This window comes from Miscanthus floridulus, chromosome 5, assembly GCF_019320115.1.
Source record: "Miscanthus floridulus cultivar M001 chromosome 5, ASM1932011v1, whole genome shotgun sequence".
NCBI lineage: Eukaryota > Viridiplantae > Streptophyta > Magnoliopsida > Poales > Poaceae > Miscanthus > Miscanthus floridulus.
Window position 1 is genome coordinate 99269781 of NC_089584.1, and position 71867 is coordinate 99341647.

A 71867-nucleotide genomic window follows, 5' to 3' on the forward strand; every position below is an offset into this window, starting at 1 on the left:
GCAATCACGTGCCGCGGGCAGGTGCACACGAGCCGGGATGTTTTTCCCACTTGAGATGATTAATGATGGATTGATTGTGGTTCATTGTTGGATTTGTAACAATCATAAAAATGGTTATGGTTAGTGGTAACATCTGAGACTATGGCTGCAATTATTGAAAATTAATGAGCGCCTTCGTGACACCTAAGAGCAAGTATAATAGGAGATGGTAATTAAGCAGACTATATGCTGAGGTGGATGAGAGAAAAGAAAAGTGGACTGTAAGCCTACAGCACGCAAGAACCAAGAATCTTTACGAGAGAGACCAGGATCTCATGTATTAATTGTGAAAAGCTAACTAATATGTAGATCGGCTAAGAGATAGGCTACAAAGATCAGTGACGGACCCACAGGGTATGCTGGGTGGGCCACTGCATACCCTGGGGTCCAGCAGTCATACATACATAATAGAAAATTTATACGTAGAGAGAGAGAGAGGAAGCAACCAACGCAAGTACGCAACGACTCGGTTCGGCTTCTGCGCTTCCGCACGCGCACATACCGCGGACGCGGAGTTTGCGCCGGCCTGGGCCTGGGAGTAACTGCACGCGGAGAAGTCGAGTCGTCTGTCGTCGTCTTTGTCTCTGCGCCAGCGCCCAGCGCCCGGCCACGGCAGAGCTTTAGCAATTGGCAGTTCGGCGACGGCGCGTCGGGCACTCGGGCGGATCGCGTCGCTGCGTCGGGCATCGATTGACGATCGGCACTTCGGGCCTTCGGCGGAGCTTCGACAGTTTGGCCAAGTTCTGCGCGGCGCGGCCGCACGGGCCAGGAGGCCCAGGACGGCAGGATCATCCGCGGTACGCCGCCGACTGCTCGACTGATCGGCAGTTCGGCACTCCGAATCCGACGGCGCTTAGTTGCAGACTTGCAGGACTGCAGGTATTGATGATCTTGTTATTTGTAAAAAAAACTTTGTATTGTACTCGTATAGTCATATTTTTATTTATTTATTTATGGGTGAATTCTTATTATTTCAATTCGTGTTCGTGAGTTTGTTCAACAGACCACTGATTAGCAATTTAGCATCAATCGCATGTGACTATACTATTTGAGTTTCACACGTTTGGTAATTATAAACTATTTTTCAGAAGAATTGTTGAATGATGAAGAGAAACGGCGACATTCGATCCTTTTTTTACAAAGCAGCAAAGAAGCCGGCTGCAGCTGCTTTGAACCCTACCCCACCTCCGGTTGAAACTGTTGTGGAAGAGCATAATCGAGAAGATAGAGCAGAAGTTGAAGAAATTGCAGATCCTTCGCCCCCGCCAGCGTCATCGCCACCGCCACCGCCCGCATCAAAGCCACCGGTGTATGACATCAATCTTCTACCATATGATCCAGGTGAAAGGCTGCCCATAAAAGATTATCATGTTAATGATCAATATGCAATCCGTAAAGCATATATTACTCAAGAGATGGGTTTGCCTAGGCCTGGTGACACTCGGTGGGGCTCGTATTACAAAACTATATGTAGCATCATCACTATGTATTCCTCAATCCATGATGTGCTCATTGAGCTTGGTGCTGATATTGCATATAAGGATGATTGGACAAAGATTCATTTTGTGCTTGGAGCATTTGAAACCTTTGAGTTTGTTTTCTTTGTGCACTTAATGTATGTTATTCTTGGATACACAAATGAGTTATCCGAGTGTTTGCAGAGAAGGGATCAAGATATTCTTAATGCAATCTCACTTGTTAATGTAGCAAAGAGCAGAATGCAACAGTTGAGGTCTGATGGTTGGGATAAATTTCATAAGACGGTCACTTCTTTTTGTATTACACATGGTGTCGAAGTTCCTGCTATGGATGATGCTTATGTGCCTTATGGAAAATCAGCAAGGTATGCCCGTGCTCGAAACCAAAAAAATGATGACCATTTTAGAAGAGAAGTGTGCATTGGTGTCATTGATCAAATTAGTCAAGAGCTTGATAATCGGTTTGATGAGATCAACATGGAGCTACTCTCTTGTATGTCAGCCTTTAGTCCTTCCAAGTCCTTTGCTTCATTTGATGCACAGAAGCTACGTAGATTGGCTGAATTTTATCATAATGACTTCTCCAACAACAATTTGGTACAACTAGAATTGCAACTTGATAATTGTATTGATGACATGAAACGAACTGAATGCTTCCAAGGTCTAGACAACATTGTTGATCTCTCAGTTAAGCTTGTTGATACAAATAGGCACAAAGTGTATGATATGGTGTACTCGCTTCTCAAATTGGTATTGCTTTTACCGGTGGCAACTGCGAGCGTTGAAAGGGTATTTTCTGCATTGGTTATAGTGAAAACAAAATCAAGGAATAAGCTAGGTGATATTGTTCTGGATGATTGTCTACAAACATTTATTGAGCGGGATATTTTCTTTCAAGTTGATGAAGATGATATAATTGAGACATTCATGTCATTGAGAAAGCGACGGTTCAACAAGTAATATTGTAAGTCTCTTATATGGCTATATTTTAAAGTATTTTGTATTTCATTTGAACAATTTATATGGTTTTAGAATATGGTTTTACCGAATGAGAATATGGTTTTACCAAATTATATATGGTTTACCGAATTGCATAAGAATTTTTTTTTGCTGCGCATACTCAGAGGTAAAAAACTAGGTCCGTCACTGCAAAGATCCTTATAGCCAGTAGCCGGCAATACTATTAGCATTGCTCTAAGTCTATCCTCCGCGCTTCATCTTCCACCTCTAGTGCCTATAAGAAGGGTGCTCATCTTTATTCTTGTGCATGAACACACACCCAGCACCACGTTCGTCTTTTGTTGTTGCTTTCCAACTTTCTCGTTTCAGCTCCTATAGAGCAGGCATTCAGAACGGCTGTTCGTCTATGACATCTGCTAGGGAGTACAGGCAATTAGGTTTTTAGGGAGCGCTCCACGTGACTGTCTATGTTCTCTGTGTGTGCACGCACAAGCGTTGTTAGAGCAGACATTCGGAACAGTCGCTCGTTTGTGTCTGCTCGAGTGTACGAGTGAATAGGTTTTTAGGGAGCGCTTCATGCAACTGCTCGCTCACTATTGGTGTGTTTGATTTGTGGAGTCACCCCATGCTTCATGAGGTGATACATCATGAGTTCATTCATGAATTTTGGTGGGATCAACTCATTCCTCATGTATATACTAATTATTAGCTTATGAATAATGAGGCGTTGATGGATCCACTCATTCCATTTCGATAGAACACCTAAATCCTCGAACAAACACACCTATGTTCCCTGCATGCGCGAGAACGTCTACTTAATGGTGGCTCTAGACCTCTAGTACCTGGCGCAAAGCGAACGGAAACGACTACACGACATCATTTCTACATTGGATCAAGCGTGTAACGATACATTAGACAGCCCACTTATGTCAACTTGTTGGAACGGCATCGTTGGTGCCTTTGGCACTGATATCTTCTGCAACTCTTGTTGCTTTGTTTTTCATCCATATGATTAGTATGGTTACTGTTTTTTTTATAGCAACTACAAGTAAATCACACGTGCAAAAACGTCTTCTCCCGCACCACAAATTTTGCATTCAGGTGTAGTTGCTAGATTCTTGATTTTCAGCGCACTAGCAGTAGTAGTAGGTATTAAGTTGAGCTCAGGACGCCAAACACCTTGATTTTAGAGGGCAGCTTCATAGAGAGCGTACACACACCTGTGAACTGTGACCCTGTCATTCTTACTGTATCTATATGGATCGAAGACACAACAACTAATCCGGCTTTCACAAACAGCCCATCTGTACCACAAGTCCGCAAGGGGTCGTCGGTCGGACTCGGACCATTCTTGCCTTGTGTTGTACACCTACCACACGCCCCACAGGTATGGCAGTTTGATGGACCGAAGAATTGGCTGAATGAATAGCAGTATAGCATCCAACCCTCTCAAAAGAAAATGGGACTGAATAGCATTTCTGTAAAACAAGAAACTTTATGGAGAATTTCTCGAGAAAAATATCTTAAGACATATTTGGATGTTCATGTATTCACCTCAATTATATGTGTTGAGGTGGGTTAGCGTGGAATTTACATATGTAAAATCTGCTGCCTCCTTGTTTGAACTTTTTGAAACATTGAGACAACCTGAACTGAAGACACACGTGTTCAAATCTGCACCGACAAATTCGAGCTACTCATCGACATAATTCAACACCAACCATCCACAAATTATGTGGCTCATAAAGATCATGACGGTCCCCGTTTGTGGTACCAATTAATCAAGGGCTTTGCTATCAGCCACCAAAACGAGCTGCTATTAACAGCCCTCCTAGTCGGAAGCTACAAGCTAGTAACTGTCTAACTGCACGAGCAGGAGGCCATCGACAGACGAGAGCAGCGTGGATAGAATGGGATCAAGTGTGCTGTGTGGTAGTGAGCGCCCAGGATAGGCTTCGACCTTCGAGCGAACTGCAAGTAGCACTTGCCCTCGTTTAATTGCATACACATAAATTCTCTCCCTCCGAACAAACACAACCTGCCGAGAAGTTCTGCTTGGCCTTTTAATCTTGGTGTACTTCAATTTTTTGTTTCTTGGACTCTTCTTCTTGTAAGGTTGCGTCCTGAGCTTCTGATTGGAGGCCGCCATGGATGAGGTCCCGGGAAGAAGTAGCTCCGTGAGAGCTACAAGGAGCATCTTTGGCGAAAGCATCGGTGGGAGGAAGCCGGAGACGAACAGGGCAAGGAATGTTCTAGGACAAGAGGTAACTTAACTCATTTCTGAACGTTTCTTCAGAATAGTAGTAAAGCACTGTTCGATTGAATTTCATAGCGGTCTTTCCAAATCAAAATTGCGTTTCATCATATTCCTAAACTGTAAACACCTCGGTGCATGCAGAATTTGTCACCAGAGATCAAGCAGCTAGCAAAATCCAGCATGGATAAGCTGAATGAACGCAAGGCCGCCGTGAACAGAGAAAGAGCCGGCGCTGAGTCCGAGCTGTCGAGGGCGCGCGCCATGGTGAAGGAGCTGGAGCGCCAAATCGAGCAGACCAAGGCCAGGGCGTCGTCCAAGAGGTCAGAGCCCCACGCATTGCCGTCGACCAGGGCAAGCAAGAAGGGACCGGATGCGCCGAGCTCTCAGGAGGAGCGCGACGCTGCCGAGTACGCGGAGGTGTCGCGGGAGCTGGACCGTGCCAGGCGGGAGCTGCTCAGGCTGCGGCTGGAGGTGAAGTCCGCGGCGGAGGCCAAGGCCAAGGCCGAGAGCGACATCGTGGCGTCGGCGATAAACATCCAGTCCAACCTGCGCGCTGCCGACGAGATGAAGCGGCTGGTGGACGAGGCGAACGAGGAGCACGTCCTGGTGGAGCTCGCGCGCATCGAGGCCGAGCGGGAGCACCGCGAGATCGACGCCCAGCGGCGCGCCGAGGCCGAGCGGTTTGCTCGGGAGATGGAGGCCACCAGGGCCAAGATCGAGGCGCTGCGGAAGGACGTGAGCCGCGCGCGGGAGATGGAGGCCAAGCTCGCCGTGACGAACGCCGACGTGGAGGTCCTGCAGGCCGAGATGGAGCTGGTCCGCGCCATGGAGAGGAACAGTGTCAAGAACGACGACACTGCCGGTGCGGAGGCTGAGGCGAGGCGGAAGAAAGAAGAGGATCAGGACAAGGCACTGCTGCAGACCGCGGAGGCCGAGCTGGACGCGGCCAAGAAGGAGCTGGAGAACATCAAGGCCGGGAGCTTCCAGTTCATGACGTCCATGGACAGCACGCGCACCGAGATCATGCGAGTCTCCGAGGAGGTGAACCGGCTCAAGGTGCAGGAGAAGGAGGCGGACGCGCAGGTGCAGCAGCTGAACGCCAAGCTGCTGAAGGCGAGGGCCCGGTTGGAGGCCCTCACGGCGACTAACGAGCGGTCCACGGCGATCGTTTCAAATATGACGTCGGCACTGCAGCAGCTGCGGGACGAGAAAGAGGCGGCGAGGAAAGAGGAGGAACTGACCGAGCTTGAGCAGCTGTGCGTGCGCGCCGAGACCGAGAACGTGAACGCCGAGATCGCCGTGACCGAGGCACGGATACAGCAGTCTGTGAAAGAGCTCGAGGCGGCGAAGGCGGCCGAGGCCAAGGCGATGAAGAAGCTGAAGGCCGCCGTGGAAGGCACAATGCAGGCGAGGGCGTCACAGGGGTCGAGGACCATAACCATCTCGCGGTTCGAGTACGAGTACCTGAGCGGGCGCGCGGCGCTGGTCCGCGTGGTGGCCGACAAGAAGGTGTCCGCGGCGCAGGCGTGGGTGCAGGCGCTCAAGGCCGGCGAGAAGGAGCTGGCGGCGCGCGCGGAGGCCGCGGAGCGCGTCACAGCCGAGCTGCGCGCCAGGGAGGCCGAGGCGGCGGCGGAGGCGGAGAGAGCGGCGGGCGAGCAGAAGGCGCTGGAGCAGCAGCTGTACGACCTGAACGCGGCGGCGGAGCGGGACGGGCTGCTGTGCGCGTACCCGCGGCGGCGGTCGACCAGGGTGTCGGCGACGATGCGAAGGGCGAGGGCGCGGCGGTCGTCCGTATCATCATCGGCGGGGATCCGGAACCCGCGGACGCCGTCGTTCACCATCAAGAGGAAGAAGAAGGTGATGCCCAGCCTCTTCAAGCTCATCAAGCAGAGGAAAGACAATAGCGCGGGCTGAGAGATGAATGAGCCTCGCCCTCGCCAGAGAAAAATGCATTTGTCAGCTTTGCTGCTTGTTCATGTCGTGTCAGGCTCAAGCGTCGCTGCGGTGCAAAATGTACAAAGTTGGCTTCTTGCCCGTGCTTAGCAATGGAAGCCATAAAATATGGAAATTCCACCGTGTCTCACAACTGTAATTTTACTTGATCAGCATCAAAATAGTCTATGAATCTATGATCCAGCGCACATTCCATAAAAATAAGATAAGCTGTTATACATTTCAAAAATAGTCTACCATGAGCTGGACGCGGCCAAGAAGGAGCTGGACGCGGCCAAGCATTTGCGGCGACACCACGTAGTGTGGCGTGAAAAATCACTGCCTCGACTGTGGCAAGAATACACGCTGCAATGAACTACTAAAATGGTTGTGGAGTGTCTAACATTAATTGCCAATGGGATATACTGCAATAAACTACTAAAATGGCTGTGGAGTGTCTAACATTAAATATACCAATGTGATAGAGGTCCCATTCGGCTCGCTGAAGCTTAACTGAATTAGTTGAAAAACATTGTTCTGACAGAATTGTTGTGAAAGAAAAACACGGTTTCGGCTAAAAAAACAAGCTAAATAGTACAGATTATAAGGTAAGCCGAACGGGCTCAGAGTCAAGAATTCTGACCACAGCCAATGATACCAGTTAGCGAGGATTGCTCCACCACTATAGTTGGCCAAACAGGCCGCCCGGCACGGCACTAGTATGGGCACGGCACTAGCACAGGCACAGCACTACGCGACATGGTAGACTAGCCGTGGCGTGCCTGTTAGTGCCGCCATGCCGAGGTATCGGCCCAGGCACGGCACTATCAGGTCTTAGCCGTGCCGTGCCGTGCCACTGGGCACGGCGGCCCAGCAGTGCCCATGCCAGTACTGGCACTATAAGGCCCCGTTCGCTGGTCTGAACTTTGGCTGAAACTGGCTGAAAAACATTGTTCCGGCTGAATTGTTGTGAGAGAAAAACACTGTTCCGGCTGAAAAAACAAGCCGAACAAGCCAAACTTTAAGACAAGCGAACGGGGCCTAAGTGGCCAACACCTCAAACTGATCAGAATATCAGGGACAATAACTTCATCATCTCAATCTTAAGTTACATGTTCTTAAAGTATCAGAATATCACAATAACTTCATCATCTCAATCTTAACTTCATCATCAGAATATCAGAGAACTTATCAAAGACTCAAAGTTACATGTTCACATAGAATTGATATTAACTTGATCACTGAAACGCATAGATCACATAATCACACAAACACAAAAAGAGATAACAAAATAATATTTTATTGAGAGTTTTAGTGCAATGGCTGCCTCATTAAAAACCTATCTAGATAAAACTCACCCTTATGAGAAACCCTAGCCAGAAAAAAGAGTACAACCCAGCTCCAATTATAAAGTTCATCAAAGTCCAGTCCATAGTCCATAATTTTACAGTCTCATTATATAAATGATAACTAATCAAGATAAAGTTCTTCAAATGCTTCTTCAAGCTCCTTGTCCTCCACCATGTGTTGCAGCCGAGCTTCAGCAGCCTCCCAATCTTTGATGCAATTCAGCATCTCCACCATTTCAGGCTTTAGCTTCCTCCGCCGCTCCTCGATGATCCTATCAGTCATACTAAAAGTGGACTCTAAAGATATGGTTGAAACATGAACAGTTAAAATATCTTTAGTCATGATTGACAGCACTGGATATGTGAGTTCGTGCTGATGCCACCAGTCCAAGATGTTAAAATCATCATCTAAATGGTTCACAGTGTCACAGTCCAAGTAAGAAACAAGTTCAGAAACATTAGAACCTGAAGAACTTGCAGCCTGCAGCAGGGCATTTGCAGATGTATCTCTAGCCATGATTAGAGTAACCGCTGCAGTATGCATACCACCAGCACCACCAACATCACCATCATCATCATAAATTTCATCCCAAGCAGACTTTTTTTACCAGATAGGTTAGGAGGGGCAATCCTCCTCAACCTAACACCTCCATATTTCTCCTCATACTTATTGTAGACATCAGTAAGTCGAGCTCTAGTGCTAACCTGGTAAGCACTATAATATGTACTAGTAAGGGTACCCAACCTCCTAAGCACTCTAATGAAACCTTTTATTTTAACTCTGGGTCCAGGATGAATGCAAAAGAATAGAGCAAAGGTATGTCCCTCTAGTATTTATTATATTTGTCTATCATAGGTTGAACCATAGGTCTGATGTGATTATCATTAGCATAATTATTTAGGTGCATAGCAATCTTAACAAGATAATGAATCATGAGTGGAGATGTAGGATAGTACACACCAGACAATGCAATTGTAGCATCATAAAACAGTTCAAGAAATTTAAGCACTTTTTCTGCCATAGCCCAATGGTCATCAGTTAAAAGCAACTGGCCACCTTCAGCCCTAGGATATTGAGCATGGATGAAAGTAGTGAATGAGACCTTATGTGGAAACAAATGCTTAAGCATTAGGTATGTAGAATTCCACCTAACTTCCATGTCTAGTTGAAACTTTCTAGGCCTAACACCAGTGGTAATGTAGTAACTTTTATATGCAGCAATTCTCTGGTTAGATGAGTTTAAGAAAGATATTGCAATTCTAAATTTTTCAAACAAAGGCTTAAGAGCAGTTAGGGCCTTCTTAACAATCAGATTGATAATGTGACATACACAACGCTGATGCAAGAACATACAATTAACTGCATTATCTAAATCATCACTATCATTAGATGATGCATTGACCACAACTTCAATACCAAGATATTTAGAAAGAACAGGTCTAAGTTTTTGCATGGCTGATACATTAGATGATGCATTGTCCAAAGTAACAGCAAATACTTTTCCAGTCAAACCATAATTAGCAAGCACAGATGCAACAAGATCAGCAATGTTTTGTCCATTGTAGGAACAATCAATAAGCCTAAGACCAAACACTCTCTTCTCTAGTTGCCAATCAGAGTTTATGTAGTGAGCAACAACACTAAGATAGTCCTCTTTGGCATTACCAGACCAAATATCAGAGGTTAGACACACACAATTAACGCTAACAGAACTAACAGTGTCAACAAGCTTAGCCTTCCAATCAGTAAAGTATTTAAGCATGCCTCTAGTGGTGGTTTGCCTAGAGACTGAAACAAATTTAGGATTATGAGCAGTTCTAATGTATTCTTCAAATGCATATGATTCTCCCAAAGAGATAGGAACATCAAGCCTAGCAAGCAATCGAACCAGTTGAGTACGAGCAACAATAGGACAGTACTCCCAATTATGCATACTACCATTAGGATTAAAAGAGATCTCTGACTAAGACATGCGAGTTTTTTCACACCTCCTAGGGCATTTATCCCTATGCCAGGTGAGGTGACCAGTGCCACCACTAGAGTGCCTAGAGTATTCCTTAGAGCAATGGATGCACTTTGCTCCATACCTGACCTTCTTACCATTCTCTATTTTGAAGAGTTTCTTGAAATGAAGCCACACTACCGAGGTAGAGGGATATGACCGCTTGCTGTTATTCTCTTCCCCGTCCACTGCTTGATCATCGCAGGGCTCGAGGACGATGGGAGCTTGAACGTTATGGTCGAATAGCTCTGCAGCGTCCTCACGTAGGTCATCCTCGTCATCATCTCTGGCCAACCCGCACAACCGCCTCTCTTGGTTGGAACCGACCTCAAGCGTCTCGTCGTCGGATCCAGCCATCGCCACTCGTCAATGCCTCGGTCCCTCAATAGCTTCAGATAAAACAGAGCAAGGGTTAGTAGAGATCAAGGGTTAGGGTTAGGGATTGAGCAAGGGTTAGGTCGATGACGACTTCCCTTCAAAGCCAGAGCACCAGAGTCATCGATGAGGTCGACGAGGCACGGATTCGGTGAGGTCGACGACGAGGGATGGATCCAGAGAGGAAACTGACGGATCCAGCGAGGTCGATGATGAATTCGACGAGGACAAAGCGAGATCAAGGGTTAGGGTTAGGGATTGAGCAAGGGTTAGGGTTAGGGATTGTGCCAATGCCGGCCAGCGGTGGCTCCAGAGGCCACCGGAGAGCGAGAAGAAGAGAGGAAGTCAGAGGCGAGAGAGGAGAGCGAGTTGCCGACGCGACAACGCCGACTCACTGAGAGAGGAGAGCAAATGAATTAGGGCGACAAAGCGAGATGCGGCTGGCCGACCTATATGGGTTTTATACCCCCTATTCCAATGGCTGGATCCAACGGTCCGATGGGAGCGAGGCCGGAGATCCGATGGATCCAGCGAGGAAACCGACGGATCTAGCGAGGTCGATGATGGATCCGATGAGGTCGACGACGGATCCGGCGAGGTCGACGACGGATCCGGCGAGGACGAAGCGAGATCAAGGGTTAGGGTTAGGGATTGAGCTAGGGTTAGGGTTAGGGATTGTGACAGTGCCGGCCAGCAGTGGCTCTAGAGGCCATTGGAGAGCGAGAAGAAGAGAGGAAGTCAGTGGCGAGAGAGGAGAGCGAGTCACCGATGCGGCTACGCTGACTCGCCGAGAGAGGAGAGCGAGACGAGAGAGGAGCGGGCGAGACGGCGCTGCGGGGGAGAGCCGAGAGCGAGGCGAGATAGTGAGAGCAAATGAATTAGGGCGACGGAGCGAGACGCGGCCGGCCGGGCAGGACGGGCGATTTTATACCCCCTATTCCAATGGCCGGATCCAACAGTCCGATGGGAGTGAGGCCGGAGATCCAACAGTGACGAGGCGTGCTGCTGTCGGGTCAGCCCATACAGCGTGCCATGCCCGGGCCGGCACTACGGGCCAGAATGGCGGCCCAGGCACGGCACTAAGGCAGGGCCGTACCAGGCACTGGCACGAAGGCCGTTGGGCCGGGCTGTTCCTGGGCAGTGCTATTTAGTGTCGTGCTTGGGCCAGCCCGTAGTATACCCACCACTGTGCAAGACAGAGAGGACTTTCTCCATGTCATTTCATTGTACTAGACACTGGTAAATCTTTTACTGGGACTTGTTCTCCATTGCATCCCACTGTAGCATATCCTATTGTAGCATAGAGGTATTTTTTCCCAACTGTAGCATAGAGGTACGGAGTATATAACTTTGTAAGCAACCTTATCTTGAGTTCAGAAAGGAGCTCGTCCTCGTCATAATCATTATGTTTTGAAAACTATGTAGCTGTTAATTGGAGTTGAGAAATTTTCAAGAAATCTGTTGCGAAAGAACATTTTGTTAGACTGGTTTTACCAACAACAAAATTTTGAAACATTTGTTAGACAACTTTGCCAAACCATCTATTTCTTTGGAGGGGCAAAATGATCGGAGCCTTTTTCTTCAAACAAAAGAAAAAAAATGCCCCTGACTTCATATAAAGAACTTTTTTCAATGTTTGCTAACAAACATATCTACTTTACCAAATCACAATTATGAGTTATAACAGGATGCACAAACTCAAGAAGTCAGCTTGCGTTATCAAGTTGTCCCAAGAAGATGCAGGTTTTTAATTAAAAAGGGAAATAAACAGATCTCGTCAGGCAATGCCAATTCCATTGTCGATTCTTGGAACCTATGTCCCCTTTACATGTAATAATGATTTAATATCCTAAACATGGAAATTGATGATAAACCACCTTTTTGCCTAAACCAAAAATATCAACATAAAACATGGAGGTTGGATTGCATTTTTTTTTGAACTTCTAAAGTAAAAAAAGAAAGTAAATATTTAGAGAAATTCGCTAGTCAACTCAATGTCCCGGTGAGCGAAAAAAATCCTTGCGGCCCTTGTTTGAAAGCCGAAGTCAAATTTTCCTTGTATACTAAGAGAAAATTACTTTCTTAGCCCTAAAAGAGTTGTGCTTTCTTTCTTGGTCCTTTTTGTTTTGACCTTTCCTATTTGGCCCGAATACAAAATTTCATTCCTTTCTTGGTCCTTCCGTCCAATCCGTTTGTCTCTACTGTGAACCAGCCCTTTGGAGCAACGCGAGAAGACCAAAATACCCTTACATGTTTGTGTTTCTGGTTGCGATGAAGCACAGCTGCTCATAGTCATGACTTCACGACTCGTATATGCGGACGTGCACGGGTCCGGCGGCAAAACCCTAGCCTCCACTTCCGGTGATGGAGAAGGGCGCCACCCACGAGCTCCCGCGGGCGGCCAGGCCGGCTCCAAATATACCTCGACGCCACAGCACGGCGCCTAGGTTGGTCGCGGCCGCCCGAGTTGCCCGCGCGGGCCTGGGCGCTGCCTCGGGGGTGGTCGGCGCTGCGAGCCAAGGCGTAGGCTCGGGGCTAGCCGCCGCCGCGAGCAACCGAGGAGACATAGGCCTGGCGACTGACGCGAGCCAGGGAGGCCCCATGATGGCCGGCGCGAGCCAGGGCACCCCCAAGGGCCTAGCGGCTAGCGCGACCCAGGAGTCCAGCACGGGGATGACGACATTGTAGCCCAGACGTCCCAAGCGGCTAATGGACAGGCTTCACACGTGACCAACATAGACGACGATGACAATGAATTGCTTCGAGGGTGAGTCTAGCATGGATGTGATTTGTCAGATTCCTTGTGTTAACAGATTCGATTCTAGTTTCAAGTTGGAAATCAAATTGTTGGGCAACGATAAGAGATGTAGAAAGGATGTCAAATGTGTTTAGCTTTGAGATGGTTGTGGATTTAGATAGAACAAATTACAAGGATTTGGTAGAATCAGTTGTAGAGAACTATCCTCCAGGTTATATCGAAGTAGCTCATATTTAATACTATGATGAAGCTTTAAAAACCTTCCTTGAAATAAAATCTGACCAAGAGTTAATGTCTATGTTTGGTAAGCACTGCAAGAGCAAGGTTATCATCATGTTCATTGTATAGCGAGGTCCTTCTAGTCTATATGAGCCAATAGCCAACCCAAAAACAACATAGAGCCTGATGAGGACGATCACCTTAGAAACCCTGCAACCACAGAATGAACATAGAATGAACATGTAGGTGTAGATGAAGAGGCAATGTACTTAGAGAATGTACCAAAGAATGCAATACATGTTGTTAAATCCAATGCATCTATTGTTTTGTAGGGGACCACCAAAGAAGAGGGCCAAATCTGCCCAAAGTTCTATTGTTCCTTTGGAGGAAGATGCATCGACGGCATCCATGTCTTTTCCACCAAGGTTTGCAATTTATTACTTCCTCTATTTGTTATTTCAAACTTGTCATAAATTTTAAATATGGGCTTTGTCCCTCTAGTCAAAACTTGAAAACAGCAACTAATAAAAATAGAACTAGCAATGATTGTACTCCGGAAGCATCTAGAAGGTAATTGACACTAGTGCTAAAATTTTGTGTTACAATTAATGGCAACTTGGTTAGGTGACTAAATAGATGCTCTCTATCATCACAGCCAAAGCTTGGTGATTTCAAGTAAGACTAAGGGAAACCATAATAAATCTAACTCTAGACCTATCCAGAAGATATTTTTTCCTAATTCTAAAGTTTTTTCTGTTTGACTATTTTATATTGAACTAACACCATTTGTTGCTAAAATTGAATGTTTATAGGTCAAGCAGTGGCTCAAATTAGCTTGAAGCGCTTTCCATCGAGTATCCCTCACACATAGAACAACCCATGAAGGCTAAGGGTAAAAAGAAGTTGAAATCCACAAAGAAGAAGCAAGGGCTAGGTACAAAGGATGCTAACACTTTAAATGTGCCACTTGATGATGATCCCTCCATGAGTACTATAAGCAAAAAAAAAACAATCACCTATCCCCGCAATGAGTACAAGAAGAAGCAAGAAGGCTTAGCCTTTGTTTTTTTATATGCATGTTCTCTCATATGCGATGCCATGTACTGCATGTTGACTTGGCTTGGTTAATGTGAGCCAATGTATGTGAACTTAGACATCTGGTGTACCTATGTGTGCACCTTGTTCATGTATGACCTCAACCTGCTTAATGTTCCATCTATTGATTTATCATCATTGTGTATGTGTGCACTTGGATTGCAATTGTGGATTTTATATGCATTTTAAATTGTCGATGTGATGTATGTCATGTGCAAATATAGAAAAAAATAATGATTCCATGCTTAAAAATATATTTTATCTTATTTTGGAAAATTATTGATACTAGGCAGCCTAAAAGACCTGTATGGCGACTGTTGTACGTTGTCTTTGGCGTTAGGGGTAAAAGGGTAATTTTGCATATAAGTTAACACTGTTTGAGCCTCGAACTAACGGAAGGGCCAAAAAAGGAATCGAATTTAGTTTTGAGGCCAAATAGGAAAGTTCAAAAAAAAGGGCCAAGAAAAGAAAACACAACTTTTTTTAGGACCAATGAAGTAATTTTCTCTTATACCAAATCTCGTCTAAGTGATGTCTTTAATATCTATCTCTTGTAAAAGCATTCACCCTAATCAGGTCGACTTTGCCCACATCTTCCATCACGCTCATCAATTAGGGTCTTCTCATCATGTCATAATAACATGTCACAGGGAAGAAGAAAAGGGTCGTCGCAGCCATTGTTGCGGCCCGTGACGCGGCTGCTGTTCTATGTCCCTTCTCTTCTTGCTCATGGTCGGTGAGCTCTTCCCTTCTTCCCCTTGGTCAATGTATGGCGGTCGTCGCCCTTCTCTTCTTCCATGAGGCTGGCGGCCCTTCTCCTTTTCCTCACGATCGGCAGATTCCAAAAGGCAATTTAATAGTTATCTAAACAACAAAATTTAAATCATGGCCAATTTCAATACTAGGACTGATTTAGTATTGAACCTAATGCAACTTTATGTCCCTGAATATCTACATACAAATAAACCCTAAGAAAATTGTTCCTAAAATTCATTTATTTTTAAGGGTTTGTCCCTATAAAATTTTGCATGTTGTATTGGAGTGACGCCACGTGTCATTATCATACCACCTCCGAGTACCATGGTCATGGCCATGCATGGAGATTACCTTTGGGCCTCTTTCCATTTTGGTCAAAGGCAACAAGCTCAAGGTGCTCTTCTCTACGATCGAAATTTCTACTCTCTGTCCTCAAATAAATCAACTTCTAGAATCTGTGCGAATCAAATTATCTTAAATTTGACTAACTTTATAGAAAAGAATAACAACGTCTATAACGTAAAATGAGTACATTATAAAAATATATTATATGTTATATCTAACCATACTACTTTAATGTCATAAATTTTGTTGTGATTTTGTAGATCAAACTTTAAAAGTTTGACTTAAAATAACTTGTCGAGTAACCGAGAAGAGGAAGGACCCTATGAATCCCCGCCTTGACGACGGCGGTAGTTGTGGTCCGGGTCCCACCAATCAATCGAACAAACACCGCATGTTTCCCACGTGACCGCCACTCGGTTCACCAAGCCAAGCGGGCAGTCGGGCACGGACCAAACCGGCGAGGAAAGGATGGGAATTGGGGGAGGGGGAACGACAGAGAACACACCAGAAGTCCAGAACCGAGGATCCCAACCGCCGAGGCCGAACGAGCGAGCCAGACCGATACCATGCGGCTGCCGCACGCGGCCGACCTCCGCGGCTGCCGCCGTCGCGCACCTCTCCTCCTGCAGGGCCTCCCGCTCCTCCCCGTGCGCGCCCCCGCCCCGGCCACCTCCCCGGCTACGCGCCTCGTTGCCGCCCTCCTCGCCCTCGCAAACGGGGGCAGTCGCCTTCGCCTCTGCCGCCGCCGCAGCAGCAGCCTGCGAGCATGTGGCGGAGAAGCCCGCTATATGCACGGCCGACGAGCTGCACTACGCGCCCGTGCCGGGCACCGAGTGGCGGCTCGCGCTCTGGCGGTACCGTCCGCCGCCTGAGGTGATGAGTCGATAGAGATAGCTGCTTCTGTGCGAGTGTGATTGGTGGTGCTTCGTTGGGTTTTTCTGGTTGCTGGTTGTGCTGGTTTGGTTTGCACAGGCGCCGAAGAGGAACCACCCGCTGATGCTGCTGTCTGGAGTGGCCACGAACGCCATTGGGTTCGACCTGTCCCCTGGGGTGAGTGAGCTTGTCCATAATGGAGCTATTGGTATGGTGTGTGGATAAACTACCGTGCAAAGAGTGCATGCTTGTTTTCTGTGAACAAAATTTTTCATGAATTAGGAGTCGCTATGAATCAAGACATTGCTCATAGAGAAACTGGCTTTGTTTAATGCTTCCAAATGCAGACTCTGCTGGTGTTTCCAAAAAATAGTAGGGAAAATCAAATAAGGAACAGGTGGAACTTCTTAGTTCTGAATTCAGAAGTAGCTTAGTTCTGAGCAAACAAAATGCTGATGAAAATACATTGATAGCACGTGCTGGGGCATAGAGCAGATCAATCAACAAGATAGCGACACAACTTCAAAATGACAAAAGTTCATATGTACTCCTTCCGTTCCAAATTATAGTTCACTTTGGCTTTGTCCTATGTTAAACTTCTCTAATTTTGACAAAGTTACTAGAAAATATATCAACTTCTACAAGGTCAAGTAGATGCTCTATCAGAACATATATTTCATGAAGAGTCTAATAAAACTAATTTGTGGTTGTATATGTTGGTATTTTTTTCTCTCTATAAACTCTGTCAAAATTAAAGAAGTTTGACTTAGGCCAAAACAAAAGTGAATTATAATTTGGAACGGAGGGGTAGCTAGTATGGAATGTAGTGAGAATAAGAAATATGCAGCACACTGAACTTTACCAGGAAACAATGAGCATTTTCTTGTGTACCCAGTGCAGAGAGCTCCCGCTCTGTGCGGGGTCTGGGGAAGGGTGTTAGTGGCAAGCCTTACCCTTGCCTGTGCAATGCGAGGAGACCGCGACTCGAACCCAGGACCTTCCGGTCACAGGCGGTAAGACTCTACCGCTTGCACCAGGCCCGCCCTTCGAGCATTTTCTTGTGTAACTGATAGTAATTATTGTCTTTGGATGCTATTGGCAAAACTTTTCCCTTGTGAAGTATCAACTTGCCAGCTATATAGCAATGATGAACATCAACCTTGTACGACAACATGCTAGTTAGTTTTCTTTTGTGTACTATCATAATGTCCTAGTGGCTGCCCATGTATGTTGTTATTGCTCTTCTACTTCTACAACAGGAAATGAATTATTTATAATAATCTTAGTTTTTCTACTATAAAACAACAATGGTATTCTTTTTATGATTTTCTTTGTTCAGGCTTTGTGTGCTCTCTGGTTACGTGTTACACTCAATAACAAAAAAATATGAATTACTCCCTCCATTCCAAATTATAGGTTGTTTTGGCTTTTCTAGACGTAGCATATTATCAAGCTATGCACCTAGAGAACCAAAACAACCTATAATTTGGGATAGAGGGAGTAACTGTTTTCTTTGTATTGTTGTAATTGTTCTTGGTTATAGTTTTTTCCCGTAATGGCTTCCCTTTGACCCCTGATTTTAATCGATACATATGAAATGCTGTCAGGCTTCATTTGCTCGTCATATGTCCATGCAAGGATTTGATACATGGATTGTTGAAGTGCGTGGTGCAGGCCTGAGCATGCGTGGATCAGAACTAGCTGCAGCTAACACCGAGTCTGACATCACCCCTGATCCTAGTTTGGATGAAAGTTCTACAGCAAAAGCAAGTGTTGTTGTTCCTGCTGAGAATATGTCCACTTCTCAACCTCTAATTTCTGAAGTTCCGGTAATAGCAGATAAGAACATGGTAGGAACAAGTATATCAGAAGAACCACAGCTGGTGACAAAGTTGTCAAATGCTTTGGCACAATTGGGTGAAACATTCTCAGGTTATGTAAAAGATAGCCGGCTGAAAAACATAGCTGACAGTTTTTTTGATCGAGTGTCAGAACTTGCTCCCGATGCCTCCTTAGCTAGCCTTGAGGAGGTTTCAGAAAGGATTTTAGGTTTGTTGGAATTGCCACAGACATCAGTGATATCTGATCAAATTAGCAATTTAAGTCAGCGCCTTGTGAAGATTCTGGGGGAGGGCCAACAAAGTGTTTCCCCTAAGCTGTTTGGCTGGCAAGAACGCCTCTCCTGCAACCATAGAAGACCTACAGAAACAATTGGAGCTTATTATAAGCTATGATTGGGACTTTGACCATTATCTGGAGGAGGATGTACCTGCTGCGGTTTGTAGACATTCTTCATGTATACTAGTCAGATGGTACCTTGGAAACCCCTTTGAGAAGCGTGCAATATTTTTTGTTTGTTGAGATGCATTACATAAGAAAACAGAGTGTACCGAAGGATGGGAAATTGCTTGCTATTGGTCATTCCATGGGAGGAATCTTATTGTATGCGATGGTTTCAAAGTGTGGTATGTTTTGTTGACATGTCTCCTTTTCTCCTCTTACATATCTAGCAGTGCTGGCAAAGTTTTTCATTTAATTGAAAAGAAGGTATGTCGTCAACTAGTAAGGCTGTAGTGTAACAAATCAAACATTACGTTATCATTGGTAGCTGTGGATATTATCACAAGCACATAAATGACTACAGATTTTATTCATCTTGATACCGAGATCTGGAACCTCTAAAAACTTTCCCTGGTGTCATCATGTTTGACCATTGTGTAATGCATACAAATATTAAGTACAAAGCCAAAGTCGTTGCGATTATCCTGCCTGGCATGCTATTTTCACTCCTAGGATAACAATGGTTCTACTGCAATTATCTCTACCACGTGACAGCCTGATCTATCAAAATGGCTTCTGCACAACCCCACAGCCCATCGCGAATGCAACAAAAGCAGTAAAGCACCATTCCTGCTAAATCTTTGTCCAATTTTTTTTCTCCTGATGCTGTTTCCTTGTAATATTAATATCATGTTACTGGAGTTATTAAAATGATGAATTATCATCATCAAGGGATTAGCAATGTTAATTCTTTAATATTGACTCTCAAAAATCTTAGAATATCCTCTCCCTGTCCCTCATAGTGTACAGAACTTGCTCCTTCCTAGATTAATACCATATGTAAAATGAGCATTGGTTTTGTAATTTCCTCCTTCAAAACCATAGCAGAGAACTATTTGTTGGTAGGTTTGGTAATTTCCTTCTCCGAAACCATAGCAGAGAACTATTTGGTGGTACATCTTTGAAAGTGGCTGAGGCATTACTGATAGCTTACTGGATGTTTGCATACTGCCTCTTAAATTCGTCGGGAATCATCCTTGTTTAAATAGCTTCTGCTTGAATTCTCATGGGCTTTTAATTCCTGTCTCTATGTTATTTTCAATACAAATTACCTAGCATAAGAATACCATTTGAATCAAAAGACCATGTCATCACTCTCTGATCTAGAGCCAGTAGTTACCTTGAGCGCAATATGTGTCAATTTAAATAGTAATCTATCATATTCACATATGAAATGTAACTAGCTCTGTGCAGAGACCAAATGACATCTCTTATCATTGATAGCACTCCATCAGTTATGTTTTCTTTTTTCGTGGTTCCATCTCCATTGCTTTTTACATCAGATGTCAGTGCGATTGGTAGCTCTTCTCTTTTTTATATTTGTTCTGCTCAGTTTGCTTGTACATCAGATTGTTTAAAATTTTGTTACCAATATATGGAACTAATTCATCTGGTTCTGCTTCATAAGGATCCGAAGGGGCTGAGCCAGAGCTGGCAGCAACTGTTACTTTGGCTTCATCAGTTGACTACACAACATCCAATTCCTCACTCAAGTTGTTATTGCCGTTTGTAAGTTAACCACCATCAAACATCTTTGGAAATCTCTCTCCTCCCCCCAACCCCCCCCCCCCCCCCCCCCCCCCCCCCCCCACACACACACACACACTGTAACAACCCAAAAATCCACACACCAAAAATCACAACTACAAAAAATTTGTTGTAACCCCATGTAATGTTGAGTGACATCTGTAGGAGCCAACCCTAGGTGTTACATTAGAAGTAACCGACAATTTCATGAGCATGGCATGTCATTTGTTATCATGTTTATTTAAATACTGACAAATGAAACATAGCATACATTGTTAACTCAAATGGTGATTTGGATTTCCATTTGTTTTATGTAATGCCTAACAACTCCTTTAAAGAAATAAACCATAAAGTAATTATTACTCAAACCAAAGAATAAATGTATAAAGAGAAAACTATTTCCATTTTGTATAACAAAACTACACTTATTTTTGTTATACAAAATAGCTAAATAAATTCCTAATATATATATATATATATATATAAATGTTGTGGGCCTCATATCTAAAACTCCAATGAATAAGGTACACCAATTTTGAATTCAAATTTCAAACCAAATTTGAATTCAAACAAAAGAAAAAAAACAGAAAAAGGAAAAGAAGGGAAGAAGGCCCACAACTGGCTTGGCTGCTCGGCCCGCTAGCGCGCAGCAGCCAGCCAGCCCAGCTTGCGCGCGCAGCAGCAGGCCGGCCCAACTCGCGCGGCCAGCCCAGCAAGTAGCCCAGCGCGCTGCTCACGCCCGCGCGCCTCCGCGCTTCCCTTGTTGCCGATGCCACTTGACCCCACGTGTCAGCCGCACCCCCGCCACAGTGTCGTCTTCCTCCCCACGCCGGCACCGCCTCCGACCGTGACTCGACCAAAATGACAGGCGCGGGCCCGGGGTCACGCGAATCGCCTGGCCCTGTCCCCTTGGCGCCGCGCCCACGCAACCTCCGCGCCAACCACCCACGCCCATGATGCCGTTCGATGCCAACGGCGCATCACCAGCCGTCCGCCCCGTCCGCCATAGATGGAGCTCGGGCACCGGGGGCTATAAAGCCACGCCCAGAGCCCTAGGGATCCCTCAGCCACCGCCGCCACTTGGTGGCCCAGCAGCCCGCACCGCACCGAGAGTAGAGGGCCGAGGAGTTCGGGAGAGGAGGATCGGAGCCACCCGCGTGCTGCCGAAGTCGTCGGAGCCGAAGACGACGCCGTCGTCCTCATCACTGCCGCGGGTCGCCACTGCACTGCTTCCGTCTACACGGCCACGACCCGCCACTGCACCGCCATCCTTTCGCCTTCGACACCGACGGTGAGTCCCTCGCTGCTGAGACTCCTTCTAGCCCCTAGACGCCATAGCAGAGCATGCGCACGCCGCGCTCCCGACGCCGCCGTCATGGCGCGGCCACCACTTGCGCACCCGGCCGCCTCACTGGACTAGGACGCAGCCGTAGCACCACCAGGACGCCCGGAGGGTAGCCGCGTAGACCGAGACCCCATTAGCCGGCCACAGCGCCCTGGCCACGAGCACCGGACCTCGGGCGGAGCTCCGCCGTGCACCATCACCGCGCGCGGACTCCGCCACGTCTTTTGGTCATCGTCGTCACTTGTTCTGGTCGCCCGCTAGCAGTCTGAACGGGAACGGGGCACCAGGACCCATGGAACAGCCCCTAGCTGCCCCGTCGGCGAGCACCGCCACGACCAAGCCGCCAACCGCCGTGGCCAACGCCCTAGAAAGCCCCGGTCACCACCTAGACCCCACCATCGTGTTCACCATGGCCTGGGGAAGCTTTTCCCCACCTTAATTGGACGCCAGCGCCGCCGTAGGATCACGCCGGTGAGCACACCACTGGCGGGAGCACGCCGGGGATGGAAGTAGAGGGCTCCCCTCGCTGGCCGCACGCGCCTGCACTCGGTGCACGTAGGCTAAGCCAAAAGGGAAGGAGGGTGGACTCGGTCCACCGAAGACCAGCCAGCGGTCCATGGACCATGAACATGAGTCCACCGTGGACCACGCAGTGTGGGCTGAGCTATGAACGAAGCCCAGTGGGGGCCCATGGCTACGACGTGGCAGCGCCACAGCATGCCACGTGTCCGGGCCGGCCCGGCCCAAATCCAGCCCTGTCCAGGCCCACCAAAGCCCAGTCGAGGCCCAACCTGGTTGACCGTTGATCGGTCAACATTGACGGTTGACCTGGCCCCACATGTCAGCGACACAGGGACTCTAGAGCCACTCGTCAGTGAGTGACGTCATGCTGACGTCATGACAACGTCACGCGGGTCCCACCTGTCAGTAACAACAGCCGAGGTGACGCCATGCTGACATCACGATGACGTCAGCTGCTGACGTCAGTAGCCCTGGCCCCACACGTCAGTGACCCTGACCCGTTGACTCGCCCGTTGACTTGATGTTGACTTTGACCGGACCCACAGGTCAGTGACCCAAGAGCCTCTGGCCCCACCTGTCGGAACCGATGACATTGATGACATCATGCTGACGTCAAGATGATGTCAGCAGGACCCCACTTGTCAGCTCAGAGCCGAGCCGATGACGTCATGTTGACGTCAGCATGCCACGTGGACCAGTCACAGCGTGACACGTGTCAGCCCAGGATTAATTCGGCCTTTTCTATTTTCAGAGATGAATTAAACTTCAGAAATTCATAACTAATTCATACGACCTTAGAAAAATACGAAACCAGGACCAAAAATCATCTAAAATCGAGCTTTACGCAATGAACCCCTGTTTGAGTGTATTTGGCTCCTTTGAATTTTCATTGCTTCTTTGTGCTATTCTATAAACGTCGCTAATGCGACTATAATGCGATCGTTGCAGACTCGGAGGAGAACCAGACGGACGAGGATCGTGAGTACCGTGAGGAGAACGGAGATGACTACACTGAAGGCGCCACATCCCACCCAACCTCGTAGCACCTATTATGCATGGCTAATATAGAACTGTTATGGCTTTACTTACTGTTATAATCATACAACGATAGGACTTGCATGGTAGTATGCTTACTTGATGGCCTTTACCTTGACGCAACCTTACCCCTGCATACCCTGCTATTAGGCTAGACACACGCTTACTGCTATATTTCATTGCTTACACTTCTACTACGCTTATACTACATTAATGCGTGGTGGAAACTAGTGTTATCTGGACTATGGGAAGAGTGCTGCATGTGTGACTTGGGTGTGTGGAGGGTGAGGGTTGTGTCGACCAAGTTGGAGTATACGACGAGCCTGGGGCAAGTCTTGCCATGGGGTGCTACCTGGGCACCCCTGGAATGGATACCTGTGGTGGGTAAATGGTATATGAGGTGGTCCTGGGTGTGAACCTGTGATGGGAGGAGCCCGGGATGGAGGTGCTGTGGTGGCACGGTAAATGGGAACCCTGATGAAGACATTCTGGCTTGGTCATCCCTAAGGACTTACTAGTACTCAGATTCACCAGGAAGCCTTACGTACCACTCGCCCTATATGGTGCGGGACGGCCGGACTACTTAGTAGGATATTGCCACTACTGCTAGGTTGATAGCAGACAGTGTAAGGAGGTACGGGGTGCGGAGGATTTTCCCCAAACCCTTCCGAGACTTCATGGAGACCTTGTGGACCCAGCTCATGACTCACAGTTTCATCAACCCAGACTAGACTTGGGGTGTACCAGGGCTGAATGGTAGAGTGGCAGTATCCTAGGCTAGCAAGCGGCCGGAATCAGCCCAGTTGACGATGGTCAGCGAAGAAGGCAGATCTTGTGGTTATGTAAAAACCTCTGCAGAGTGTATGGTTGATCGATCGATACATGAGCCAACTTGTCGGCTATGGACCTTTTCTGGGTTTCGCTTAAACTAGATAATGAGATGAGTCCTTCTCTTCTTCCCCCGTGAGAGAGTGTCGGTCGTAGCTAGGGGCTACGAGCCTTGAGACAGTGTCGAGAGGGAGTTGGCCTGTCAACTGAGCGATGGTATGGTGATGGTGTAGAGATGGTGGTATATTGATCCCAGGATCGAAACCTGGCTCTGAAAAGGGAATAGGGTGGAATGTGTGTGGGAATGGTGTTAGAACTTGACCAACTATTATTATATACTTGATATGCTAAAACATAGGAAACCCCAGCCTTATAGGTTCCTTTTGATTATATCCAACTTGCATCCAATTTCCACAAAGCGATGCTCATAGGGTGGGAGTGGCCAGTACAAATCGTACTGATAAATTTTGGCACACAGGTTCTGCTGAGGAGTATAGCTTCGAGGAGTTTGATGGTTGAGGGGTTCGTGCCTACGCTCGAGTTTGGCGATCTTATCTTCAAGCTGTTCTGAATGAATGCTACTTTTGATTCCGCCAATACGGCGATGTAATAATTTATGTAATTCCGCACTTTATGTACTCTGATATTATCGTTGTATGGATGTGGTATTCGACTGGAATTTGGGTAATATGATATACAACGGTCATAATACACTTCGACTCTGTGAATTTCCCTTCGTGGAAATCAGGTCGCTTCAGTTGGTATCAGAGTCATACTTGACCATAGGATGAAACCCTCAGAAATGGACGATAGAATAGGACGTAAACAGCCCTTCTTTCGGTTATATATCGACCCTGCATTTACTTTTATGCAAGGCTTATCTATTATTGACCTGCTAACACCTGTTCCTTAAAACATGTAGATGGCAACGAACGTCGACTGGCCGCCTCTAGGACCGCTACCTCTAGACCACGCCAAGCTTACCTTCGACCTACGTGAGCTCGGGGGTTTTGCACAGACCCTCTACCGAGTTCTCGTCACGTTAGGAGTCCCCGACGAGCTTGTCAAGGTCACCTGCACCGGGAAGCTAGCTCAGGAAGGAGGAATCGAAGGACCAATTGTCACCTCAGTCGCGTTCCCAGCTAGCACTACCTTACCTTCTGTTCCAGCTTTCACCGAGATGGCTATAGAGGGCACAGTCGAGGAAGGACTGCAAGCTATCTCACACAAGGCACTTCGCAGAGTGATGAGGGACCACTACGAGCACCTGAAGACGATAGAGTTCCGTCTACTTCCCCAGGCCCTCGACCTCAGCCTTACCCCTAGTGAGCAGAGTTTCGCAGCCGGCAGAGTTATCCTTGCCGAGGAGGATAGATGCCTTCGTGTCTCGGCTATCCACCTACTAGAGCAGGACAGGTACGTGACCCAGCTGAAGCAGAGGAGACGTCAGGACCAGGCCCTTCTGTGGGAGTACCAGGAGCGAGACTCGTAGGGAGCATAGGAGCGAGCTAGTCTACTTGAGACAGTTGCCAAGCTGTAGGACGAGTTCAACCGTCGTGAAGAAGTCCATAGAACCAAGGTCGTAGACTTACAAGACAAAGCCACCGACCTAGGCAACATGAACTGCTACCTCGACAGCAAGGTCTTGGAGTTGTAGAGAGAGTTGGACGACAAGAAGGCCGAGTTCAACCGCAGAGGAGAAAGAGAAAGGTCCAAGGGGATTAATATGCTGAAAATCCAATCTCGGAACAAGACCATGACTCAGGATCTAGAGGAGTTCAGGAAGAAGGTCATTTGCAACCAGGGTCACCTGATCGAGGTACTCAGGCAGAATGAGTACCTACAGGACAAGTGTGAGAGGACTTGGCAGGCCTGGCAGAAGTTTGACAGGAAGCGCCTCAGGGAGATGAAGAGTATGTGGGATCAGCTACCCAAGGAGATTCGTAGCAAGACGAAGCCTAGGATAGAGGAGTTTGAGTTAGCCCCGACTCGCCTCAACCTAGACACCTGCCCTACCCTACCTGGAGCTAAGCCTACTGAGGAGCTCACCGAGGCCTTGAAGTACGTGTCCCGACTTCACAAGTCTGACGGGGAGATCGAGATCGAGAACAGTCGTATCCCAGCTGCGGTGTACGAGTTAGAGTAGATGACCCTGCATGGTCATGAGTCATGTCAGTGGCTTCCATAAGTTGTACCCCATGATGTACCCCTTATGAGATGTAATATGAGACACTATGCGTAGTACGATTCTCGTAAGTCTTCAAGTGTAGCTACTGGAGATGATGCTATGTAATAAAACCTATGTAATAAATGTTTTGGATATTATTGCATCTTATGGATCTTATTGCTTCTTTGTAATGAGTGTTGGATAGTATAAATGTTTTTCTTTAAATCGTCAAAATCATGTAATCATACTGAATTATAAGCGCTTATGGCACAAACGCTAAAATTCCTATGATCCGTGTTGTAGATGCCGAACCACCGATCTAATCGCCTAATGAACCGTGGACGTGCGCCCACCCCTGAACCAGTTGAACCAAATAGGGGGCGGGGTGGCAACAACCGTGGCCGTGGCCGTGGACGTGGAGGGATACCCTTCAACCTGGAGAATACCCCGCTGCCTGAGGAGAACCTTCCGCCACCACCACCACCGAACCTGGCAGAAGTGATGGCACAACAGACTCAACTTCTTGCAGCTCTTGTTAACGGAGCAAACCGTCGCCAGGGAGGTCAGCAGAATGACTTCCAAAGGAAGCTGGAAGGATTTCTGAAGCTAAGGCCACCTACCTATGATGGCACCGACCCTGACCCACTTGTAGCCGATGACTGGCTCAAGGAGATGGAGAAGAAGCTTGACCTCACTACTTTCACCGACGATGAGTGTGTTGGAGCTGCCACACACCAGCTCACAGGTGCAGCACGCGCCTGGTGGGACAATTTCAGTGATTCCCATGAGGACCCTGCCAACATCTCATGGGATAAGTTCGCCGAAGCATTCACTGAGTATCACATTCCCAAGGGTATCATGGAGGCCAAAGCTGAGGAGTTCCGCAACATCAAGATGGGAAAGGACAGGGTGACTGAGTACACTACTCGTTTCACCAATCTTCTTCGCTATGCACCTTCCTATGTTGTGAACTCTGAGAAGGAAAAGCTGTACTATTACCACAAGGGACTTAACCCGCACATCAAGCTAAAGTTTGGCGGTATTGAGAGTAACATGTTGTGTGCTCTGGTGGATCGCTGCATCCAGATTGAGAAGGACCATGCTGAAGCTAGAGAAGAGTACAGGGAGAGGAAGCGTAAGCCTGAGGAGTCCCTCCGTGGCCGTGATCGCAAGAGGTTCCACAGAGACGCACCATCCAGGGAACGCTCTCGCCACAACAGGGATGACAACCCTAGATCGAGTAGGGGTAGTGGGGGCTACATCGCCAAATACTCTCGCCCTACTCAGGATCGTTACACCCGGGACCATTATGCTCAAGACCGCAACACTCAGGACTGTTTCAACCGTTCTCGCTCTGTGAATGAACACCCAGCACAGAACCGCCCTACACCAAGCACTAGAAACTGGAAGGCACCCGCACCAACCCCTACAGGCGGTACGCCTTTCACCTGCTTCGCTTGTGGCCAGCCGGGTCACAAAGCCGCTGAGTGCCCTCAGAACTCAGCCGCTCAGAAGTCTCAGTTCAAGGGATCTGCTACTCGTGGACGTCTCAACCATCTAGACGTCGAGGAAGCACAGGCTGCCCCGGACGTTGTGTACGGTATGTTTTTAGTTAATGGCAATACTGCATCAGTTCTATTTGACTCTAGAGCAACTTGTTCTTACATATCATCCAAATTTGCACGAGAGCATGACCTGCCTGTAACCCCACATGTAAAGCCTATCATCACCAGTTCACCTTTAGGAGACCTAAAGTGCACACACATCTGTAAGGGAGTGAGTCTTGCCATTGAGGGTCTTACCTTTAAAGCCGACCTAACCCTGTTACCTTCCACAAACCTAGATGTCATCTTAGGCATGGATTGGCTAACCATTCATCGAGGTATCATATCATGTTCACTTAGATACATCCAAGTGACCCACCCAATATGCCAAGTTATTAGATGTGAACCCCAGTCCAGAAAGTCCACCTCTATCCTATGTGCCCTTAAAGCGAGTTTAGAATCACAAAAAGAGGAGAAGACAGTTCATGATGTGCCTGTGGTCAGAGACTACCTCGATGTATTCCCTGAAGAATTACCGGGTATGCCACCAGACCGTGATGTAGAGTTCATCATTGATCTTTTGCCAGTAACAGGACCCATTGCTAAGAGACCCTATCGCATGTCAGTTGATGAACTGGCCGAGCTCAAGAAACAGCTTGATGAGCTCATCTCAAAGAGATATATCAAACCCAGTGCTTTACCCTGGGGATCCCCTGTTCTGTTTGTTAAGAAGGATGGCTCAATGAGAATGTGCATTGATTACCGGAATTTGAACGCAGTCACCATCAAGAACAAGTACCCTCTGCCAAGAATCGATGATCTGCTTGATTAGCTTCGAGGTGCTAAGTATTTCTCTAAGATTGATCTCAGATCTGGCTATCATCAGATAAAGATTCGAGAGAGTGACATCCCGAAGACAGCTTTTGTGACTAGGTATGGGCAGTTTGAGTTCACTGTGGTGTCCTTTGGACTCACGAATGCTCCCGCATACTTCATGAACATGATGAATAAGGTTTTCATGAATGAACTGGATAAGTTCATGGTAGTATTCATTGATGACATCCTTGTCTATTCACCCACCGCTGAAGAACACGAACATCATCTGAGAACTGTGCTTGAGAAACTAGCCCAATATCAGCTCTATGCAAAGTTCAGTAAATGCGAATTCTGGCTACAGAAAGTTGCCTTCCTAGGACATGTACTATTAGCTGAAGGTGTCGCAGTTGACCCAGCCAAGATTGAAGCGGTGAAAGAGTGGGATCAACCCCGTAATGTGACAGAAATCAGAAGTTTCTTGGGATTGGCCGGATATTATCGCCGATTCATTGAGAACTTCTCCAAGATAGCCCGTCCAATGACCAACCTTCTAAAGAAGACTAAGGAGTTTGAATGGACGCCCGAGTGCGAGCAAAGCTTCCAGGAATTAAAATAGAAGCTTACCACCACTCCTGTGCTAGCATTGCCTGATATCAGTAAAGATTTCGTGGTCTATTGTGATGCATCCCGCTAAGAACTTGGTTGTGTATTGATGCAAGAGGGAAGAGTGATAGCATATGCGTCTCGACAGTTGAAAGAACACGAGAACCGTTACCCAACCCATGATCTTGAGTTAGCAGCAGTTGTGCATGCCTTAAAGATCTGGAGACACTACTTGATAGGCAACAAGTGTGATATCTACACCGATCATAAGAGCTTGAAGTACTTTTTCACTCAAGAAGATTTGAATATGAGGCAACGCCGATGGCTAGAGTTGATCAAGGACTATGACCTGAAAATTCACTATCATCCGGGAAAGACTAATGTAGTCGTAGATGCTCTTAGTCGCAAGAGTTACTGTCACACTTTGATCACTGAATCCGTACCACCTGAGCTCAAGGAAGAGATTGATGATTTCCAACTTGAGATACTATCGCATGACTTGTTGAATGAGCTCCACATATAGTATGATCTCACAGATCGCATCCGTCAAGCTCAGAAAAGTTGTGAAGAGATCGAATATCTCCGTGGTCTGATGAAACTAGGCTACAAGACCAACCACCGAGAAGATGAACAAGGAACCATTTGGTTCAAGGACAAAATCTGTGTCCCTTCCGATCCAGCACTACGAAAGGAGATTCTGTCTGAAGCCCATGATTTTAAGTACTGTATTCACCCTGGAAATTCAAAGATGTATCAAGACTTGAAGAAACACTTTTGGTGGAAAGGCATGAAGACAGACATTGCGGGACATGTGGCACAATGTGACACCTGTAATCGAGTCAAGGCTGAACATCAAAGGCCTGCAGGTTTGCTAAAGCCTCTGGACGTTCCCGAGTGGAAATGGGAGAGTATATCCATGGATTTCATAGTTGGATTGCCCCGATCACAGAAAGGCAATGATTCCATCTGGGTGATTGTTGATCGCGTGACTAAGATTGCTCACTTTGTACCAGTTAAGACCAAAACCAATGCCAAAAAATTGGCAAATCTATATGTTGAGCATATTCTCAGACTGCATGGAGCTCCCTCTAGAATTGTGTCTAATCGTGGTCCTTAGTTTGTGTCCCGATTCTAGGAAGCCCTACACAAGTCCATTGGAACCAAACTTGATTTCAGTACCGCTTACCACCCACAGACAGATGGACAAAATGAACGAGTAAATCAGATTTTAGAAGATATGCTTCGCTCTAGTGTACTGAATTATGGCTCTGATTGGGAGAAATGCCTACCCTATGCAGAGTTCTCTTACAACAACAGCTACCAAGCCAGTATCAAGATGTCGCCATTTAAAGCTCTGTATGGCAGACCTTGTAAGACACCTTTGATGTGGTCCCAACCAGGAGAAAGATCATTCTTTGACTCCGCTAAGATTCAAGATGCCGAAGAAGGAGTTGCTCAAGTGAAGGAGAACTTGAGGATTGCTCAAAGTCGATACAAGAGCTATGCTGACAAAAGAATAAGAGAACTTGAGTTCAATGTGGGAGACTTCGTCTATCTCAAAGTATCCCCGCTATGTGGAACTGTCAGATTCCATGTGAAAGGAAAACTTGCCCCTAGATTTGTTGGCCCATACAAGATTTGCAAGAGGATTGGAAAGCTCGCCTACAAACTTGAGCTACCTAAGGAATTGGCGGGTGTACATCCCGTATTCCATGTCTCTCAGCTACACAAGTGTTTGAGAGTGCCCGATGAAGTAGTTCCAACTGATACACTTGACATTCAAGACACTCTCAAGTATAAAGAACATCCTATCAGAATTCTGGGAAGAGATACCAAAGAGACCCGAAGCAAAACCATTCCTATGTGCAAGATCTAATGGAGCAATCACACTGAGAGAGAAGCAACATGGGAGAAAGAGTCTGACCTCCGGCTACGATATCCTTACCTCTTCGAAGAGTACGTTACGCTTTAATCTCGGGGACAAGATTCTGTTAAGGGGGTAGGACTGTAACAACCCAAAAATCCACACACCAAAAATCACAACTACAAAATTTTTGTTGTAACCCCATGTAATGTTGAGTGACATCTGTAGGAGTCAACCCTAGGTGTTGCATTAGAAGTAACCCAACTAGATAATTTCATGAGCATGGCATGTCATTTGTTATCATGTTTATTTAAATACTGACAAATGAAACATAGCATACATTGTTATCATGTTTATTTAAATACTGACAAATGAAACATAGCATACATAGCATACAACGATAGAATTTGCATGGTAGTATGCTTACTTGATGGCCTTTACCTTGACGCAACCTTACCCCTGCATACCCTGCTATTAGGCTAGACACAGCTTACTGCTATATTTCATTGCTTACACTTCTACTACGCTTATACTACATTAATGCGTGGTGGAAACTGGTGTTATCTGGACTATGGGGAGAGTGCTGCGTGTGTGACTTGGGTGTGTGGAGGATGAGAGTTGTGTCGATCAAGTTGGAGTATACGACGAGCCTGGGGCAAGTCTTGCCATGGGGTGCTACCTGGGCACCCCTGGAATAGATACTTGTGGTGGGTAAATGGTATATGAGGTGGTCCTGGGTGTGAACCTGTGATGGGAGGAGCCCGGGATGGAGGTGCTGTGGTGGCACGGTAAATGGGAACCCTGATGAAGACATTCTGGCTTGGTCATCCCTAAGGACTTACTAGTACTCAGATTCACCGGGAAGCCTTACGTACCACTCGCCCTATATGGTGCGGGATGGTCGGACTACTTGGTAAGATATTGCTACTACTGCTAGGTTGATAGCGGACAGTGTAAGGAGGTACGGGGTGCGGTGGATTTTCCCCACACCCTTCCGAGACTTCATGGAGACCTTGTGGACTCAGCTCATGACTCACAGTTTCAACCACCCTAGACTAGACTTAGGGTGTACCAGGGCTGAATGGTAGAGTGGCAGTATCCTAGGCTAGCAAGCGGCCGGAATCAACCCAGTTGACGACGGTCAGCGAAGAAGGCAGATCTTGTGGTTATGTAAAAACCTCTGCAGAGTGTATGGTTGATCGATCGATACATGAGCCGACTTGTCGGCTATGGACCTTTCCTGGGTTTCGCTTAAACTAGATAATGAGATGAGTCATCTTCTTCCCCCGTGAGAGAGTGTCGGTCGTAGCCAGGGGCTACGGGCCTTGAGACAGTGCCGAGAGGGAGTTGGCCTGTCAACTGAGCGATGGTATGGTGATGGTGTAGAGATGGTGGTATATTGATCCCAGGATCGAAACCTGGCTCTGAAAAGGGAATAGGGTGGAATGTGTGTGGGAATGGTGTTAGAACTTGACCAACTATTATTATATACTTGATATGCTAAAACATAGGAAACCCTAGCCTTATAGGTTCCTTTTGATTATATCCAACTTGCATCCAATTTCCACGAAGCGATGCTCATAGGGTGGGAGTGGCCAGTACAAATCGTACTGATAAATTTTGGCACACAGGTTCTGCTGAGGAGTATAGCTCCGACGAGTTTGACGGTTGAGGGATTCGTGCCTACGCTCAAGTTTGGCGATCTTATCTTCAAGTTGTTCTGAATGGATGCTACTTTTGATTCCGCCAATGCGGCGATGTAATAATTTATGTAATTCTGCACTTTATGTACTCTGATATTATCGTTGTATGGATGTGGTATTCGACTGGAATTTGGGTAATATGATCTACAACGGTCATAATACACTTCGACTCTGTGGATTTTCCTTCGCGGAAATCAGGTCGCTTCACACACAAGGCATACGGGTAACCTAATCTTCATTATATTCTCTATTAGGCAGATCCAGCTGAGATGTTGCGTGTTCCTGCTATCCCACCAGGAGCATTACTGTCTACTACCTATCCTATATCATCTCGTGCACCATATATTCTATCACTGCTTCGCTCTCAAATTTGAGCCAAGGAAATGATGGACCCTGAACTGCTTTCAAAGCTTATCTTGAATAACTTTTGTAAGTAAAGGCGTATCTTGCTGTTTGTTATTGAAACTGTCAAGTGCTTGTTTGTATTTAAGGTACTAGTCAGATGATATTTAACTGAAATATAGCCTTGAATTGTTTCGCATGAAGGTTTTCTGACTCATTTGTTATGTCCATGGAACAAATGAACATACAAGTGTCATAGCAGTATTACTAATATCATTTTTGCTAAGAACTTGCATACGTAATGGCGGTGAGACCTCCTGCCGGTTCAAGAGAAAAAAATCTGCATAGGCTAGCAATATAAGCCATGTGGCTCTTTTTAGTAATATCAGAGTATCATGCGAAAATGTTTTTTTTAGCATAATTTGGTAGGTGTTCTGCCGTTTCATTTCAGTTCGAAGCAAAGGTTCAAAGGTTACAAAACACTCACACTATACGGAGATCATGCGAAAATGTTAATTTTATTTTGTATGCATCTCCTATACAATTTGGTTTGTTGTAAGTAGTTCCCAGATATAGAGGTTAGGTGCTATTTTTATGTTTGTGCTTATGCTTTAGTTCTGAACTATTTATGAACATTTGAAGGAATATCTAATCTTGTGCTGTAATAGTAAATTTCACTGTTGTCTCCTAAAATGGTAATTTTCAAAACAGACACCTGGTTCAGTTATGCTGTTATGCTGACCTTTGTCATCTATGTTCTTAACAATTTCCTGTCACAACTTTGTGTGCGCGTGTGTGTGTGTGGTGGTTGGGGGGTGGGGGTCATGGCATACAGGCACAGTACCAGCAAAGGTTTTGTTACAGCTTACGACCGCATTCCGTGATGGCGGGCTGCGCAACAGGACTGGTACCTTTTTCTTCAAAGAGCATCTGAACAAAATCAAGGTCCCGGTGCTTGCCTTTGCTGGAGACGAGGATCTGATTTGTCCGCCAGAAGCTGTTTACGGTTTGGCAAAGCTCCATTTCTCCTTTGTTGTTTTGCAATAAGGAATCCTCCTTTTTATAGTACTAAAAACATTAAGTCCTTGTTTGGATGCACTATCCACCTTAATTCTTGTGTGTTGGAGTAGATTAGGGTGGAACTTAGTTTAATTTTCGCCCCAATCCACTTTAACACACATGGATTGAGGTAGATACATGTGCATTCAAACAAACCCTAAAGCGTGAGTGATAGTTTTCAACCAAAAGAATATGCAGCTTTGTTCTAGTGCCTGATCTAGTGCAATGATCATGGGCATTAGAATTCATTGCCTAATTGGGCTTAGCCTACAAGCTGACAACCTAGGACTAAGGCGCTACAGTGTTAGCTCATAGCACAGTTTCAGAAACCACAATGGGTGGTGGCTTTAGCCAAATGCATGGTCCTCATAGATTCTATCCTTACTTGATATTCTTTCTGAATCCCTTTAGAGAAACAACTCTTAATTTTTGTTTGTGTGTGCAGAAACTGTGAAGCTAATTCCTCAGCATTTGGTTACATACAAGGTTTTTGGAGAACCCGAAGGCCCTCACTATGCACATTATGACTTAGTTGGAGGGAGAAAGGTATGTCGACAAAAAGTGGTTAATCAGAGCTAGGAGTCCACCTTTGGTTTCTTGTACTCATCTTCACATTACGGTTATCTATACTATGCGCAGGCTGTCCATGAAGTATACCCTTGTATAATAGAGTTCCTCTCTCAACATGACGAAGTGTCTTCATGACTTTTTGCCATCGAAGTACATAGTAAATCGTCAGACTGGAACTAAAGGTGGGATTTTTTCTTTTTTTCCCATTTGCACACCGGATTTGGTTACCTTGGTTTCTGCCTTTAGATGGCTGTTTTAACTCACAGATTGTCATTCTTAGTCCCATAGGCCATAGCAGAAGCACTGGGGAGATGAACCTTGCTGGTTGTTGGCACCTCGGTGAAACCTTAAGAGCCGATGTATGTATGTAGCTGAATTCGAGGTTGCAAATGTAGTTTCAACTACTTTTGAAGGGCTTGTGTGAGTGGCGTGGTCATATGCACGTTTCAGCCGGTGGACAGTAAAAGGATTCAATGGAAGGACCCTCGGACTGTATCTCTCACCGGCAACAGTTGTAGATATACATGTGGTTTTTTCCACAACAAAAAGAGAGCACCAAAGATGGGGTCACCATCAGTCAGTGCACGTTGCACAGACCTCCATCACTCGAAATGCACACTACTCAGCCCAGCTGCCCAAACAGAGGCCGGGCTCGCAGCGTGCGGAGACCGCCGGGACGATGATGCTGCGGCCTCCTCGACCGAGCTCGCACGCGTGCCGTTGCTGCCCTGGCCGAGCTCCTCCGCACGCCGCAGCCGCCGAGACAGCACCGGCCGAGCTTTTGCGCGCGCCGCCGCTGCCGACCTTGCCTGCATGCCGCCTGCAGCTAGGTCCGACCTAGGGCAGGTATATTGCTATACGTCAGCGTGTCGTACGTCGTCTGATGCAGTGCTATGTAAGATTTTTGCTGATATGGAAGAAAGAGAGAGAGGAGAGAGAAAGAGGTTGTAGTTTCGTGAAACCACTATCTCATGAGCTAAAATTTAGGGCTATGAGGCAACTATTCTACCATTGGATGAATTGTTGTTGTCATGTAGCTCACAAATTTATTTTAATTCTATGCATAAATTAAGAAAATTATGTGTTACTACCAGACAACATAATAAACAACCATTGTACATATTGTCTATTAAGTCGTCGTAAAATTACGTAACACTAGACGAGACCAATGTACTTGTCCTAGGGCGCGCTGCTCCGGGCTGGTGCCGATTTAACTGTTTTAGTAGGGATGAAAACGAAAATGATAATCTCCGATTTTCGGAAATCATTTTCAAGTTTTTTTTTCTGATTTTTAGGCCTAAACGGAAACGGTAGTGGTAATGAAAAAACAAAAACAATAATGGTAAAAATAATCGGAAACGAAAGCGAAAACAAGTTTGCCCTCTTCCGATCATTTTTTAAGATTACCGTATTTAACCGGTAATTTATCATCGGTAATTACCGATACAACACATACTTTATAAATATTTTTTTTAGAAAAGAACTATTAGACAAGTATTTCATGCGTATAGGAACAATCAGACAACAATCACGTACTGCACCCGTCCCTAGATAGTAACCGAGCGCCCGCACCTCTCTACCACTCGAGGTTCTTTTTTCTAGCCTTTACCTTGTATATGATGTGTTGGCTGCTACCTGCGACACATACATATATTGTGTTTGCTTCTTATTAGTTACGTGTTTCTCAGATTTTTATTACTTATAAGCACTATTGCACTAATACATCCATCTATTGCTAATATGATGCTTGTTATTAACCCATCTACAGCTGCCTTGTATGAGAACTAACACATCCATCACAAACTATGTAGGATGAATTCTCAGAATATGGATGGGAAGATGTGGCCGGTGACGACGATGACAAGCCTGACATTCATCTTTAGGAAGCCTACAGCCTCCATTGCAGAAGGAACTCTAATGATTCATGTTTTGATCCGAGAGTCAACTTAGGGCCTGTTCGCTTGAACTTATCAGCCGGCTTATCAGCTAGAACTTGATCGTTTATTTGTGTCTTTGTCAAGAATTATCATATTGTTGCATGATTTGCCACTGTTTGAGACCTATGAATTGTGTGGTTTCAGCTTGTAATCTCGTCAATTGTGGCTTTATTTATTATTGTCATGTGAGATAGATCGAGTTATATGGATTTTCTCATGTTTTACGGTTTAGCGTGTTTATCGTTTTTAAGGATATCGTTCTCATGGATTTTGATCGTTATCGATGTATTTTCCGATCGACTACTATTGCTTTCGAAATTACCGGAATATTGGCGCCGTATTCGTTTCCGACAATATCATATCGATTTCCTTTTTAAGAAAAAACGTGAAAATGAAAATAATTTGGCCTCCTATTGATCGTTTCCGATTGTTTTCATCATGACATGATATCAGCACTCGCGGTGCAGGTGTGCAGCGACGTTTCTCAATGGAGTCGCTATAGAGAAACACAGGCTTATCGGCCCATCCCAGATGTAACGATCAGACTTATCGGCCCATTGAGGCTCATCCGGTCTAAAGTTCATCAGCCAACTATACTTTATACCATTTTAGTATACTTGTATAATTTAATGAATTAATGATCTTTTGTGAAGTTAAACTAAATTTTAGACATCACTTTAGACCACCTGTGTAGAACCTTCACAGCTAAGATTAAGACGATAGAATCCAAACCGAGCCTAGATACATTATGAAAGCAAAGGCTCGTCCTAACTGTTACTGCAAAACCTTTTCCTAATCACCCTAGGTAAAAGGGTATCAGAAATGACCAAAACATGGCATTTTCTTTCTGCAAGATGCAACGAATGGCTTGTGTTTACACAATTATATATATACAACGAATGGCTTGTGTTTACACAACGGGTTGTACAGGACAACAGAATTTGCTGATTCCACCCAGATATACCGACAGCGTGCCTGGAGTTTGGATTTCAATTCTTGCTAACGGCAGTCTTGCAAACTGGGCAAGTGTTCTTCTGAGAGAGCCACTGCTTGATGCAGTACACATGGTAGCTATGGCCACAGTCTAGCCTTCCCATCTCTTCATTTGCTTCAAATTCTTCCTGCAAAGTACAGTATAAATCAGACTACTTTTAAGATTGAACCACAGGGTGCTAGCATAAAGATCCATGGAATCAAGTTTAGAGAAATGGAGGTATGGGCATACTTGGCAAATACTGCATTTCCTTTCCATTTCTGTTGCGAACCGGAAAGAACTAAAGGATGGGTGCTTGACCTTCCTAAGGTTGCGAGTAATCTCGTCCTCGCGTAACCCTGTGTTGACGTATCCAATTTTGTCTCCAAGCTCGAGCAACTCCTGCAAAGCAAAGTGTCTGATCATCGACTGATGGCAGTGGTCACACATAGATACAACATAAGGGGGTACATACCTCGTATGTCATGTTATCAACGTCAAGGCGCCAATCCTGGTAGCGATCGTACATGTTCATTCCTCCCAGCAACACTCTTGTCTGAAACATCATTATCTGCAAATACAAGGAAAAACGAGGAATAAGAAACTGCTGGGGTTGACAGCTGGATATGATGTCTAAGGAGCAGATTACATCATTATTATCTACTTTAGCTAGTGAACATTGTAGAAAGAGTGACCATGCATTATACTCTTCACTGCAACCAAAGATGACTTTCATTTTTATAAAGTGCAGACTGAAGTTCAAGAGTGGCATAAACCAGCCAACTGAACATATGCATGACATTTTAATGGCTGGATAGAAAATTTCATATCTATGCTTTCAATTCAAGTTAGTCTGTAAGATTATATCTTAGTAGGTTCCTATAGCTAGAAATATATAGGAAATGGTAATGTTTATGGTGCAGACTGTGAGGAATGGATGAATTCAAGATCATCGCTTGGCGACAAATACTATCATGGTAGTAACATATTTCACATGATGTGCTTGCCAGAAAACTGCAACTATTGCAATATTTATTTGTCAATGTCAAGGGTACTATGTCCACTCTACAATATGCTCTCATGGTCAATCAAAGGCAGAGACAGAAATATGGCTCCACAGAACATTGTTTTGGAAAAAAGACTACAAGATCCATCAAAGAACACAAAAGGGCTAGCGTGCAAAAGCGACTGTAGAACAATTCACTTTCAGCTATCTACTCTATAATCAGGTTAGGAAATGACACCTAAGTAGATTAACAGTGTGTTCCAATATCTGTTAATTGGCGCCTGTACAGATCGACAATGCTTGTGGATCTTGGTATTGAATGATTTAGGTAGGGGCCATCACTAGGCAGGTGTCCACATAGAAGGAATGACTACAACTCCAGATCTGATCATGACTGAAGCAACAGGCAAATGATAAAAAGCATGAAGGGTCGGTCCCCCTAAGCAGACAGAAAATAATAGTTCAGTCCAGCAAGGCAGGCTTGGCACTAATCATAAATGGTTAACTGCTAGCACCACCCATCAGCCATTGAAACCAGCATGCCTGTTCCTTCCTTGAACATACTGTACGATCCACCAGAACAGTATGCCAAAAGAGAATCGAGCCATATTATTGGCCGTAATTGTCAGGTGTTCCACCACTACTGCCCCCATTCTCCAAGAGCACAATAAGAATAAGTGACCATTTTGCCCAGCTCAGCATGGAGAATCCAGTATTCATACTTGTCATTGGCGTTGGAAGGTACAGGATCAAACCTCACTATGGTTGCGAGGTCTCTTTCAATGGCCACATTTCTCTTGGTTTCATTCCTTCATCAACTGCAGTTATCCTAAGACTAAAATCAGCAGGACCTCGACCTGACATCAACTGGTCCCGAGGGCATGAACAATGCCAAACATGTCTAAAAGTCATTTAAATAACAGCATATTTCCACATCAACAAACCAACAGTAAGATTTATCTTCTCTATCTCTATAAGGAAAACATATCTTGAAGGTGCTTAGATGGCTGTATTTGCATATGCGCCTCTACTCTTAGGCACAGGAGAACAGTGAAGCACCCACATGCTGTGAAATACTACCTTTGCCCCCCCCCCCCCCCCCCCCCCCCCCCCCCCCCCCCCCCAAAAAAAAAAAAGAATGCAACTCCAGCATAGACCTATGCCAAACTGTCAAGTTTAACCAAATTTCTATAATAATAAAAAGTAAAATCGCCAAACAATTACAACACCAAATAGTAGGTATCATTAGATTCATCATGGCATACTTTTCTACAAATTTGGTCAAACTTTTAAAATAGCTGGACTAAGAACAAAGCTAGAGTTGCATTCTTTTTGGGACAACGGTAGTAACCAGCTAAATCTATCTGGCTATAAACCTTCTCTATGTGTCATCAAATTCTGCTGCTACGCACCTCCATTGTTGACACCCTAATATAGATGCTCATGACAATACCACCCACGGGTCACGGCTGCAACCACAGGTAATGATTGTGCCTGTTAAGGCACCGGTTGAGTTAACAATCTCTAGGAAGGCCGCCATCTCACGTCACGTTTAGCGCACGAAAGGAGCAAGTCAACCACTTCCAACTCCCCACCCAGCAGCCCAGAGGGCGTTACCAAACGGCGTACCAGTCAGTTTCCACGCACGCATCACACGCAGAAACATGTCAGATGATCACGCGCTTAACGACCCTGCCCTACGCACCAACCGCTGGAGTCGGCGGGGCACGGAATGGATGCGGTTGATGTGTGTAAGCAAGCGCGAGACGCCGAGAGGCGAAGAGCAAGCGTCTGTCTGTAAGCAATGCCCGTACCTCTTCCTCGAGACCTCCGGGGGAGTGGCGGTACCCGCGCATCCGGCGGAGACGGCCGGAGGGGATGAGATCCGCGCCGAAGAAGGGGGCGTCGAGGTGCGGCGGCGGCGGCGAGTCCATGAAGGACGAGGATATCTGCTCCTGCACGGACGCCCTCCGGGACAGGCACGGCCGCTGTTCAGGTGAGAGCTCATCAATACAGCAGAACATGGCGTACATTATAGAATTATTAAAATAAAAGAATCCACGCGCCCAGAGAACAAAGAACCAATCACATTGACCTTTGAACAATATTGACGACCGTCCGTAATCACAGTTGTCAAGATTAAATAGGGGATTAATGGCATTAACCAAATTTCGAAGGGGACCAGAAATGCCGTGAACCTGACAGAAAGCACGCAACGATCCCAGAAGGGGGAAAAAGAAATATTTGAAACAAAGAACGGCCCCCAGCCACAGTGAACGAAGAAACCCTTTCGAAACGAACGAAATCTGAGCAGGAACAGATCGAAGCAAGCAAGTGGCAGCAGAAGCGAGGAAGCCGTGAACACACCTCTCTGTCTCTGTGGGACCTCTCCCCGTCGGCGCCGCGGCCGCCCCTCCCAACCATCTGGTGGCGCGCCACCACGCAGTCCACCGAGGACGCCTCCGCGGCGAAGGGTATCCCGGGCGCGCACCACACGTCGGCGTCGACCCCCCCGGTGACGAAGCCCCCGCCTCCGCCTCCTCCCCCGCCCCCGACGCCGCCACGCTCCTTCCGCCTGTCCTTGCCGCCCCTCCGCCGCCGTTGCCGCCCGTGCCAGTCCGCCGACGACCTCGGTGAAACCTTAAGAGCCGATGTATGTATGTAGCTGAATTCGAGGTTGCAAATGTAGTTTCAACTACTTTTGAAGGGCTCGTGTGAGTGGCGTGGTCATATGCACGTTTCAGCCGGTGGACAGTAAAAGGATTCAATGGACGGACCCTCGGACTGTATCTGATGAATTCAGTGTAGCTGTAATTGCACGAGGCAACAGTTGTAGATAACGACTCGTGTCTATACGTGTTTTTTCCACCACAAACGGTCTGTTCGTTGGTTAGTTTCTGGGCTGATAAACCCGACTGATACTGGTTTGTTGTGAGAAGAAAACACTATTAGCTAGCTGATAAGTCCTGGCTGAAACAAGAAGGACTGAAAAGAGAGCACCAAAGATCAGGTCTCCATCAGTCAGTGCACGTTGCACAGACCTCCGTCACTCGAAGTGCACACTACTCAGCCAAGCTGCCCAAACAGAGGCCGGGCTCGCAGCGTGCGGAGACCGCCGGGACGATGATGCTGCGGCCTCCTCGACCGAGCTCGCACGCGTGCCATTGCTGCCCTGGCCGAGCTCCTCCGCACGCCGCAGCCGCCGAGACAGCACCGGCCGAGCTTTTGCGCGCGCCGCCGCTGCCAACCTTGCCTGCATGCCGCCGCAGCTAGGTCCGACCTAGGGCAGGTACATTGCTATATGTCAGCGGTCTCGTACGTCGTCTGATGCAGTGCCATGTAAGATTTTTACTGATGTGGAGGAAAGAGAGAGGGGAGAGAGAAAAAGGTGTAGTTTCGCGAAACCACTACCTCATGAGCTAGAATTTAGGACTATGAGACAACTATTTTACCATTGTATGAATTGTTGTTGCCATGCAGCTCACAAATTTACTTTAATTCTATGCATAAATTAAGAAATTATGTGTTACTACGAGACAACATAATAAACAACCATTGTACATATTATCTATTAAGTCGTCGTAAAATTACGTGACACTATATGAGACCACCTACGAGACGAGACCAATGTACTTGCCCAAGGGCGCGCTGCTCCCAGACGGTGCCGATTTAACTGCTTTAGTAGGGATGAAAACGAAAATGATAATCTCCGATTTTCAGAAATCATTTTCAAGTTTTTTTTTCTGATTTTTAGGCCTAAACGGAAACGGTAGTGGTAATCGAAAAAACAAAAATGATAACGGTAAAAATAATCGAAAACGAAAGCGAAAATAATTTTGCCCTCTTCCAATCGTTTACGAAGATTGCCGTATTTAACCGGTAATTTACTGTCGGTAATTATCGATACAACACATACTTTATAAATATTTTTTTAGAAAAGAACTATTAGACAAGTATTTCACGCGTATAGGAACAATCAGACAACAATCACGTACTGCACCCGTCTCTAGATAGTAACCGAGCGCCCGCACCTCACTCGAGGTTCTTTTTTCTAGCCTTTACCTTGTATATGATGTGTTGGCTGCTACCTGCGACACGTACATATATGGTGCCGTTCACGTGCCCTTAAATCCGACTTAATCCGTTTCTTTTTTCATCCGGAACATTGTTTTTCTCTCACTGTGTTTGCTTCTTATTAGCTATGTGTTTCTCAGATTTTTATTACTTATTAGCACTATTGCACTAATACATCCATCTATTGCTAATATGATGCTTGTTATTAACCCATCTACAGCTGCCTTGTATGAGAACTAACACATCCATCACAAACTATGTAGGATGAATTCTCAGAATATGGATGGGAAGATGTGGACGGTGACGACGATTGACAAGCCTGACATTCATCTTTAGGAAGCCTACAGCCTCCATTGAAGAAGGAACTCTAATGATTCATGTTTTGATCACTATGCTATGTAGAGTCAGCTTAGAACTTGATGGTTTATTTGTGTCTTTGTCAAGAATTATCATATTGTTGCATGATTTGCCACTGTTTGAGACCTGTGAACTGTGTGGTTTCAGCTTGTAATCTCGTCAATTGTGGCTTTATTTATTATTGTCATGTGAGATAGATCGAGTTATATGGATCTTTTCATGTTCTACGTGAAGGGACCGTGACGTCTAAGAGGGGGGGTGAATTAGGCAACTTAAAATTCTAACTCTAAACTATGGCCTCTTTTTCTAACCTTAACAAAACCTATGCAAAAGATAAACTATCTAAATATGCAACTACGGTTTTGCTAGTGTGTTGCTATCTCTACCGCAAATGTAGTAAAGTAATCAATGTAAATGCGGAAGCTAAAGAGCAAGGTAGAGATATGCAAACTCCCGTCGACGACTCCGGTATTTTTACCGAGGTATCGAGAAGCGCGCAAGCTTCCCCCTAGTCCTCGTTGGAGCCTCTTGCAAGGAATCTCTCGCAAGGGCCAAGCTCCCGGTCGGGTAACTCCGTGGATAGCCTCGGGCCTTTCCCACGCGCAAGTGGGTCTCCGACGTGCCTTCCGGCAAGCCTCTCCCGGATGTTCCCCGTCGTCTTCACTATCAAGCTTCCGGTCGAAACGCCGCGGTCCTTGTTCCCTTCAATACACGGTGGCGGCCACACCACAAACGCGGTTGGTGTGATCTCGCAAGACTTCAAGCCCCTCCGATGTACAACAATGGTGCTCGCAAGCACCGGGTGGCAAGAGGTATGTAAACCTCACTAAACACTAGGCCTAAACCTAGAGCAAGCGCATAAGAGGTGGTCTAATCAACCTAAGCACTTCGCAAAGCACCTACGCTAATCACCTAATGAAACACTAAGCACTATGCAAATGGAGATCACTAAAATAGTATTTCAACACCCTTGGTATGTTTCCTCAGCTCCACCCCACTCAAATGGCCGGTTGGGGTTGTATTTATAAGCCCCACTGAAAAAGTAGCCGTTGGGGTCGAACTCCCGCAATTCTGCTACTGACCGGACGCGTCCGATCGTCCCGACCGTTGCAGCCACGAACCACTGATCGGACGCTGCCAGCGTCCGGTCGCCTGCCACCGGACGCGTCCGATCGCAGTTTTGCGCGCCTAGAACCTCTCTGTACTCGATCGGACGTTGATGCCCTGCGTCCGGTCGGTTGCCGCCAGCGTCCGGTCCAGCGTCCGGTCGCCTCTGCGAGCTCGTTTCTTCCTGATCTTGCGTACGGCTTGGTTCCAATCTTCATGCTTGGACTTGGCTTGATCTTTTGGGTCTTCTCTTGTGCTTCAAAGGTCTTGCTTGAGGTGTTGATCATCGAATCATCACGTCGCCTTCGTCCAAGTTATGTTTTTTGCACCCTATTGAACTACAACACAAACACTTACAAATTCATTAGTCCAATTTAGTTGTGTTGGTCATCAAACACCAAAATCCAAAGTAAATGGGCCAAGGGTCCATTTTCCTTACAATCTCCCCCTTTTTGGTGATTGATGCCAACACGACCAAAGCAAGCAAATAATAAGAATTTGGAAGTTAAGAACTACCTACTTGCTAGAATGCAATGCAAAGGGCAAGGATATATGATACTAATTGACAGATACCAATTAAAACTTTACTTAAAAGCTTGTCTTGCCCTTGCAAATGTCCCCATATGATATTATGGATTAAAGCCTAGCTTTTCAAAAAAAAATCTCCCATTACTTAGACTAATCCATAATTCACTTTCCTCCCTTTCTCGGACCATTACCACTTGTAGACATCAACTTGATGCTTGCCTTTGGTCCTTCAAAATTTTCCCCTTTGGCATCAAACACCGAAAAGGAAGACATTAGTAGCACAAGGGAGGGTCAAATTTCATGATCCTTTGTGTAAAGGGTGAAATGGATCACAAAGTTTGACTCTCACATTATATAGACTAAGCTCCCCCTAAATATATGCATACATATGATAGAAAACAAAGCATATGCATAGTTAGCAATTTATTATTCAAGAGAGTTTAATCTATATAATGCATGGAGAAAGCATATAAATATGAAAAGAAATCAACATGATTAGCTAATTGAAGAATAATGCTTAACTCCGGGGACTCTAATTTCCTTACAATAAGACTATTATACATGTGATAGGTTTAAAAAACTGATACCATTTGAAAAAGTGTTAGTCTCAAAGCATCCAAGTTGTAGATTAAGCTCCCCCTAAATTTATGCACACAAGTGTTGAATACTTGTAAAACTTGTGCACATTGATTTAAGTATCAAAATACCACTTGAAAGATGATATTTGGGAGAGATTATCTACAATTTGGACTATGGCACATATTAGATAAATGATTGTAAAGCAAGCTATATGCCGTGCTTCTAAACAATTTTAAACCATGTAGGTTTGCTCTAAGAGTTGAAGATGAAACCGAGCAAGCCTACCATATGATACACCTATTGAATGCATGACAAAAGATTTAAGCATGCAAATGCAAACATAGGCATGAAGGATAACTAGATGCTTTAACAATATAACAATTGAAAAGCAAAACCAATTGAAATGAATACTAATTGAAAGTAATGACATCTAGTTACCTAACATGGGAAGGGGAATTTGGGTCCATAGTATCCACTAACCCACTTGGCAATAACTTTGTCCATCATGATGCACCCCATGAAATGCACCTATACTTTGCCAAGTCTCCAAGTTCCCCATTGTCCGACGGACTTCTCACTTCCCTTTCGGGATCCAAACCTTCTTGGTGCTCTTCATGTTGGAAATGATTTCCTTTGGCACCCAAAAGCGTTTGACCCCATTGATGGCTTGCTTGTTCACCTTGATGGCCATGACCTTGTCATTTTTCTTCTTTTTCAAGAGATAAGGTGTGGAGGCCTTCTTGTCCACCTTATTGGTGTAGGTGTTGGAGAGCTTGCTTGTTTGCTTTTTCTCCTTCTTCTTTGCTCCTCCCCCATTCTTTACCTTGCACTCATAGGACTTGTGACCTTCGTTGTGGCACATGTAACAAACCATAGTTTGTCCTTCATCAAGCTTCTTCACTCCCTTGACGGTGTTATCTTGATGAAGTTGGGTTTGCTTCACCTTGCCTTTCAATTGAGTCAAGTCCTTGGTGAGGCGAGCTACTTCTTGCTTGAGTTGCTCATTCTCTTTTGCAACCTCTTGTGTGCATGTATCTATAATAACTTTCTCAACACAAACTTGGTTGCACAAAGGTGAGTCTAAACATAAATCATTACAAGAAGTAGAGGCATCCTTTTTAGACATGTTAAAGATAGAGCTTTTCTTTTTAGATGCCTTGGTGGAGGTTGTGCTAACGGCTTCAAGATTAGCAACTTTATTAGTTAGCTCATCACAATGTTTGCACATGGTTTCTATTTTAGCAAGCAAACTATTATATGCTTCTTGTGAGCTAGCTAACTTTTCTTTTAATTTTTCATTTTTCTTTAAAAGTTGCTCATCATTGATTGTGCATGCATTTGTTGTTGCACTAGCCTCAAGTTGCTCAATTTTAGTAGATAGTTCAATATTGAGATTTGCAAAGTTTTTATATTGTTCAAGCAAATTTTTGTATGCTTCTTGTGAACTACCTAGCTCTTCTTTTAAATTTTTGAGCTTCTTTTGTTGACTGGTGCAAACTTTATGTGGCAGAACCACCTAATTTAATGCCTCACAGGAGTGCTTGTCTTCCATTAGACACTAAGCACTCAAGGGAGAACACTAAATTACTCGATTCCGTCGGGCACACCCCAGGGGAGAACCCGAAAATCCACGTTTTTGCCATCAGGATCACAAATAAGAGAATAAAGCTTACATCATTCGTAACCATTTCTTACATCACTTTTAATACAACATCAGAGTATAATATTTATTAATATGACAGCGGAATGAAATCATATTATCAGAGTTATAAACAATTTACTTGAACAGCAGAATAGAAACATGTGAATAGAGTTACAACGGAAATAAACATCTATTAACGACATGATGAAGTTTTGATATATACACTACGACAACAGATTATGAACTTTCATTTATAAAAGCATTTGGTGAGGGTTATAAATAACAACTACGATCGCAGCGTAAAGGAAATCCTCTCTGAGCCCACTAGGAGGAATCCACACACAAAGGTCAGCTCAAGCGTCCACCTGTCACCTACAACAGGGGGGAATAAAACCCTGAGTACTCAATTGTACTCAGCAAGACTTACCGGACAGGAGAAAAGAAAAGACTCCAAGGATATGCAAGACTATCTGGTTTGTGGGTTGCATTTGCATAAAGCATTACTAAGCGTGCGTCCTTATATTTGATTTTTAATAATAGCCGCATTGGTTCATTAACTAACCATTCTATGTAAGCACATGTGCTACTTTCAAGCAGGTGGTAAGCAATCAGATTTTCTTTGTCCATCTTTCAATTCTTACTACGATGCTAAACCGTAGATAAGCCGTACCGGGTAGCCCGGCGATTCGCGAATCAATGCCCCTAGCTGGGTACCCCGAAAACACACGCCCCGCTTGTACCCCGGGCACAAGCAGGACCAACCCATCACTCTCCTGTCCCGGGTGTCTAGGTCCCCGTCCAAACTGGGACTCCAAGCCCCCGCCCCTGAGTCCTAGACTCAGCGCGGTGCAAGGATCTCCTCCACCAAAAACAAACCCTGATAGTCGGTCCGGAAAGAGCCGGATCCGCGATAAGAGAGCAACAAGCTTTCCAAGCGCCCGTACACAAGTATGTGCTCGGGATAATAAGTCTGTGACCTGCCTAGAGTCATATGCACGATTGGTCCTTAATCGACCAGACAGGGAGAAACGGTGTAACCAAGCTATGACCCGCCTCCGCGGTGACACAACTTCTTACACCCACCAATACCCAAACCATATCCCTGCTCGGTCACCATTTTCATATTTTCCAAGTGATAGTAATCCAATAATATATTTCCTATCTCTCGCGAGTGACAGGCAAATACTCGACTTCTATCGGAGTCCTGTAGCATAGCAATCTACACGATCCTATCATACTAGTAAGACTCATAGGATAAAGATATATATGCAAGTGGGTTTCATTCAACTCCTTAAAACTTAATGCACATATATAATTTAAACTGCAGAAAAGTAGGGGTTATGCACCGGGGCTTCCCTGGGAAAAATATAATCAGAAGTCAGCTTTCCATCATGGCGACATGATCTCCAAAAGCACCATTCCTCCAGCAACTCCCGACGACTCCGTGATCCACCGACAATCCTATTATGATATGCAATGTAATGCCATGCAAAGATATAATTAATTGACCGCAATCGTGACTCGTATAAATATGCTTTACGCCTCTCAAGTTAACGGACTAGTTCTAACGACGACCGTACTTAGCTACGTATCCATATTGTCGAACAAGGCATTATTTCTTAACAATTCTTTTAGTTATATAAACCAACGATGTTTCTTTATTCGCAATAGGACATTATTATTTATCTAGCAACTAATTATTCTAGAGCTACAAAATTATGGTAAGCAGCTAATATTGCTAGGAACCTACTGTAAAGATTTCAGATCTAATACTATAACCAATTTGTCACGAAAGTTTCTACAAGTTTATATTTTTCAATATTAAATATCTTAGATTAATTATATGGCTTCCAAAAATATCATCGAACTATGTGAACAAAATATACTAATAGGTAAATCATGATTTTAGGAGACTAACAAAATTGGTTTCATAATTTTTGGACAACTACACAAATGTATTTTGATTTTACACTTTTATTCCCGAACTAAATTAGCTACTTGTTTTTAGAAAATCAAAGGAACCAGCAGGCACCAACGGCCCAGAGGAGACCGGCGGTACCAGGCCAGCCCAGCTGGCGAGCGCAACCGGCGGCCTAGGCGCGCAGGCCTCCGGTCGGCCCAGCAGCGACGACCACCGGCCGGCCCAGGCGCGGGACAGCACGCACGGCTCAGCAGCGCAAGAGTAGCCCAGGCGAGGCACGCGGCCAGCGGGCCCAGGGGCAGGCGGCCGCAGCCCAGCAACGCAGGCCAGCCCAGGGGAAAACACAGGCGCGCTGTCCATTTTGCAAAGAGGACCCTTTTCTATTTGTAAATCACGTTCCAACTATTAACACTATGTATCCGTCTCACCATCTATACGATTTAGCCCCTACGTTATCCTATCTTCGCCATTCCCCAGTCCCCGAGCCTCCTAGAGCAGAGCACGCCGGCGTGCGGCGGCTGCTCGACGGCCAAGCCTGGCTAGGGAAAGCCCTGTGGCGATACGGTGGTGCGGGGGCTATGCGGGGGTCACACACGCACAAGTGGGCGCAAATGATGCCACCAGCGAAGCCCTATGGTGGCTCGGCCACGCGTGGCAGAGGAGAGCAGGGGCGGTGGCACACGACATGGGCGACGGTGAGGCATCGGGCCTGGTTCCACCCCAACGGTGCACATGCAGGGCATAGGTAGGTTGAGGCGGAGCCGCTACAAGGCGCGTAAGGCGTGGAGGTGCTCCAAGCCGAGCTAGTCATGGACATAGCCATGACGGCGACCATGGCCGTCCGCCCCAAGGAAGTGGCGCGGACGCCCCGGTGAACCAGAGCTACGGGTACACCAATGGAAAGAGGGGAAGCATCAGGGAGTTACCACAAATTCCGCACGCAGACTGGTTCAGGTGGAGGCAGCGTGGAATGGGCTAGCCACGTGCGCGGTGAAGGGCAGCGGCGCGGCCACGGACGACGGAGCGGCGTAGAGGAAGCCCGCGATGAGCTGTGCGCGGTGAAGTCGTATTGGCGCGGACGAGCAGCGCCACAGGGGCTGCGGGCCAGCACGAGGCCACGAGTGTGCACACGCGTTTGCAAGAGACGGGGTCTCAGACGACGACGGACGTCGTGGCGAGGATGATGCAGAGCCGCACACGGATGGCAACGGGGCGACCTGGTGCAGCGGCGCTCGCGCGTGGTCACGCGGGGAGGGGCACGGGCATCGGCGAGGCGCTGCGGCTGCGGTGACGGGAGCACAAGGCAGCAACGGCAGCGGGATGGTATGGCCGAATGACCCTACGGTGGAGGTGGAGGGCAGCGCGGTCGAACAGCGGGGTCGGCGCGGGATTGAAGGCGTGCGCGGATGGCGGCGTGGTGCTGCGGAGCTCGGCGCGAGAGGTGCGTGGATGCGACCCAGGCGGTTGCTCGGCCAGGTGGCTCAGGAGCACCGGCGTGTGGCACGAGAGAGGCAGCACAAAGGGCAAGGGACGCGGGCGACCGGAGGAAGGAAGGAGCGGCGGCGCCGACCGAGGGCGCGCGCGCGCGTGGAAAAGAGCCGGCCCCAGCGCGGGACGCTACGGTGGGACGGTGTGGGGCCAAGGGGCGCGCGCTGGCAGGAGGACTCCCCGGCTCCAGGCAGCCTGGCGCAGCCATGGCTGGGCGCAGCAACGTGGCCGAGCGCGGGCTTACAGATGAGGAAATGGACGCCCAAACTCCAAGCGCAGTGGGTAGGCGAAGAAGCAAGGAAGAAAAGTGCCTGCAGCAGCACGGACGGCCCGGCGTAGGAGAAATATAGAAAATGAAGGTAGACAGCGACAGACAGGCACAGAACAAAAGGTGAGGGCCTGAGCGCGTTCGGTCGGCGCAGACAGCTCCATAAATGTGTTCCTGCGCGCTGCGCGTGGTCAACTACCACAGTGACGCGGCCGGCAACGCGACGAGACAACAAAGGAAGACAAACAATGCCAGATCAGGGACAGCGTGGCGCGACGCGAGTAACTCGGGTAATCGATTTAGAGCAGGGAAAACGACACCGTCGTACCTACGAGGCAGGTGGGACGAGTGGCCAGCGACACTCGCATTTTTATTTCTATTTCATTTTAAGTTTTTAACCTGATTAACTTTCAATTTTTATTTCGTAACAAAAATTGTTTTCGTGCTCAATCCAACAGAACAAGCCATTCACTATTTAATTGTTAGAATTGCTAGCGCATATTTTAAACATAATTAAAAATTTTAAAATCTGACAGACTTGTTTCGGTCACTTTTATTAGGCCTAAACGCGGCGCTAAACGAGATCGTAACTCCGGGGTGTTACAACCAACCCCCCTTAAAAAGAATCTCGTCCCAAGATTCGAAGCAAGAACCAGAAGGGGAAAACGCGATTACATTTCAGAGATCGGGGATTACACGAAAGATTACATGACTTCGAATTTCTAAACCACACGGGGATCTAGGGATACATGGTTAAGAGTAACTTGGTACAACCAAGACTTAATCTAGAAGTCGAGATAGACGAGGACAATGGAGAAACAACAAGATAATGATTATCCAAAACAAGGCGTAGCACCAACAGATCCAGAAACAGTCGACGGAGAAGTAAAACATCGTGAACCCTAAGATTGACTACCCAAAAAGGGAAATTGAACTTCTTCGACGAATCGGATCCTTCCTTCTTCTCAGATCACACTATCACCTCAGACTATCGAACCTAGCTTCATAATGATAACTAAATTTCGTAGCTCTGCTGGGAATGCGAGAGGAATGGGGATGAAGAAGAAGAGCAAGGACCAAGGGTATTTATAGAGGCGAACGGAGAGGGGAAACAACACACCAGAGGCGGTTGCAGCGGGGATGGGATACACAGACGGTACATGCTGTGGAGATAAGGTCGGAAACATGGTGTGCTTCCTGCGCGAGCGACGAAGGAGGAAATAAAGGAGAGGAGAGGGGGTCCGCTCGATGAGGCAGGCGTGCGGTCGGTCGCGTCACCAAAAGAAGAAAGAAAGGAAAAGGGAAAAGGGAAAAGGGAAAAGGGGGGGTCCGATACGAGGGACGAGGCATAAGAGTCGAGAGCCGACCGGACGCTGGGAAAAAGGAGCAACGCACAGTGCACAAAGACGGTGAGCACTACACGATGCCGTGGCCACGTGAAAACAGGGAGCTAAAGACCTGATACAGACAACGTTCGTAGGACACGCAGCGAAATGACCCAGCATGCGAAGCATGGTCAACTAAAAACAGGGTTTGGGACATGACGTCCACTTAGGCTTTTCTATTACTCCCGGCTATCCACTGCTAACCTTCCTTTACTACTCTTCTTTTTCTTTCCTTTACTCGACCACATCCGTCTTTTCTGTAAACCCAGATCATGTCATACTTTCTTTCTCCAAACCACCTCTTGTTTACCTTGAGAGAACACTTCTGCATCAACCCGTTGGGGATTTCCCGTTTGAACACCTGAACATTTCCAAGGAGAAAATTTTTAAAACAAAATAGTATGGTGGTGTAACTTGGTAAAGGTACTTGGTCAACAACCTCGATACCAGCGCGTGCCGAGCAGCATCACCATGTGGCAGCTGTTCCACAGGGAGCCCTCGGTTTCGTCGCGGCACCATAAGCTTTTAACCAGGCAACTATCACCAACTTACATGCCATGAAGGCAGTGGGGTCATAGACCACAGAGTAAGGGGGTATCGCAAGGGAAAAATTCAAACAACAAAAGTTCCCTTCACAACCAGGGACAAGGAATTCAAATCCAACAGTGGATTTGTTTTAAAGAGATTCAAGTGTTCTATTGGGACATCCACAATTAGTTGATACAATGTCCAATAACATCCAATCACGGCTGATCTGCTTGGCATCTGAATGGCAACTTCTCTTGTAACCCGCTTAATATCGCCCTAGAAAACTTAAGCACATCTAACGAACTTAAGGTAGATAAACGCAATAAGCACATCAAAATAACAAAATGCATGTTCACGATCTGATACGGGTACATCATATAGGCATTTAGGCTCACATTCACGGCATAGCATTCACCTACGGTCGGATGATCTCAACAACTACGGACAACAACAACGGCAAGAGTACAATATGAAGGACAGCGACGAAAAATACTACTACTACGGGTACAGCATCCCAAGGCAACTAATCTACATCCTCGTGGGGCAACGGCTGAGCGAGAGGAATCAAGGGTTCTTCTTCTGACACTTCCGAGGGTGGAGGTGCTGGCGGTGCTGCAACACCGGTTCTTCTTCTCTCGGGCGGGTGGATAGGGATCCCTTCCAAGATCGGGGCATCCTGCCTTTCAGTAGCCAGCGTCCTCCGCTCGGCCCTAGTGACAAGATAGGCCACCCGCAGCTGATGAACATGCCGGTCTTCGGCTCCCTTTAGAGCTTCCTCCATGGCAGCCTCTCGGCTCTCAGCAGCTACAGCGCTGGCATGCGCGTCGGCGAGCTGCACCTGGAGCATTCGGTTGAAGATCTCGGCTTCCTCAGTGCGCCGAAGGCACGCCCTCAACTCCAAGGCTTGACGGTCGTACTGCTCATCCAGAGCGAGCAGGTACGTGGTCAAGTGCACCACGGTGGGACTGTCCTCTTGCACATCCCTTCCTAGAAAAGCCTCCATGCGGGCCCTCCATGCCCGCCGATTCTTGTCCAAAGGAGGAAAGAACTGCATGGAAGTACGAGCAATGGGCTCCTCATAGATCTGGCAGAGGTACCACAAGGCTTTGCGGGCCACAACCTGGAAGGTGTCGATGAAGCGAAACCCAGTTGCGATCACACTCCAGGCTTCAGTGAGGTCGGGGAACTCCTCACTCTTCCCAATGTAGACGGTAACCTCATACCGCTCAGTGCCATGCTCCTCATACTCATGGCCCTCATACTCGGGGCGATCATTGACTCCAAGCTTTTGCAGGGTGACATGCAAGATTCTGGGAAAACCCTCAATGTTCATGCAGTAGGTACTAACCCAGGCTCCTGCCATCTTTGGCAGTGGTTGCAAGGAAGGCTGAGCGAAAAGTTGGCTCAAAGGAAAAGCTAAGCGAGCTAAAGTGCGCCGAGTGGTGGTACCAACGACCAAGCTAGGCTCTACTTAAAAAGGCAGAGCATTCAGTGGTCCTGGCGCGGTTCACTAGGGTTCCCACGCGAGATCACTATGGCGGATCGACCAAATTCCATGAGTTCGAGGCGAGCGACGTGCGATGCCATTACTGACTAGTACGACTGCAGGGCAAGGGTCCGACAAGAGTGCAGAAAGGGGTATGGGGAGACGTGGGTCATGACCGGCACGAACCACGGGTGAACGCGAAACACGAAGCCATAGTGCAGACCTACTCTAGAATAGGAACGAGTCATTCATGCACAATACGACACGCGTGACACCTATGCATAGCGTACCTACCAGCAATATGAGTACTACAATGCACAGGCAGGATATGCATGAATGCACATCCTATACGTCCTTTCACTGTTGCCACATATAGGGCAACCGTTCTCAGATTTTTGGCACATCGTTCTCTCCCTGTAACTAGTCGATACTATCGAACTATGCTCGAGTTAGTGTACCTGCAGAAACTTGATTAATCCTATCTAAGTCAGTAAAGTGCCATCTATCCTGGATACATAACCATAGTAATAGGGCTACTTATATAACTTCGCATACAAACGCCCTAACTTTTTGCAACAATGGGTTGTCAAATTTTAGTTTAGAAAAGGTTTTCGAAGCTTTATTTCCTCATTTATGCTCTGATACCACCTGTGGCAGAACTGCCTAATTTAATGCCTCACAGGAGTGCATGTCTTCCATTAGACACTACGCACTCAAGGGAGAACACTAAATTACTCGATTCCGTCGGGCACACCCCAGGGGAGAACCCAAAAATCCATGTTTTTTGCCATCAGGATCACAAATGAGAGAATAAAGCTTACATCATTCATAACCATTTCTTACATCACTTTTAATACAACATCAGAGTATAATATTTATTAATATGACAGCGGAATGAAATCATATTATCAGAGTTATAAACAATTTACTTGAACAGCAGAATAGAAACATGTGAATAGAGTTACAATGGAAATAAACATCTATTAACGACATGATGAAGTTTTGATATATACACTACGACAACAGATTATGAACTTTCATTTATAAAAGCATTTGGTGAGGGTTATAAATAACAACTACGATCGCAGCGTAAAGGAAATCCTCTCTGAGCCCACCAGCAGGAATCCACACACAAAGGTCAGCTCAAGCGTCCACCTGTCACCTGCAACAGGGGGGAATAAAACCCTGAGTACTCAATTGTACTCAGCAAGACTTACCCGGCAGGAGAAAAGAAAAGACTCCAAGGATATGCAAGACTATCTGGTTTGTGGGTTGCATTTGCAGAAAGCATTACTAAGCGTGCGTCCTTATATTTGATTTTTAATAATAGCCGCATTGGTTCATTAACTAACCATTCTATGTAAGCACATGTGCTACTTTCAAGCAGGTGGTAAGCAATCAGATTTCCTTTGTCCATCTTTCATCTTTCAATTCTTACTACGATGCTAAACCGTAGACAAGCCGTACCGGGTAGCCCGGCGATTCGCGAATCAATGCCCCCAGCTGGGTACCACGAAAAAACACGCCCCGCTTGTACCCCGGGCACAAGTAGGACCAACCCATCACTCTCCTATCCTGGGTGTCCAGGTCCCCGTCCAAACTGGGACTCCAAGCCCCCGCCACTGAGTCCCGGACTCAGCGCGGTGCAAGGACCTCCTCCACCAAAAACAAACCCTGACAGTCGGTCCAGAAAGAGCCGGATCCACGATAAGAGAGCAACAAGCTTTCCAAGCGCCCATACACAAGTATGTGCTCGGGATAATAAGTCTGTGATCTGCCTAGAGTCATATGCACGATCGGTCCTTAATCGACCAGACAAAGAGAAACGGTGTAACCAAGCTATGACCTGCCTCCGCGGCGACACAACTTCTTACACCCACCAATACCCAAACCATATCCCTGTCCGGTCACCATTTTCATATTTTTCAAGTGATAGTAATCCAATAATATATTTCCTATCTCTCGCGAGTGACAGGCAATCACTCGACTTCTACCGGAGTCCTATAGCATAGCAATCTACACGATCCAGTCATACTAGTAAGACTCATAGGATAAAGATATATATGCAAGTGGGTTTCATTCAACTCCTTAAAACTTAATGCACATATATAATTTAAACCGCAGAAAAGTAGGGGTTATGCATCGGGGCTTGCTCGGGAAAAATATAATCAGAAGTTAGCTTTCCATCATGGCGACATGATCTCCAAAAGCACCATTCCTCCAGCAACTCCTAACGACTCCGTGATCCACCGACGTCCCTATTATGATATGCAATGTAATGCCATGCAAAGATATAATTAATTGACCGCAATCGTGACTTGTATAAATACGTTTTACGCCTCTCAAGTTAACGGGCTAGTTCTAACGACGACCGTACTTAGCTACGTATCCATGTTGTCGAACAAGGCATTATTTCTTAACAATTCTTTTAGTTATATAAACCAACGGTGTTTCTTTATTCGCAATAGGACATTATTATTTATCTAGCAACTAATTATTCTAGAGCTACAAAATTATGGTGAGCAGCTAATATTGCTAGGAACCTACTGTAAATATTTCAGATCTAATACTATAACCAATTTGTCACGAAAGTTCCTACAAGTTTATATTTTTCAATATTAAATATCTTAGATTAATTATATGGCTTCCAAAAATATCATCGAACTATGTGAACAAAATATACTAATAGGTAAATCATGATTTTAGGAGACTAACAAAATTAGTTTCATAATTTTTGGACAACTACGCAAATGTATTTTGATTTTACACTTTTATTCCCGAACTAAATTAGCTACTTGTTTTTAGAAAATCAAAGGAACCAGCAGGCACCAACGGCCCAGAGGAGACCGGCGGTACCAAGCCAGCCCAGCTGGCGAGCGCAACCGGCGGCCCAGGCGCATAGGCCTCCGGTCGGCCCAGCAGCGACGGCCACTGGCCGGCCCAGGCGCGGGACAGCACGCACGGCCCAGCAGCGCAAGAGCAGCCCAGGCGAGGCACGCGGCCAGCGGGCCCAGGGGCAGGCGGCCGCAGCCCAGCAACGCAGGCCGGCCCAGGGGAAAACACAGGCGCGCTGTCCATTTTGCAAAGAGGACCCTTTTCTATTTGTAAATCACGTTCCAACTATTAACACTATGTATCCGTCTCACCATCTATACGATTTAGCCCCTACGTTATCCTATCTTCGCCATTCCCCAGTCCCCGAGCCTCCTAGAGTAGAGCACGCCGGCGTGCGGTGGCTGCTCGACGGCCAAGCCTGGCTAGGGAAAGCCCTGCGGCGATACGGTGGTGCAGGGGCTATGCGGGGGTCGCACACGCACAAGTGGGCGCAAACGATGCCACCAGCAAAGCCCTGTGGCGGCTCGGCCACGCGTGGCAGAGGAGAGCAGGGGCGGTGGCGCACGACGCGGGCGACGGCGAGGCATCGGGCCTGGTTCCACCCCAACGGCGCACATGCGGGGCATAGGTAGGTTGAGGCGGAGCCGCTACAAGGCGCGTAAGGCGTGGAGGTGCTCCGAGCCGAGCTAGTCACGGACATAGCCATGACAGCGACCATGGCCGTCCGCCCCAAGGAAGTGGCGCGGACGCCACGGTGAACCAGAGCTACGGGTACACCAATGGAAAGAGGGGAAGCATCAGGGAGTTACCACAAATGCCGCGCGCGAACTGGTTCGGGTGGAGGCAGCGTGGAACGGGCTGGCCACGTGCGCGGTGAAGGGCGGCGGCGTGGCCACGGACGACGGAGCGGCGCAGAGGAAGCCCGCAGTGAGCTATGCGCGGCGAAGTCGTATTGGCGCGGACGGGCAGCGCCACAGGAGCTGCGGGCCAGCACGAGGCCACGAGTGTGCACACGCGTTCGCAAGAGATGGGGTCTTAGACGACGACGGACGTCGTGGCGAGGATGATGCAGAGCCGCACACGGACAGCAACGGGGCGACCTGGTGCAGCGGCGCTCGCGCATGGTCACGTGGGGAGGGGCACGGGCATCGGCGAGGCGCTGCGGTGACGGGAGCACAAGGCGGCAACGGCAGCAGGATGGTATGGCCGGATGGCCCTGTAGTGGAGGCAGAGGGCAGCACGGTGGAACAGCAGGGTCGGTGCGGGATTGAGGGCGTGCACGGATGGCGGCGTGGTGCTGCGGAGCTCGGCGCGAGAGGTGCGCGGATGCGACCCAGGCGGTTGCTCGGCCAGGCAGCTCAGGAGCACCGGTGCGTGGCACGAGAGAGGCAGCACAGAGGGCAAGGGACGCGGGCGACCGGAGGAAGGAAGGAGCGGCGGCGCCGACCGAGGGCGCGCACGCGCGTGGAAAAGAGCCGGCCCCAGCGTGGGGCGCTATGGTGGGACGACGTGGGGCCAAGGGGCGCGCGCTGGCAGGAGGACTCCCCGGCTCCAGGCGGCCTAGCGCAGCCATGGCTGGGTGCAGCAACGCGGCCGAGCGCAGGCTTACAGACGAGGAAATGGACGCCCAAACTCCAAGCGCAGTGGGTAGGCGAAGAAGCAAGGAAGAAAAGTGCCTGCAGCAGCACGGACGGCCCGGCGTAGGAGAAATATAGAAAATGAAGGTAGACAGCGACAGACAGGCACAGAACAAAAGGTGAGGGCCTGAGCGCGCTCGGTCAGCGTAGACAGCTCCATAAATGTGTTCCTGCGCGCTGCGCATGGTCAACTGCCACAGTGACGCGGCCGGCAACGCGATGAGACAACAAAGGAAGACAAACAATGCCAGATCTGGGACAGCGTGGCGCGACGCGAGTAACTCGGGTAATCGATTCAGAGCAGGGAAAACGACATCGTCGTACCCGCGAGGCAGGTGGGACGAGTGGCCAGCGACAGTCGCATTTTTATTTCTATTTCATTTCAAGTTTTTAACCCGATTAACTTCCAATTTTTATTTCGTAACAAAAATTGTTTTCGTGCTCAATCCAACAGAACAAGCCATTCACTATTTAATTGTTAGAATCGCTAGCGGATATTTTAAACATAATTTAAAATTTTAAAATCTGACAGACTTGTTTCGGTCACTTTTATTAGGCCTAAATGCGGCACTAAACGAGATCGTAACACCTGGGTGTTACACTTTAGCATATTTAAGATTTTGTTGCACAATTGTATTATAAGAAGGCAAATCATCATCACTATCGCTCTCACTAGAGGATGAGCTTTCATTACCTCGTGCCATAAGGCACACGCGAGAAGAGCTTGATGATGAGTGCTTGCGCCCTCGCCTCTTATGATGATTTTCTTCACTTGAGGAATCATCCCATGACCTTATTGATGTGAGGGCTTTGTTCTTGCACGCCTTCTTCTTTGCCTTGGGTGTGGGCTTGTTTGGACAAACTTCCACAAAGTGCCCCAACTCGCTGCATCCATAGCATCCTTTCTTTCTTTGCTCGTTTCTTTGATTAGTGAAAACGAGGTCTTGAATTTGGATGGGCACACCCTTGACATTGAGCCTTTAGATCATCTTCTCCACCTTGTTGATTAATTTGATTGATTCTTCATCAAGGTCGGAGGTGGAGGAGGAAGATTGATCATCATCACTTGAATCTTCATCATCATCATCATCCTCTTCTTCACTTGAGGAGCTTGAGCTTGAGCTTGACTCAACTTTCTTGCCCTTCATCTTTTTCTTCTCGCTATAAGCGAGAGCTTTGCCTTTGCTTGATGAATAAGCTTCTTCTTGCCCCATCTTACGTGACATTTTAAATGCCACTAGCTTGCCAATAGCTATGCCCGGGGTCATGGTGCTCAAGTTCTCCATGTTGTGAAGGATGGTGATGATGCTTGCATATTTCTTTTATGGTAGAACGGAGATGATCTTCCTCACGATGTCCACATCATCTAGCTTTAATAGTCCTATTGAATGGAGCTCATTGATGATTAGATTCAATCGAGAGTACATATCACGAACAAGCTCATCATCATTCATAGCAAAGGAATCATAATTTTGCTTGGCTAGACAATGTTTTTGCTCATGGACATTACTTGTGCCGTCATGGAGCTCTTGGAGTTTTAACTAAATTTCATGTGCCGTATTTAAGATGAACACTTGGTTAAACACATCCATGCTAAAAGATTCAAACAAGCAATTCTTAGCTCTAGCATTGAAACGCATTTCTTTTTCATCACTCTTTGTGGGCTTTTCAAGATTCTTAATGGGTTTCATCCCGTCACGAGTGACTCTCCATACACCTAAATCAACCGCCTCAAGGTGGCAAGCCATTCTAGCTTTATAGTATGGGAAGTTGGTGCCGTCAAATTGTGGAGGCCTAGCGGTATCCATCCCAACCACTCTACAATCGTGTCGGCTCAATGGCGGTTAAGCCAAGGGTCAAAATATGAGCCAACTGGCTCTGATACCAATTGAAGGGACCGTGACACCTAAGAGGGGGGGTGAATTAGGCAACTTAAAATTCTAACTCTAAACTATGGCCTCTTTTTCTAACCTTAGCAAAACCTATGCAAAAGATAAACTATCTAAATATGCAACTACGGTTTTGCTAGTGTGTTGCTATCTCTACCGCAAATGTAGTAAAGTAATCAATGTAAATGCGGAAGCTAAAGAGCAAGGTAGAGATATACAAACTCCCGTCGACGACTCCGGTATTTTTACCGAGGTATCGAGAAGCGCGCAAGATTCCCCCTAGTCCTCGTTGGAGCCCCTTGCAAGGAATCACTCGCAAGGGCCAAGCTCCCGGTCGGGTAACTCCGTGGATAGCCTCGGGCCTTCCCCACGCGCAAGTGGGTCTCTTACGTACCTTCCGGCAGGCCTCTCCCGGATGTTCTCCGCCGTCTTCACTATCAAGCTTCCGATCGAAACGCCACGGGCCTTGTTCTCTCCAATACACGGTGGCGGCCACACCACAAACACGGTTGGTGTGATCTCGCAAGACTTCAAGCCCCTTCGATGTACAACAATGGTGCTCGCAAGCACCGGGTGGTAAGAGGTATGTAAACCTCAGTAAACACTAAGCCTAAACCTAGAGCAAGCGCATAAGCGGTGGTCTAATCAACCTAAGCACTTCGCAAAGCACCTACGCTAATCACCTAATGAAACACTAAGCACTATGCAACTAGAGATCACTAAAATAGTGTTTCAACACCCTTGGTATATTTCCTCAGCTTCACCCTACTCAAATGGCCGGTTGGGGGTTGTATTTATAAGCCCCACTGAAAAAGTAGCCGTTGGGGTCGAACTCCCGCAATTCTGCTACTGACCGGACGCTGAATCGTCCTGACCAGACGCGTCCGGTCGTCCAGACCGTTGCAGCCGCGAACCACTGATCGGATGCTGCCAGCGTCCGGTCGCCTGCCACCGGACGCGTCCGGTCGTAGTTTCGCGCGCCTGGAACCTCTCTGTACTCGATCGGACGCTGATGCCCTGCGTCCGGTGGGTTGCCGCCAGCGTCTGGTCCAGCGTTCGGTCGCCTCTGCGAGCTCGTTTCTTCGCGATCTTGCGTACGGCTTGGTTCCAATCTTCATGCTTGGACTTGGCTTGATCTTTTGGGTCTTCTCTTGTGCTTCAAAGGTCTTGCTTGAGGTGTTGATCATCGAATCATCACGTCGTCTTCGTCCAAGTTATGTTTATTGCACCCTATTGAACTACAACACAAACACGTGCAAATTCATTAGTCCAATTTGGTTGTGTTGGTCATCAAACACCAAAATTCAAAGTAAATGGGCCAATGGTCCATTTTCCTTACACTACGGTTTAGTGTGTTTATCGTTTCTAAGGATATCGTTATCGATGTGTTTTTCGATCGACTACTATTGTTTTCGAAATTACCTGAATATTGGCGCCGTATTCGTTTCCGACAATATCGTATCGATTTCCTTTTTAAGAAAAAATGTGAAAATGAAAATGATTTGACCTCCTATGCATCGTTTCCGGTTGTTTTCATCATGACATGATATCAGCACTCGCGGTGCAGGCGTGCAGCGATGTTTCTCAATGGAGTCGCTATAGAGAAACACAGGCTTATCGGCCCATTCCAGATGTAACGATGAGGCTTATCGGCCCATTGAGGCTCATCCAGTCTAAAGTTCAGCAGCCAACTATACTTTATACCATTTTGGTATACTTGTATAATTTAATGAATTAATGATCTTTTGTGAAGTTAAACTAAATTTTAGACATCACTTTAGACCACCTGTGTAGAACCTTCAGAGCTAAGATTAAGACGATAGAATCCAAACAGAGCCTAGATACATTATGAAAGCAAAGGCTCGTCCTAACTGTTACTGCAAAACCTTTTCCTAATCACCCTAGGTAAAAGGGTATCAGAAATGACCAAAACATGGCATTTTCTTTCTGCAAGATGCAACGAATGGCTTGTGTTTACACAATAATATATATAGACAACAGAATTTGCTGATTCCACCCAGATCCACCGGCAGCGTGCCTGGAGTTTGGATTTCAATTCTTGCTAACGGCAGTCTTGCAAACTGGGCAAGTGTTCTTCTGAGAGAGCCACTGCTTGATGCAGTACACATGGTAGCTATGGCCACAGTCTAGCCTTCCCATCTCTTCATTTGCTTCAAATTCTTCCTGCAAAGTACAGTATAAATCAGACTAGTTTTAAGATTGAACGACAGGGTGCTAGCATAAAGATCCATGGAATCAAGTTTAGAGAAATGGAGGTATGGGCATACTTGGCAAATACTGCATTTCCTTTCCATTTCTGTTGCGAACCGGAAAGAACTAAAGGATGGGTGCTTGACCTTCCTAAGGTTGCGAGTAATCTCGTCCTCGCGTAACCCTGTGTTGACGTATCCAATTTTGTCTCCAAGCTCGAGCAACTCCTGCAAAGCAAAGTGTCTGATCATCGACTGATGGCAGTGGTCACACATAGATACAACATAAGGGGGTACATACCTCGTATGTCATGTTATCAACGTCAAGGCGCCAATCCTGGTAGCGATCGTACATGTTCATTCCTCCCAGTAACACTCTTGTCTGAAACATCATTATCTGCAAATACAAGGAAAAACGAGGAATAAGAAACTGCTGGGGTTGACAGCTGGATATGATGTCTAAGAAGCAGATTACATCATTATTATCTACTTTAGCTAGTGAACATTGTAGAAAGAGTGACCACGCATTATACTCTTCACTGCAACCAAAGATGACTTTCATTTGTATAAAGTGCAGAGTGAAGTTCAAGAGTGGCATAAACCAGCCAACTGAACATATGCATGATATTTTAATGGCTGGATAGAAAATTTCATATCTATGCTTTCAATTCAAGTTAGTCTGTAAGATTATATCTTAGTAGGTTCCTATAGCTAGAAATATATAGGAAATGGTAATGTTTATGGTGCAGACTGTGAGGAATGGATGAATTCAAGATCATCGCTTGGCGACAAATACTATCATGGTAGTAACATATTTCACATGATGTGCTTGCCAGAAAACTGCAACTATTGCAACATTTATTTGTCAATGTCAAGGGTACTATGTCCACTCTACAATATGCTCTCATGGTCAATCAAAGGCAGAGACAGTAAGAAATATGGCTCCACAGAACATTGTTTTGGAAAAAAGACTACAAGATCCATCAAAGAACACAAAAGGGCTAGTGTGCAAAAGCGACTGTAGAACAATTCACTTTCAGCTATCTACTCTATAATAGGCATCTGTTAATCAGGTTAGGAAATGACACATAAGTAGATTAACAGTGTGTTCCAATATCTGTTAATTGGCGCCTGTACAGATCGACAATGCTTGTGGATCTTGGTATTGAATGATTTAGGTAGGGGCCATCACTAGGCAGGTGTCCACATAGAAGGAATGACTACAACTCCAGATCTGATCATGACTGAAGCAACAGGCAAATGATAAAAAGCATGAAGGGTCGGTCCCCCTAAGCAGACAGAAAATAATAGTTCAGTCCAGCAAGGCAGGCTTGGCACTAATCATAAATGGTTAACTGCTAGCACCACCCATCAGCCATTGAAACCAGCATGCCTGTTCCTTCCTTGAACATACTGTACGATCCACCAGAACAGTATGCCAAAAGAGAATCGAGCCATATTATTGGCCGTAATTGTCAGGTGTTCCACCACTACTGCCCCCATTCTCCAAGAGCACAATAAGAATAAGTGACCATTTTGCCCAGCTCAGCATGGAGAATCGAGTATTCATACTTGTCATTGGCGTTGGAAGGTACAGGATCAAACCTCACTATGGTTGCGAGGTCTCTTTCAATGGCCACATTTCTCTTGGTTTCATTCCTTCATCAACTGCAGTTATCCTAAGACTAAAATCAGCAGGACCTTGACCTGACATCAACTGGTCCCGAGGGCATGAACAATGCCAAACATTTCTAAAAGTCATTTAAATAACAGCATATTTCCACATAAACAAACCAACAGTAAGATTTATCTTCTCTATCTCTACAAGGAAAACATATCTTGAAGGTGCTTAGATGGCTGTATTTGCATATGTGCCTCTACTCTTAGGCACAGGAGAACAGTGAAGCACCCACATGCTGTGAAATACTACCTTTGCCCCCCCCCCCCCCCCCCCCCCCCCAAAAAAAAAAAGAATGTAACTCCAGCATAGACCTATGCCAAACTGTCTCAAGTTTAACCAAATTTCTATAATAATAAAAAGTAAAATCACCAAACAATTACAACACCAAATAGTAGGTATCATTAGATTCATCATGGCATACTTTTCTACAAATTTGGTCAAACTTTTAAAATAGCTGGACTAAGAACAAAGCTAGAGTTGCATTCTTTTTGGGACAACGGTAGTAACCAGCTAAATCTATCTGGCTATGAAACTTCTCTCTGTGTAATCAAATTCTGCTGCTACGCACCTCCATTGTTGACACCCTAATATAGATGCTCATGACAATACCACCCACGGGTCACGGCTGCAACCACAGGTAATGATTGTGCCTGTTAAGGCACCGGTTGAGTTAACAATCTCTAGGAAGGCCGCCATCTCACGTCACGTTTAGCGCACGAAAGGAGCAAATCAACCACTTCCAACTCCCCACCCAGCCGCCCAGAGGGCGTTACCAAACGGCGTACCAGTCAGTTTCCACGCACGCATCACACGCCGAAACATGTCAGATGATCACGCGCTTAACGACCCTGCCCTACGCACCAACCGCTGGAGTCGGCGGGGCACGGAATGGATGCGGTTGATGTGTGTAAGCAAGCGCGAGACGGCGAGAGGCGAAGAGCAAGCGTCTGTCTGTAAGCAATGCCCGTACCTCTTCCTCGAGACCTCCGGGGGAGTGGCGGTACCCGCGCATCCGGCGGAGACGGCCGGAGGGGATGAGATCCGCGCCGAAGAAGGGGGCGTCGAGGTGCGGCGGCGGCGGCGGCGGCGAGTCCATGAAGGACGAGGATATCTGCTCCTGCACGGACGCCCTCCGGGACAGGCACGGCCGCTGTTCAGGTGAGAGCTCATCAATACAGCAGAACATGGCGTACATTATAGAATTATTAAAATAAAAGAATCCACACGCCCAGAGAACAAAGAACCAATCACATTGACCTTTGAACAATATTGACGACCGTCCGTAATCACAGTTGTCAAGATTAAATAGGGGATTAATGGCATTAACCAAATTTCGAAGGGGACCAGAAATGCCGTGAACCTGACAGAAAGCACGCAACGATCCCAGAAGGGGGAAAAAGAAATATTTGAAACAAAGAACGGCCCCCAGCCACAGTGAACGAAGAAACCCTTTCGAAACGAACGAAATCTGAGCAGGAACAGATCGAAGCAAGCAAGTGGCAGCAGAAGCGAGGAAGCCGTGAACACACCTCTCTGTCTCTGTGGGACCTCTCCCCGTCGGCGCCGCGGCCGCCCCTCCCAACCATCTGGTGGCGCGCCACCACGCAGTCCACCGAGGACGCCTCCGCGGCGAAGGGTATCCCGGGCGCGCACCACACGTCGGCGTCGATCCCCCCGGTGACGAAGCCCCCGCCTCCGCCTCCTCCCCCGCCCCCGACGCCGCCACGCTCCTTCCGCCTGTCCTTGCCGCCCCTCCGCCGCCGTTGCCGCCCGTGCCAGTCCGCCGACGACCGCACGGCGGCCGCCGCGGCCTCCCCGGCCCCGGGTGCGTACGCCTGCGACGCCGCCTCCGACGTGCAGCCCAGGCCGCGCAGCGCCGCCAAGGCGAACCCCTTCCGCCTCCCCTCCTCCGGCGCCGGCGGAGGCGAGGACGAGGAAGAGGCCTCGCCCCGGGGGTGCAGGAGGAGGCGCCGGATCCCCCGCCGGTGCTCCGCCGTGGGAGAGCGGTCCCCCGGCATTGCGCGCAGGGGGCGGGGGCGTGGCTAGGGTAGGCTAGGCCTCGGCTTCCCTCCCCTGGCTTCCTCGTCTCGTCGGGCCCGGAGGGGGCGGCAGCAATGGTGGCAGTGTGGCGGAAGCGACGGCCGGAGGGCTCGGCTCACTGCGTCTGCGTCTGCGTCTGCGTCTGCGTCTGCGGCGCAGTAGCGTGGGGTGGGAAGACCAGAGTTCAGAGTCCAGAGGAGAAGTGGGCCTGGGGAGTCGGAGCACGAGGCCGGCAACGCGACGCGATGGATTCTTGTCCCGGATTTGTGGTGCGGCGCTGGATTTGAGGCGATGGGCGGATGGATGTTCTCGACTTTAAGATGACCTCAAAAACGGTCTAGTAAAATGGAGTGGTTGTGTACGCTGCGGACTGCGGAGAACGAGCACTAGTAGGAGGAGTACGGTACGTATATGCTACGGAGTGGTATAGTAGTACGTATCTCTGTATGTAGTCGCAGGAGTACATATACAATCCATGCGAGAATGCGAGCAGTCGGATTGGGCCCTGCATTCGTCACGCAATGTGACGGTCACGGTACTACGAGATGAGGCGATGAACGGGTCCGGGTCCGGGTCCGGGTCTGGGTCCGCCGGTCCGGGTCCGTCCGTCCATTTATTTATGGCACTCCACTGCACCACAAGGATGGACAGGATCTGTGGAGCTCAAGAACCATCAGCCTGTTCGGTTAGCCTGTTCGGTTTGTTGGTTCGTATCGTTGTTGGTTAATAAATAAGTATTACTGATTAGTTTGTGTGAGAGAAAAATACTGTTTCGGCTGAAAATGTACGATCGTTTACGACAAGCCACAGCCAAACGAACAGGCTACATGTGTGCCATTCATTCATGGTTCCGTGTATTTCCCAGAGGAGTGCGATGCGAGGGCTAGTACACTATCGGCCTCGTCAGTCATGGCTTATTAGTTAGACAACAGTATTTTTCTTTTATAATAAATCAGTATGAGTCGGACTTATAAGTCCAGAAATCAACCAGCGAACAAGCTGCATATGGAACAACCATCGATCTCTGTTTTTTTTGGCGATTTTTTTTAATTTTAACCCTTTTTTAATATAATTTTAAATCTAACACTGTCGGTTTTTTTAGGCCTTGTTTAGTTGGCGATTTTTTTGAAAAATGGTACTGTAGCACTTTCGTTTTAATTTGACAATTAGTGTCAATCATAGTCTAATTAGGCTTAAAAGATTCGTCTCGTGAATTTTGTCTAAACTGTGTAATTAGTTTTATTTTTTATTTATATTTAATGCTTCATGCATGCGTCCAAAGATTCGATATGATGGGGAATCTTGAAAAATTTTACAAAATTTTGGGAACTAAACAAGCACTTAAACTAACACTTTTGGCCGCACCTATTGCCCTGGTGCGGCCAAATGCCTGTGCCGCGCCATGCATGGTGGCGCGGCACAGGCCTGACATGGTGTGGGGTGGCCAGGGGGCGCTGACGTGGCGGGTCCTGCCGCGCCACCGATCATGGCGCGGTTGGACCAAACATACCGCACGAGCAGCCACACCACCTGGCCGCTGCGTCTGCCGCCGGCCCGGCTACCTGGATGGTAGAATCGAAACGCGTCGCGCCCGTATTTTGTTGAGTTTTTTTCACGATCGAATAGAGAATTTGATAAGCCAATGATTAATTTTTTGTCTTTCATAATACGGTTATGCACCATTTTAACTAATCAATTACAAAAAATTACCACCGGTGTCCAGATACGCCGGGACTGTCGGTTCCCGAACGCAGGGTATTTAATCTCGCCGGTAGTGCTATCGCGACTCAACGAAACGAATAAGAAGCAAGTTGACAAGCTGCCACATAACATATTCATTGTTTTGATATAAGTTTAACATAACATAACCAAATAACCCCGCAAATTTCGAATGCCAATATTCGTTTGACCTAAACAAACTAAGACTCAGGAGTGTAAGGACCACTCGGACGCCTCTGTCTCTTCGGATTTGTTGGCAATACATTGGAAGTGTAGCCAACGTCGGTATGGTCGCGTCGACAGTGCGTACGGCTCATACCCTGCAGGTATATGATACGCACGATTACTTATAATTCTTTATGATCGTTAGTTCATGGAGCCTACGTATTGAAACAAACTATCTTTGTTAGTATCTGTGAGGCTCCTTGGGTGTCAAACAGGGCATCACCTAGCTGAGACATGCCGATCTCGTCCTGCGGCCATTCGTCCCACTGGTCGTGCTGTCCGCGGAAGCCCGGAGGTTCGTCGTCGTCGTCATCATCCTCCTCCTCGTCCTCGGTTGTAGGGTTCTTCCCAACTCTATGATGTGGTGGTGTACACATCGCGAAAAGTGGCACCCTACGTCATCAGCTGAGAAGAGCCGGCTGGTGTCCTCAAAGAGGCTGAAGACGTGCCATCCGATCGTGCGGGGAGTGGCGGTTCCTCATAAGGAGTGTCCATACAGCTCAACTTCTGAGTTAGCTTTCTGTAGCTCTTCTTCACCTTCTGCATAAATAGACGTTAAAGTTAGTTCATTAGCCAAACACAAATACAATAAAGACATATTTTCGAAATGGACAAGTTTATGTTTACCTCCACAAAAGCCACGAGAACGCCTCGCCCCTGTCCTCTAGACTCGTGAAGCTAGAACGCTGCTTTGTTGGATAGCCTTGCCAATTGTGTCGTCTAGGTACAGAAACACGGTTGGACAGTTTTAGTACACATACTTAATACTAAAAGGATAACAAATTGTACCATTCAAGTATCTTACCACGTATCTTTGAAGCGGGGCTCTCTGTAGCTGTATGTCATCCCTAGTGGAAACGTCGTATACATCTTCGATGACATCTTCCTCCGAATCCTCGTCAATCGCCACGTCAGTGTACGAAGGCTTGATATGTGTCCTTGTAGACCTATGAAGCCACCGCAGGTACTCATCGAAGGTGTGCTGGTCGTGTGAAGGACCCGCAAGGACCGCATGTGGTACCCTGGTCTGCCACAAATGGATGTACGAGCTATGTGTCATGCACTAATCCTTGGTCTTGTACCTTTTCTTACGGTCAAACCTGCAATAAAACGATATTAGTTGTACCAAACACACCTCTGAATTGTAGCATTGTTATTAATCGATAACGCACCCGTGCAATATTTAATTGGTGGAGTAAAGCGGTGGTGGGCAGCCTATCATTCTTCCAAACTGTCCGCAGACCCGGATGGGCAAGTGAATCTCGACCACATGAAAGAAAATAAGAGGGACGTCACAGCGATACTCGTGTGACTCGTCCCTAGTGACAGGACTCAGATAGTCCTGGAGCTTCGGAGAATCCCAAGGACACCAAAACACCTGCAAATTCGTAATTGTGTTAGGTTGTGATATAGTGTACATTGAAGAAGACACTGCTACGATAGTATAGAGAGCGTAATCTGGTGCTGTGTCAGGACGTCGAGACCGTTCGTATACTCCCTGTACTTGCACCACGCATTCCCTCTAACTAACTGTGCTTTCGTCCAGATATACAGAGCTGTAGGGAGTGTATTATGCCCGTTCCATTGCTGCATTGAACACAATAATGAATTAGCAACAAATAATCTCATCATATCTAACTGCTTGGAAGAATATAATAAACCGAAGTACTTAACGGTAAACCATTATTAAGGGGCCTCCCAATGGGCAATCGTTCCCAACACCAAACCTGGAGTAGGTAGGAGCAACCCCTAAGGTTCGCATGTCCTGAGGTGCGACGGCAGGCAACGCATAGCTATCGATATGTCCATGCCAGGACTGCGCTGCCCCAGCTGTACCCCACTATATTCTCCCACGGCTAGCGAAGTATGTCAAGGAAGATCCAACTAATGGTGTTGCTCAAGGCGTCTGGGAAGAGGAAAACACCAAGAAAGTGCTAGAGCCACACTCGAGCGAACCTGTCGATCTGTGCCTCCTCAGCTTGTGGGTCCAAGTACTCAAAGCGCTCTGTGATCCAGGACGATGAAACACCAAAACTTTTTCTATAATTGATCAAATAAAATGAGACCCGATGCCAGCTGTAAAGCAATGCAAGTATTAAATAGGCTTGAATTACTCACTTATTTTTCTTGGAAGCATCGTCGTTCGGTGGAAGAAAACCAGTAAACTGAGCCACCAGCTCCCTCCAGTGATCGTTGCCAACTATCCCTGTCGCAGAACCGACCAATTTATAAGAATACAAGTACAATGGCAATCCACAAGCGGTCGCACTGTTATACTTGAACCCATATAAACCCGGTAGTCCGTCGAGTACCACAACGGGTCTCGATAAACGATTTACAACAACCAAGATCGTACAGGATTCAACATACATGCCACATATTACATAAAGTTCACAGATACCTTTCATCATCAGAGTACGAATAAAAAGTTATTACAAACCGAGTTTGATAATTAAAGCGGAATCAAATAAGTTCGAAGATAAAGTTTCCAACATAGTTTGATACAGTGCCAAACCAGATCACGGTCCACAAAAGCAAAGATAGGAATTACTAAGGAAGCCTGCCTAAGGCTTACTCCTCATCCACAGCGGGATAGAAGCAACTCTTGCAATAACCATGATACACAGTGCCATCTGCAACAATGGGAAAATAAACCCTGAGTACGAGAAGATACTCAGCTAGACTTACCCGTCATGAACCAGAAATAAAAGGACTCCAAGGATTATGCAAGGCTGTATAAGTGGACGTAACTTGACAACATTTTGCGTAAAAGGCAATTTACCCGTTGTACAATTATGATTCCTTTATCAAGTTAATTATAACTATCCATTTCTAGGTTTGCAACTATCCTGTGCCAAACATGTAGTATATCATTTAGAAGCATACAATAGTAACCATAGCAGGTATTGTGATTCCATATTCATCCGAACCATCATGTTTCATAATATAGCTGCTACGATGTTGGGACTAGCCAAGTTTCTCACTATCCGGGAGAGACGGCGATTCGAATCGATTTTCAATCAGCTGGGAATTTATTCCTAACACAAACCCAGATCTACCAGCCACGATAGTCTTAGGTCACCTTTGGTACAACTCAGGTACATATTTCGCGGGTCCGTACCGCGCCGCATAATTTGGAACACCAGATGACAGGATGCTCAGGCCAAACCTGCCCTTGGGCTCAGTCTAATCGTTCCCCGGAAGGAGCGCACAACAGAACGGTTCCCGGCCTGAGTTAAATTACTCGGCTTCACGGTCGGAACGAGTTATCTGGCCAGCTAAGTGAGAGGCATGCGTTCAATCTTGTTAGAAGCGCCAACAACGGTACGGTCCTTAATCGACACGGACGGGGATAAGTCCACACCCAAGACCTCCATGCCCTGTTGCTTCCCTATCGACCTCCCGTCTGGTCTCAATTTACTTTTACCTCATGGTTCTGTTCCACGATAGCAGATATAGCCAACCGTGCTCCGGTATCCACCTATATCTCGCAGGTGACAGGACATCACCCGACTTCTACCGGTCTAAGCATGGCTAAGCATATATATTCAATCATGGACCTATACCGGTTAAAGGGATAATATCTGGACAAGGATTGTACATGCATCAAGTGGTTTCATTCAACTCTTATAACCTAATGCATCAATC

General features: G+C 46.9%; 4 protein-coding genes and 1 pseudogene across 4 annotated transcripts; 3 read left to right on the forward strand and 2 right to left on the reverse strand.

The window, feature by feature from the left end:
* Positions 1-1142: 1142 nt before the first annotated feature.
* On the forward strand, positions 1143-2477 carry LOC136454996 (uncharacterized). The gene has a single exon (XM_066455207.1). The coding sequence runs from the start codon at positions 1143-1145 to the stop codon at positions 2475-2477; it is 1335 nt and encodes a 444-aa protein (XP_066311304.1).
* Positions 2478-4303: 1826 nt separating this feature from the next.
* Positions 4304-6836, forward strand: LOC136452746 (protein PLASTID MOVEMENT IMPAIRED 2-like). The gene is made up of 3 exons (XM_066453346.1): positions 4304-4454; positions 4593-4741; positions 4876-6836. The coding sequence occupies exons 2-3, from the start codon at positions 4625-4627 to the stop codon at positions 6646-6648; spliced, it is 1890 nt and encodes a 629-aa protein (XP_066309443.1). The 5' UTR covers positions 4304-4454; positions 4593-4624; the 3' UTR covers positions 6649-6836.
* Positions 6837-16132: 9296 nt separating this feature from the next.
* LOC136450312 (uncharacterized) lies at positions 16133-34852 on the forward strand (annotated as a pseudogene).
* A 2611-nt stretch (positions 34853-37463) lies between these two features.
* Positions 37464-41161, reverse strand: LOC136452747 (probable E3 ubiquitin-protein ligase HIP1). The gene is made up of 5 exons (XM_066453347.1): positions 40988-41161; positions 40435-40608; positions 38090-38185; positions 37867-38016; positions 37464-37762 (listed from the first exon to the last, which is right to left on the reverse strand). The coding sequence occupies exons 1-5, from the start codon at positions 41042-41044 to the stop codon at positions 37631-37633; spliced, it is 609 nt and encodes a 202-aa protein (XP_066309444.1). The 5' UTR covers positions 41045-41161; the 3' UTR covers positions 37464-37630.
* A 20974-nt stretch (positions 41162-62135) lies between these two features.
* Positions 62136-66578, reverse strand: LOC136452748 (uncharacterized). Its single transcript, XM_066453348.1, has 5 exons — positions 65765-66578; positions 65206-65385; positions 62856-62951; positions 62633-62782; positions 62136-62528 (listed from the first exon to the last, which is right to left on the reverse strand). The coding sequence occupies exons 1-5, from the start codon at positions 66251-66253 to the stop codon at positions 62397-62399; spliced, it is 1047 nt and encodes a 348-aa protein (XP_066309445.1). The 5' UTR covers positions 66254-66578; the 3' UTR covers positions 62136-62396.
* Positions 66579-71867: the final 5289 nt, after the last annotated feature.

Excerpts from the sequence above, each read along its gene's own strand:
- LOC136452748 (XM_066453348.1), bottom strand. The coding sequence starts at position 66,253 with ATGCCGGGGGACCGCTCTCCCACGGCGGAGCACCGGCGGGGGATCCGG. Across the intron at positions 62,783-62,855 it reads TTGATAACATGACATACGAG|GAGTTGCTCGAGCTTGGAGA; the intron begins GTATGTACCCCC and ends TTTGCTTTGCAG. Across the intron at positions 62,529-62,632 it reads GGAAATGCAGTATTTGCCAA|GAAGAATTTGAAGCAAATGA; the intron begins GTATGCCCATAC and ends TGTACTTTGCAG.
- LOC136452746 (XM_066453346.1), top strand. The coding sequence starts at position 4,625 with ATGGATGAGGTCCCGGGAAGAAGTAGCTCCGTGAGAGCTACAAGGAGC. Across the intron at positions 4,742-4,875 it reads GGAATGTTCTAGGACAAGAG|AATTTGTCACCAGAGATCAA; the intron begins GTAACTTAACTC and ends CGGTGCATGCAG.
- LOC136452747 (XM_066453347.1), bottom strand. The coding sequence starts at position 41,044 with ATGGTTGGGAGGGGCGGCCGCGGCGCCGACGGGGAGAGGTCCCACAGA. Across the intron at positions 38,186-40,434 it reads CCGGAGGTCTCGAGGAAGAG|ATAATGATGTTTCAGACAAG; the intron begins GTACGGGCATTG and ends TTGTATTTGCAG. Across the intron at positions 37,763-37,866 it reads GGAAATGCAGTATTTGCCAA|GAAGAATTTGAAGCAAATGA; the intron begins GTATGCCCATAC and ends TGTACTTTGCAG.
- LOC136454996 (XM_066455207.1), top strand. The coding sequence starts at position 1,143 with ATGAAGAGAAACGGCGACATTCGATCCTTTTTTTACAAAGCAGCAAAG.